Source organism: Indicator indicator, chromosome 36, assembly GCF_027791375.1.
Source record: "Indicator indicator isolate 239-I01 chromosome 36, UM_Iind_1.1, whole genome shotgun sequence".
NCBI classification, from domain to species: Eukaryota; Metazoa; Chordata; class Aves; order Piciformes; family Indicatoridae; genus Indicator; species Indicator indicator.
The window spans coordinates 2,170,557-2,234,578 of NC_072045.1; the positions used below are offsets into that span (position 1 = coordinate 2,170,557).

Genomic DNA, 64,022 nt, shown 5'->3' on the forward strand with positions numbered 1-64,022 from the left:
ACTGTCTGATGCTGGTTGTGGATCATTTTAGGAGGCCATGGTGGGTGCAGAGGGTTTCATTTTTCTATGGAGAGCCTGTGGCTCCATTGGCCCTTCCAGGTGGGAACCCCGCCCCAGCATGGACTTGGACATTAACAGGATTTTTAGGGACACTTTTAGCTCTCAGCGTTTTCTGTCCCCACACCCTGTGGTGTTTGGTGCACACCGACACCCACAAAATGCCAACAATTAGCTTTTCTTTAAAGCCTGACCCCAACCCAGCAGCATCGGTTGGAATTTGGACACCTCAGCCCCTACCCTCTGCCTCCCCCTGTGTTGTTTTTTATCAACAACCTGTGGCACAGCCTGGCTTTTCCCCCTGATTTCTAACATTTTCTATGATCTAAACATTTCCATTCACTGATGCATGTAACCAGCCTCCCCCCAGGACTGTGCCAGTGCTGGGAGGACTGACCCCGGTTTGCCAACTGACAGACACCACCATGCCACCACCAATGGGCATAGTTCCTACCCCTGAAAGCAGCCAGTTGGGTTTGCTTGGCTGTGTTGGGTTATTCTGTGCGCATGTGGTTTGTGCCAGGCTCTGTGCCCTGCTTCTGCTGTTAGCCTAGCGCCGTTTCACCCCAAACCCCAGCAGCCAGAGCTGCTCCACGTTTCCTTTGTTTCCTCTGTTGTCTGTGTTACAGTCTCGGGATGGCAGGGAGGCTTGGGGGGACACACCAACTACCCCCCTGTCCACTAGCACTGTGGGAAGGGGGTTTGGCTGTGTACCGGTGGTATGGATGTGGTGGGGAAAAAGAGTTTTGGAGTGGAAAACATCTTCAAAGCTGAGGGGCCTGCGTCTTCCTGCCCAGCGCCTGGCCCTATTCCTACCTTTGGGAAGTTTTATGTGGTATTAAATCCGTTCGCTGCCATGAGCTGCGGCGTGGTGTCTGCAGCTGGGATGTGATTCGGCACTGCCAGCACCGGAGTGTGGCTGGGCAGGGAGTACCTGCAGGGTGGGTGATGGTGAGGGGTAAACAGGCACTGGGGGTGCTGGAATGGCCAGAGGAACGTGGCCCTGCCCATGGCATTGAGCCTGGCTCCAGCCCAGGCCTGGATTGTGGGTGTCCAATGCAGTACCTGGTGCAGTGCCCAGTGTCTGCAGTGCCCCATGTCCAGTGCAGCGCCCAGAACCATGCCCTAGGAACTGAGGCTCGGTGCTATGCTCCGTGCCCCGCGCAGTCCTCAGTGCAGTCCCGATGTATAGTACGCTCCCGGTTCCTAGTGCACTGCCCCAGTGCCCGGAGCAGTCCCAGTGTACCGCCCTGTGCCACGGTCCAGTGCACAGCGCCGGTGCCCGGCGCTCTCCCGCTCCCTCCCAGTCCGCCGCGAGGGGGCGCCACAGCGCTCTTCTGCAGCGCCAATTGGCACTGGTGGTCCCTCGGTTCTTTCCGGAGCTACTCGGACGAGAGGTGTGGTCCCGATCGTGGCCGGCAGCTGGGGAAGGGGCGGGGCCCGTGCGTCTTCGGGGAGGTTCGTTCCTCTCCGGCATCACTCGGGCATTTCCGGGGCGGGTTCGGGCCGTTCCGGGGGCGTTCGGGCCCTTTCCCAGGCTGCCGCCGGGCTGGGAAGCAGGAACGGGCAGGAGCGGAGCGGCGGCGGATGGGCCCGGAGAAGAGGTGGGCCGGGGCCGAGGGGCCAGGGCCGGGGGAGAGGGAGGCCAAGATGGGATGCAGACCCGGGTCCAGGGCTGGGTGGGCCGGCGCAGGGATCCGCGGTGAAGGGGCCAGCCTCAGCGGGAGGCGCCGTGGGGGCCCCGGCGGGAAGCTCTTCGCCGGGTCCCTGGACCGAGCCCCAGCTTCCTTCGCCGTGCTTGGCACCGGCACTGTCCTTGTCGCCTTCCTGTTGGTGTCAGGACAGAGTCACCTCCCCCCTGGGCCGTGCCACCCCTGGACTGGCCCTGGCCCCCCTCCCCTCAAAGTGCCAGGGCAGGTCCCCTGTGCCAGAGCTGTGTGGCTCCCGCTGCGGTGCCGGGACTGTCCCTGTCGCCTTCTTGTGCAGAGGCTGTGCCGCTCGACACCCCCCGGCTGTCTCTATGCCTGGCAGTGTCAGCATGGAGATTTCTATTCCATTACTCCTGCAGTAGTACTAGTGCAGAGACCCCTCACCCTTGGCAGGGTGCAGCCCCCACTGCTGGGGGTCTTGGGCACCCTGTCTGGGTGGCAGAGCCTGAGAAATGTGTCCTGTCAGGACTGCAGGGTCCCAGCCTATGCTGAGGGCTTGGCCCCACTGCTGTGCTCCTCTGCTCAGCTGCACCTCAATGGGTAATCAAACCTGGGGGTGAACATCTCTAAAATAAGGGCTATGGGGGCTGCAAAGAGCTGAAGTGGCACCAGCTCAGGACGCGTGGCTGCTTGTCTGGCTTCTATTTCCCCAGCAGCCCTTGGAGCCACTGGGGAACTGGCCCTGTGACTTTCTCTGTGAGAGCAGAGAATGGAGACAGCTGAGTAAATATAGCCTAAATCACTGCTTTCCTGGCCATTCCCCTGCCCTTCCCTAGCATGCAAAGGGCTGGTGTGTCCCCGAGGCTGGGCTGGCCTCTGCTCCAGTCATCGACTCTTCCATGATGTGGGAAAGTCCAAGCCACGGTTTGGTTTCTTTGGTGACTCTCTTTTCTGACGTGGGCAGATCCTGCTTCCATCTGCCCATGTGGTTTGCAGCGAGGCTTTGGTCCTCCTAAAGCTGATGGCTGCCCCAGACTCCCAGTTTTTAACTCGCTAGAACAAGGCTCCCAGCAGGCAGGAGAATCCTTTCTGCCCACAGCTGGGTCCCCCTGGACAAAAGCTCTGGACTGGAAGAGAAGCCACAGCTCAGATGGAATGTGGCGAGGAGCAGGATGGTTTGTGGAGCCAGTTTGGAGCCATGTCAGCACCAGCGCTGGGCTCTGAGTGCTGGGTGTGTTTACAATGAAAAGAGTATTTATAATATGGAGGGCTCTTAATTCCTCTGGGAATAGCTGGAGCCACAGCTTGGAGCTAAAGTAACTGAGTAATGGAAGATAAAAAGCAGAGAGAGGAAGGGGCAGTGGATTTCTTGGGTCGGAAGGTCTTGACTCTCCCAGCCAGAGCCTGGGTAGTGCTGGTCTGGTAACGTGGTTGCTTCTCACCTTGTTGCCTACTTCGTGTCCTTTTGCTGCACTGTGCAGGGCTGCTAACAAATTGTTATAAATCCCCAATCCCCCGGGAATGTGACTGTAAGCAGATAAATTAGCAAGAGCAGCTGGATTTATTGGTCCTTTCTTTCCATGTACTCGGTTTTAGAGCTGTCGTTTTTGAGGGAAGGAGCCAAAAATACAACTCCTGGATTTATTTCTGAGAAAAATCCTTAAACTCAGCCCCATGACTGCTCCTAAAATGGAAGCAATGTGTTCTTGCTGCATGGGGGTTGGTGTAAAGGGAGTTGGAGTGAAATGGTGCTGCTGTAGGTGCTTGCTCCATCTCTGCTTGAGTGCTGCCAATGTGAAAGACTTTGGCCAAGTGAAAGAGAGGAGGACAAAGCTCCTGGGGTGGGTGAGACAGGGCAGGCTTTAACTGAAGCAAAGAAAATGTCAGGAGAAGCCTCTGGACAGTATGAGAAGTCTTGGAGTAAATCTCATTGCTTGAGGCACTGTGACTGTCCAGCCTTGGAGGAGGCTGCTGAGACCTGACAGGTGAAGGAGGTGTCAGTGACACCAAGCAGGGGTTTGTGAAGCTCCTCGAGGTCCCTGCTGACCATAACATGTAATTCACTGGGGAAATTTTTCAGATACTCCTTCACATCCTTGGGCTTCACTGAATGAAGCAAAATATTAAATGAAACTCATGTCTCAGCAGTGAATGGTCCTTGTCCCCATCCAGGATGCTGCCACTGCTCTGGCTCTGCCAGGCAAGCATTTCCTGATAAGAGGTGAAGGTGGCATTGGCTGCCCCATGCCTCTGTGATGTGGTCACTCTCCGGACACCAAGCCCAGCCTCGCCACAGCTCTCCATGTAACTCACCTCCCCTGCTGCTCTTCCCCCTTTGGAGGGAAATACCAGCTGGCTTGGCAGTGCCATGGCCATCCCAGCCTGGCAGCAAGAGCCCCTGGCACAGCTCCAGCTCTGCCTGCTCCTCCAGATGCTTCCCTGGGGGGCAGCTCATGGAGCAGGTCCAGCTCTGCTTCCCGCCCACGCCAGCTCCCTGTGGGCTCCCCCAACTGCTTTGTGGCATTGCTACCTCCGCCGTGGCCTTGATGGTGCTTCAAGCCTTGTGCAGTCCTCACCCAGGCTCCTTGGCAGGGCTGGAAGGGAGCCAGCCCTGGGAACTGCCCTGGAGAGCAGGGACTCTGTGCTCTGCCCTGTCCCCATGTGCCCACCCTCCTGTGCTGCTCCATGGTTTGGGTGCTTGTGGGCATAGCGTGACCCATGGCATGCTTGGCACTGCCTAGTGGGTACCCCCTGGAGGAGGCAGGGGCAAGGTGGGCTGTGGGGGCTGGTTCATGGATGGGTTCCTGTCTGCTGCCCTGGCTCAGAGGTGATGTCACAGCTGCTGTCATGACAGGGTGCCAGGCTGGCAGGCGGTCACTGTGTTGCCCTCTTCACTCTGCCGAAGGAGATGTTTGCCCTCCCTACTTGACACCCCTTAGGGCAGCGTTTTGCAGCTCAGAGCTCAGCTTGGTGGGGTTCTGCTCGCTGAGAATCTGCTGGAACTTGAAGGGCTGCGTGCATTGCTGTCAACAGATTCTGCTAAATATTTTTCTGTGCTCTTTCACCTCACTGGAGGCAGAGCAGCACTTGGGCTTTCTCTGAGTCAAGCTGCACTTTGAACTGCCTTTGGAACTGGGTTAAAAAGTACAGGAACCACATTTAAAACGTTAAGATGTTTTTACTTATGTGCTGGGCACACACAAAAAGCCTGGTAATCTGCTTTTTGTTTCAAACTGATGTGTTAAACAAAGCGAGTATTGACAGCGGCCCATGAATTGCGGGATTGTCTCTGGGCAATCAGATAGATTTACCGAAGGTATTTCCATGTCTGACGCTTGGGATTTTCAGAACAGCCCCAGCAAGCGCTGGCCAGCACAGACACACGAGGCTTCTCTCCGAGAGCCGCAGCAAACCTGGAGCCTGGCCGAGCCCAAATCTTTTGGCAAGCTGCTTCTGCTCTCTTGCGCACGCAGAGCCCTGGCTCAGGGTGCTCCCAGCCGACAGGCTCCTGCCTGTCCCGGACTCTGCTTCCTGACCTCCCCTTCCCTCCCAGGAGCTGCTGGGGGCTTGTGAGTTCCTCTGGCTTGGGCCAGCGGCTGGCAGGGGCTTAGGACGCTCCTGACCCGCGGCTGCCGTCCCACACGCGCAGCTCAGCCTGGGGAGCTGTCTCCTGGCTTGGTGGCACACAGAGGACAAGTGTGGCCCTTGGAGCAGACAGCACCGGTGTCAGCCAGGTGGATTTGGGGTTCCTGGTGGGCTTCCCACCCCCAGTGCTGGGCACTCGATCACTGTGTGGGCTGAGCGTGCAGAAGGCAGGTGAGGCTGTGCCAGGGCCAGGCTGGCCCGAGGTTTGCTTTTTCACATGCCCAGTGCCCCTGGTGGCACGGAGCTGTGTCCCCAGTGCAGGGCAGAGGGTCGGAAGGCGCTGGTGGAGCCGTGTGGGGCAGCAGAAGCTGCAGGACCTGCTCCCTGGGCCAGGCTGCTCCCGGGCTCTGCGCTTCCCACCCTGCATGCAACTCTGATTTGAAAAGCCACGGAACGAGTTTGCCAGGGCTGAGCTTCAGCTGCCTTGGCTGCTCCAGCTTGTCAGAGGTGCCTGCAGTGGGGCTGGGATCTGCAGCTGGAAACAGGAGGTGCCTGCAGGGGAGCAGTGACCCTGCTGGGTCTGGGCTGCGCTGCCCTGGGGTGTGCCGTGGGGTCTCTGGGAGGAACGGCAGCCACCGGCGCCTCCCCCAGCGGGCAGCAGCCACTCTGGGCCCTGGTGCTGCCGATGCGGCTACACCAAACCCTGCGAGGCAGCGCTCAGAGGGTGAGGGGCAGGCAGCCAGCCTGGCCATAAATCCCTCTTTATGCTCTGGATTATGAAGTAATTTTTTCCTGGCTGGGGACAGTTGGCTTGGGGAATCGCAGGCTCTGCTGTGGGCACTGCTGTGACCTCTCTACAGCTGCTAGCCTAGCCTAGTGGGAGCTTGCACTGGGGCCATGCTGGGATGTGCTGCTTCTCCTGAAAACACTTCCAGGCCCCAGGGGCTCTGCATGAGTCCTGCAGCCTGGTGGTGCTCCTAGAGCTCCATAGCAGCTCTCCGGTGACCCAGATCAGTCTCAGTCCTGTGCCCTACCCACTAGAGTCTGGTTGCAAGTGTCCTACCTTCCCGAGGGCAGCTCCTGCTTGCTTGTGGCCAAGCTGGGATTCTTGCCTGAGCTTGGGCCCTGGCTGCTGTGTGGGCTTCATCTGCCATGGCTTCTTTGTGCCCTTTGTGTCATGGGAAGCAGCTGGCAGTGTGGTTCTGGGTTGGGGCAGTGAAACTGGCTCCTCTCGGGGCACTCACACCAACCCCAGGCTTTCTGGTAGCATGTGCAGGAGGAAAGAGGGGTTTGGAGCTGGTGGGAACGGTGCTATATTGCTGGCCTGGAAGGGCTATTTTGAAATGCTGCAGATCCCAGCATTGGTGCCTCTCCAGCGGTCGGAGCAGCCTTGGCACTGTGCCGTGACCCCGCTGGGAAGGATGCCCTGGCTGCCTCTGCCTCCTCTCCTCCCTCTGCAGAGGCTCCTGCAAAGTGCCTTCCTGCTCTCTAATAGTTTTCAGATGGGACTCGAGTTTGAGCTGCATTTGGTGGTTTCTGGGCCAAAACAGCTCAAGCCTTTGAGAGGATCTGCAGTGTTCCAGCAGACTTGGGGTGAGGCTGGAAGTCTGAGCTCTGGCTGCCCCAGTGTAGGTCTGGCCTTTTGCTTGGAGAACTGGGAGGACCGGGATTTGCCTGCAGGAGGTAGAGAACTGGCCTGTGCAGCCAGGAGGAGATGGGAAAGGAGGATATGGCTGGCTGGTGGGAATGACCCAGTCCAGCCATCCCCTCCCCAGCATATTCCAACCCAGGCTGGTGCTTTGGTGGATTTCTGGGCAGGGCAGGCTGTGCGTTCCTCAGCTCCTCGCCAAATAGCTGAAAGGCAGCAAGCAGCTCCAAGGAGACTCGTTTTAACTCCTCTCACCTCCATCTCTGCACAAAGAGCCTGTGCCTGCACTTGATGCTGCTGCTGCTTTTGAAAAGTTCAAAAATTTACTTTGCTCAGAGCCAGGCTTTGAAGTGCTGCCCTGCGGGAATGGCAAAGCATCTCCAAGGCCTCTCATTGAAAGCTTGGTTAACCTCCATCTGTGGGCAGCTACCTTCAGCAGATGCCTTTGTGGGGGATTGCACTGGGAAATGGGAAGGTGAACTGTGAAATTTAATTGATTGAACAAGAAAAAGGTTAAATCTGTTTGTTTTGCTCCTATTCAGGGCCTCCAGCTGGTGCTTGCAGGGTCACCCTTTTCTGTATGTGAAAGTTCCTGCATAAAGGCTGTTTTGTCCCACTTGTTGCCTTCTTGTTTGCATAAGTGCTGTGAGGAGGCTGAGCTGGAGAGGCAGGAGTGAAGCTCTTTGGGATGCAGGGCTGGGGCCTGGCCATGGCAGAGAGGAGCTGACATTCCTGCCCCAGCTGCTACCTCCTCTCAGGCTTTTGGGAGTAACTGGTGCTGGAGTGTCCTGGATGGATCCAGGGCTCAGCCTCAGCAGGTAGCAGGAGGGAAAGGAGTCCTGCCTTGCTCAGCTGCTCAGAATTTGGGTGGTGCTGTTTTGGGAGGCTGTGGGGTGCCTGCTGTGCACTGACAACTCCTCTGCTCTCTGCAGGTGCTGGGGAGGAAAACGAAGCTGCTCAGGGCAAGGAGCCCACTCTGCCTTTACCCTCTGGACTCCAAACCCCCTCCTTTCCTGGTGGAGCAGCCCCTGATCTCCTGTTTCCTCGCTGCATGCCCACTCACCAGTGCTGGATTATGTTTGTCTCCTTCTCCCTGTGCTCCATCATTTGGCTGAATCGTGGTTTCAAGCTAAGGAAAAGGGGCTGCACCTAAGCGTGCCAGGGACCCCCGACTGGGCTCCTGTGGGGCTGCTTCCCGCAGAGACTTTCAGACAGCTGATGGGGGAGAGCTGTCTCTGAGATCCCTCCTTTTCCACCCAAAACCTGCTGCTTCTCCCTCCAGAGCCCTGGTCCTCACAGAAATGGGCAGCACCGATGGGTTCCAGTACCGTGCGCTCTACCCCTATCGCAAGGAGCGCGAGGAGGACATCGACCTGCAGCCTGGGGACATCCTGGTGGTCAGCAAGGGGGCCCTGCAGGCCCTGGGCTTTAAAGATGGGGATGAGCAGACCCCCAATCAGATTGGGTGGATCCTGGGTGTCAACGAGCGGACCAAGCAGAAGGGAGACTTTCCTGGCACCTATGTGGAGTACGTGGGGCCTGTGAAGATCTCCGTCCCCTCCCACCGGCCCCGGGTGCAGAGACCTCTGCCCGCAACGCCCGGGGCCAGCGGGGGCCGGCTGCAGGAGGCCCTGGAGCAAGGTAAGCCCTGCTGGGTGCCCCTGGGAGAGCTCTGCTCCTGCCCTGTGACACATGGGGGATGTGGGTGGCTCTGGCTCACCCCCAGGCTGGAGGCCATGGGCTCAGGCGTGCTCCTGGCTGACTGCTCTCTGCACGTTGTTCCTCCAGCTGCTCAGCAGAGCTGCTTGGGGCGTGCCTTGGCCCACTCCCCCCCTCCCCAGGATCTTTCTCCCTTTCTGGCCTGTGACCAGCCAGGATCCTCATGTTTCTTGGTCCCCCTCCCTGCTTCCCTGAGGGCTTTGCTTCACTCTCTCCCTTTCCGAGTAAGTTCTGACCTCTCCCAACCACCTCCCTGCCTGTGCCTCTGGAGTGCCTGGGGCACTGCTCCCTGCCAAGAGTCACTCAGCCCTGCTGAGACACACAATTACTTGTCTCTGGGCAAGAGGAGAAAAGTCAGGGTCTAAAAGAGTACTTTTGAGAACCGGAGCTAATTGCTTGTCTGTTGGGCACCCGTCCTTGCTGTGGATCACGGGGCTCAGGCTGGGGCTGGGCAGCCACTCTCAGGCAGGGCAGGGGCCATCCTGCACCTGCGGCTGCCTCCCAGCTGGCACTGGGCTTGGCACAGACCTGCTCCAGGAGCTGGAAGAGCTGCTGTGCCGCAGTGCTGCCCCTAGAGCTGTGGCAGCTGCCCTCATTTGTGTTCTTTTGCTCCCAGGCACATAAATCTGGGCTCGGCAGCCCTTGGGTGCCCTGAGATGGCAAACAGGGCTGATAGCCACAGCTGGCCTGCCCGTGCCTTGCAGAAGACCTCGTGCTGGTGCCCATGGGTCAGCAGCAGGAGCTGGAGGGCATCCAGCACACTCCGAGCTGGCAGTTCTGTGCCCTCCCTGTCCCACTCTGCCTGGGAGCTGCAGTCACCCCAACAGATGCTTCTAGCTGCATGAAACATCTCTGGGGTCTTGAGGAGTGGGAGGGAGCCCCTGTCTCTGAAACCAGGGTGGTGGGGCTGGTGCAGCTCCCTGCAGCTGCCTCCTGTGCTGGGAGCCAGAGGGGCGGCCCCAGGAAACATCTCCAGAGGGTGGAATGGGGCCAGGCGCGTTTGGGTTGGCAGCAGAGCTGCTGACCTGAGTCATCCCCTCACAACTGCCTTTCCAAGAAAGCTCCTCCTGGGACATGCTCTGTGGTGGAAGTGCTGGCCCTGCCTGCATCCAACCCTGCGCTCCCTCGGGGGCTGTATTTATGCCTTCGCAGGCTCTCTCCTTCTCTTCTCAAGCTGGGTTTGGTCACAGCTGCTGTTTTGAGGCAGAGGGCGCTGGAATGTGGAGGAAACGTGCCAGGGCTCCTGACACACAGGAGAGATGTGGCTGGGAAAGAGCCCAAAAGCCAGCCTGCCCGAGGGTGGAGCAGGGCACACGAGGGGGTGCCAGCCCTGTGCCTGTCCCCAATGGGTGCATTCCCACAGCCAGAGCCTGCAGCATGTCATTTCCAGTGCCCGTGGCCGTCTCCCTGCCAGGCTGCTGATGGGAAACATTTTTGCAGCAGGGAAGCTGTGCTGAGGCCAAGCCTGTGGGGTGCAGCCGGGAGGTGCAGGGATGTGTCCTGCCTGCCTCATGAAGCTCTCAGCTGCTGCTTCCCGGCTCCTGCTCTCGGCCGCTCGGGCTTCCTGGGCTCGCCGGTGTCACGCACGGGACAGGGGCAGCGCCAGGGCCGTCGGCCGGCCCGGGGAACAGGGGTGGACCCGCGGAGCGCCGGGGCCTCGTGCCCGCTGCCGCTGGATTTACGAGCTGCCGGTGCTTGCCTTCCGCCGCCAGCGCCAGCGGAAAATGCGGCCGGGAAGCATTTCCGTAGCGCCCCGGCCGTGCTGTGAGCAGCCTTGTTCATGGCAGCCTGCAGAGCCGCCGAGCTGCTGGCCCCGGCGCAGCTACAGGCAAGCTGCTGCCTGCTGAAGCAGCACATTCCCGGCCGGGACACGTGGGCAGCGCCAGTGTTTGCTCTGCTTTCAGCCCTTCCCAAGGGTCAGGCTCGGAGCTGCCAGCCTGGCAGCTCGCCCGCAGTCTCTCCACCCCAACCAGGGTGCCCAGGGGCAATCTCTAGTGGGGGATTGCCCCCACCCCAGCAGCACAAGCCCTTGCAGGACTGCCGGGTGCCTGCCCTGCTTGCTCCCCTGTGCTGGCAGGAGCTGCTTTGCCTCTCTGTGGGCTGCGGGTGCAGCAGGCCTGGCCGGGTGCAGTCTCAGCTGGCTGAGCCCTGCGGTGAGACCACCGCAGGCAAGCTGGGGTCAGAGCCCTGACAGCAGAGCTGTTGCACAAGGGGCAGCAGCCTCTTGTCTCTGTGTCCCCACATGCTGGGTGTCCTTGCTGATCCTGGGCTGCCCAAGGCCTGCCTGGGGCTGCTGACCGGCCCACAGGAGCCTCCTGCACCAGCTGGTGCTCAGCTGGAGGCAAGGAAGGTCCTGGTGCTGCTCATCCTTCGTCAGATTTCCCACTGGCAGCTGCCCTGCCAGGCCTGTGTGCCTTGACCCCAGTGTGTGTCACCCCTTGAGCACAGGGGAAGGGGTCACCAGAGCCAGGACCTTGAGATCTTCTGGAACTTATCCTGAAGGTATGACCCCCCCTAGGACTGAGGGCACCTCAGTCCCATGCCATGGGCTATCTGTGCCCAGTAGCAGCTTGCAGAGGCTGTGGGCTCACAGGGAAGTGGAGCACGGGCTGTTTTCCTGGGACAGGAATGTGCTGACACAGCATTCTCTGTTCCATGACGTGTGGGAATCTCAGGGCCCTGCTTCCCCCCAGCCCCACACAGCCCCTCTGCTGGGCAGGGCCCAAACCTGGCCTGAGCTCCATGAGCTCTGAGAACTCCATACTGCCTGTCTGGGGTGCCACAGCCCCAGGGGGACAGGCTCTGTCTCCTGGGCTTCTAGGGAGCTGTAGGGATCCCACTGTGCACAGCCCATCAGGGGTCAGAGCAAGGCTGGGCTCAGCCGTGATGGTTTCTGGGCCAGCTCATAGGTTGCTCACAGCCTCTGTGCCACCTTTGTGTCAAGCCAGGGATTTCCTCAGAGTTGGGAGCAGCTGCCCTGGTGCAGCTCCACTGCAGAGCATCTGCTGGGGGTGACCTCCTTCTCTCCTTCCCTCCTACTCCCTCAGGGTCTCCTCTCCTGGACTTGCAGGAGCAGTTCAGCCCCCCTGAGATTGCACCACCGTTGCTGGTGAAGCTGGTGGAAGCTATTGAGAAGAAAGGTAAGGGAAGATGCTGAGCTCTGAGGGGCTGACACCCCCAAAACCCCCCAGTGAGAGCAGAGTGGGGAGGCAGCTGTAAAGGCTGTTGGCATTGAACTGAACTCCATGGGACATGCAGGGGACAGCTGCCTGCAGAAGGGGAGGTCCCCCTGCCCCTCTCTGGCTTAAGCCACTGCTCCCCAGAGCTGGGCTTGGCCCCGCTGCAGCCCAGAGGGAGGGTGCTGAGTCTGCACACAGGACACCTACACACCCCAGTGGGGTGCTTTGGGAAGTGTTTCCATTCCAGATTTGTGCCATGGAGGGGCCATGGGGCCGCAGAACTGAGCGTCCTGGGGGCAAAGGGGGCCACAAGAGGTCAGCTTGGGCACCATTCAGGGTGGGTTAGCAGTGCTGCAGGCATGGGGCTGCCAGGCTGGCATCAAAAGGGTGCACCCACAGGTGGCAGGAGGGCTGGAGCTAACAGCAGCACCTGGCTTTGGCAGGGCTGGAGAGTGAGATGCTGTACAGGACATCTGGCTGTGAGCTGCGGCAGGCGCTCAGAACTGGTAAGGACTGGCGGGGCCAGGACAGGACGGGACTGGGACAGAGCCAGCAGCCACCCAGCCAGGCTGGCCCTGGCAGCTCCTGCCCTCCTGGCACTCTGCCCATGGGGCTGTGCCGCCCCAGGCCCGTCCCCAGCCTGCAAGGGTGGATGGGGCAGGGGGGGCTGTGGTGAAGGGCGAGGTGCTCGCCACGTGGAGCCTCCCAGGCCAGCAAGGGACCCTCTCTGCTTGTTTCCTGCTGTCTCTTTGGGGCCTGTGTGCTGTCCCCACAGCCCATACCTGGGATGGAATGGGGTGGGATGGGATAGGGTGGGATGGGGTGGGACAGTTTGAGGGAGACCTCCCAGCTGGACTCAGCATGGCACTGTTCAGTCTGTGCTTGCTTCTGACCGCAGCAGGGAAGGAAATCACTCACCCTGGCCATGCATGCCCAGAAGTCCTGTGGCAGAGCTCAGGGCAAAGGCTGTGGGCACCCAAAATGGCCTTGATCCCCTGCCTGGGGTCCCAGAGCTGACTTATTTCTAGGGTGCATGGGGGCACCTCCAGGCTTCCTCTGTCACGTGGGCTGCTTGGCTGCCTGAGGGCTGCTGTGCCCCATCACAGCTGCCTGGGTGGTGTGCCATGGGTGCTGGCAGCACTGGAGTTGCCACTGGGTGCCCAGTGCTGTGCCCATCACCCATGGGAGCTGTGTGCCCTGGCAGATTGGACCTTGGGTGACCTGGAGCCCTTCGATGTGCACTCCCTGGGCGAAGCACTGCGAGGTTACCTGCAGGACCTGCCCTCCCCCGTGGTGCCAGTGTCGGTGCATGGAGATGTCCTTCGTGTCCTGCAGGGTAAGAGCTGCCCCTGGCCAGGCTTGGGAACCGGTGGCTGGGTGGCACAGACACGTTTGGGCACCCCTCGTGGGGTCTGCTGCTGGCATCACTCCTGGGCTGTGGGGCAGCCAGAGCTGATAGGCAGTGCTGCTGTCCCAGCCCTGCGCCCTGCTCTGTCCCCAGAGGTCTCCCAGCCCGAGAACTGCCGGCAGCAGCTGCTGCTGGCCCTGGAGTCACCTGCAGTGCCGCTGCAGAACTCTCTCACCCTGCAGTTCCTGCTGCGGCATCTGGGGAAGGTATCGCAGCAGGCAGAGAGCAACAGCCTCCACCCTCGGGCCCTGGCAGAGATCTTCGGTCCTCTGCTCCTGCGGCTGCCTGGTACCAGGTACGTGAGGCCGCAGGGCTCCAGCCAGGCACCAGCTGCTGTGCCCTGCCGGGGTGAGGAGCCTGGCCCCTGACAGCAGTGCTGCCCACAGCCCCTGCCCACTGCACCGGGGACCAACCTGCTGCCAGCCCAGGGAGCTGGGAGTCAGAGCCAGGGCAGAGCTTCGGTGTCAGCCTGAGATGAGGCAGCTGGGTTGGACCAGCTTACCCTGGCTGCCCCTTTGCCTGGGGGGGATGTGGGAGCAGTGCCAAGTTCCTCCTACAGCCGCTGGATCCTCTCACCCCGCAGCCCAGAGCTGAGCCCTGACTTCTCTGTGCTGTTCCTGGAGATGCTTCTGCAGACAAAGGAGATGGAGCAGGAGCAGTTGCCTCCAGGTACTGAGGTGCCCCTTCCTTGGGTCTGGAGGTGGTGGGTGTGGGTGTGGAATCTCTGCCCCTGTGAGCAGTTCCTGACGGCATTTCTGCAGCCCTGCCATGCCTGGAGGCTGGCCCAGGCTGTTCATTCTAGATGTGCCTGGAGCAGCTCCTGGCAGCCTGACAACCAAAGGTGTTTCCTGGGGTAGTCACTGCAAGGAAGAGGACTTGGTGCTCCAAGGGATTGCCTGTGGGGGGCTGGGACTTGGGCTCACCCTGCTTCACCCTCCTTCTCCCTCCTTCTCTTGCAGCCTTGCCTCCCAAACCGCCCAAGCCGAAGCCGTGTGCCAGCCTGGCCAACGGGAGCAGCATGCCCCTGCAGGATGCCGAGTGGTACTGGGGGGACATTTCCCGGTAAGGAGGGGACAGGAGGCTGCTGGCCCTGGTGCTCTGTCCATGGAATTACCCAGAGGAGCTCTGCCTGTGCCCCCCAGGCTGTGACAGTTGTGTTCCTCATAGGGAGGAAGTGAACGAGAAGCTCCGGGACACGCCGGATGGCACCTTCCTGGTGCGCGACGCCTCCAGCAAGATCCAGGGGGAGTACACACTGACGCTCAGGTGGGCATGAGGAGCCCCCACAATTCCTGGCTGCCTGGGTACCTGTCTGCCAGGCTGGGGTGGGGTGCTGCGGGGTGCTGAGTGCCCTCTCCTCTGCCTGCCCACTGCAGGAAGGGAGGCAACAACAAGCTGATCAAGATCTTTCACCGCGAGGGCAAATATGGCTTCTCGGAGCCCCTCACCTTTGGTTCTGTCGTGGAGCTCATCACCCACTACCGGCACGAGTCACTGGCACAGTACAATGCCAAGCTGGACACCAGGCTGCTCTACCCCATCTCGAAGTACCAGCAGGTGAGGGCTGTGCCTCAGGGCCGTGGCTGTCACACAGCCTGAGCCAGGGGCGTTCATCTCTGGCCTTGACTGGGAGCAGTCTCCCACCCTTCCCCCTGGGGATAGCAGGCACCCTGCAGGGCTGGGGTCTTGTGTGGGACCAGCTGCCTGGCTTGGGGGGCTGCTGTGGGGCAGGAGCAGGTCTTGATTGAGGCTGTGTTCATGGCAGGACCAAGTGGTGAAAGAGGACAGCGTGGAGGCTGTCGGGGAGCAGCTGAAGGTCTATCACCAGCAGTACCAGGACAAGAGCTGGGAGTACGACCTGCTGTACGAGGAGTACACACGCACGTCCCAGGTACAGGGCACCAGTGGGCCCTGGGCATGGGGGGCTGCACCACTGTGCCCAGAGGAGACCAGAAACCAGGCACCCTCTGCCCCATTTGTCTTCTCCTGGGCTTCAGAGGGTTCCCCAGAGAATAGGCTTCCAAGAGGGGGATGTGTTGGCTGCAGCAAGGACAGCTCCGTTTTGGGAGGGGGAAGGAGGGGATATGAATGAGCAGAGACCTGCCCAGCCCTCCCCCTCCCTCAGCTCTCCTCTCCCTTCCCAGGAGCTGCAGATGAAGAGGACAGCAATCGAGGCCTTCAACGAGACCATCAAGATCTTCGAGGAGCAGTGCCAGACGCAGGAGAAGTGCAGCAAGGAGTACATTGAGCGCTTCCGGCGTGAGGGCAATGAGAAGGAGGTGCAGCGGTGAGCACAGGGGTGGTGGCCACCTCCCCTGGATGGAGATGAGCCTTGGGGGCTGGGAGGATCATCCTGTCCCAGCACAGGGCCCGGGCCTGTGTAGTCCTTGTCTCCAGCAGCCTGCCATGGGCCACAGCTGGCAGGAGGCCTCCTCCTCCCCCACTCTGTCTCACAGCCTAATCCCCCCTGCTTTGCCCCAGGATCCTGATGAACTCGGAGAAGCTGAAGTCTCGCATCACAGAGATCCACGACAGCAAGATGAAGCTGGAGCAGGACCTGAAGAAGCAAGCCTCAGAGAACAGGGAGATCGACAAACGCATGAACAGCCTCAAGCCAGACCTGATGCAGCTACGCAAGCTGCGGGACCAGTACTTGGTGTATGTGGAGGGGGCCCCTGCTGCCCCCCAGCCTGGCCTGCAGCCACCCAGCTGGCTCCCCTGGGGTGCTGGGGCTGGCTGAACTGACTCCTGGGCTGCTGGGTGGAGGAGCCTGCGGCATTCGGCTCCTGGGCATGGCAGTGCCTCAGAGGGGACAGCTGCTGCCCTCTGCTGATGGCTGTGCCAGTGGTACCCAGCCCGGGCTGGCATGGTGCCTGCCATGAGCTCAGCTTCTCCAGGGGTGTTGGTTGACAGCTGGCTTAATGTGAGCCAGCAGTGTGCCCAGGTGGCCAAGAAGGCCAAGAGCATCCTAGCTTGATCAGCAATAATGGGGCCAGCAGGAGTGGGAAAGTGATTGTACCCCAGAGCAGCTGAGGGACCTGGGGGTGTTCAGCCTGGGGGAAAGGAGGCTGAGGGGAGACCTCATTGCTCTCTACAGCTCCCTGAGGGGAGGCTGGAGCCAGATGGGGGTTGGTCCTCCCAAGGAACAAGTGATCGGACTGGAAGAGCAGCCAGGGGAGGTTTAGGTTGGACATTGGGAAAAGTTTCTTCCCTGCAAGGGTTGTCCCCTCTGGACCAGGCTGCCCAGGGCACTGATGGAACCCCCATCCCTAGATGCATTTAAGGACCTGCAGATGTGGTGCTGAGGTTTAGTGGTGAGCTGGCAGTGCTGGGTTAATGGTTGGACTGTGGGATCTGAAAGGCCTTTTCTAACCCAGATGACTCTCTGATTGGTTCCCCAGGTGGCTGACCCAGAAGGGTGCTCGGCAGAAGAAAATCAACGAGTGGCTGGGCATCAAGAATGAGACAGAAGAGTGAGTTGACCTGCGGGTGTGGGGGGCTCTGGGGGCACAGCCCAAAGAGGGAGACTCCAACCAGAGAGAGGGGAGAGATTTGTTATGCTGAGTGTGGTGAGAGCCTGGCCCAGCTTGCCTAGAGAGGGAGCTGCTCCATCCCTGGCACCATCCCAGGTCATTTTTTTTGGGACTCTGAGCAACCTGCTCTCGTTGGGAATGTCCCTGCTGACTGCAGAGGGGTTGGACTGGAGGAGCTTAAGGATCCCTTCCCATCCAAACCAGTCTGGGATCCTGCAAGGACAACTTCCCTGGTGGGAGGGGTGGCAGCAACCAGCAGTGGGAGGGGAGGTGGAGGTGCCACACACCCATGGCAAGAGGCTCTGAGCATGCCTGTGCCCGCCTGCAGCCAGTACTCCATGATGGATGATGAGGAGGAGCTGCCCCACCACGAGGAGCGGACCTGGTATGTGGGGAAGATCAACAGGCTGCAGGCTGAGGAGATGCTGTGCGGCAAGCGGGACGGCACCTTCCTGATCCGTGAGAGCAGCCAGAAGGGTTGCTACGCCTGCTCCGTGGTGTGAGTGTGCCAGTGCTGCCCCTCTGCTGCCCACTGTCCCAGACTGCTGCCCTCTGTCTGGGCCTGCTGCCCACGGCCCCTCTCCCCTGGGCACTGAGGGCTGCTGGAGGCATCAGGTGACAGCCTGGGCCTGCCTCAGCTCTCTCCTCCTGATGGAGCCAGGTGCCTCTCGGGGCTGCTTTGGTGCCACCTGGTAGTGCCCTGCTGACCCTGTGCCCGCAGGCTCCTGGCCTGGCACTGAGCCCCTGCTGTCTTGTGCCCTCAGGGTGGATGGTGACACCAAGCACTGCGTCATCTACAAGACGGCCACTGGCTACGGCTTTGCTGAGCCCTACAACCTCTACGCCTCCCTCAAGGACCTGGTCTTGCACTACAAGCACACATCCCTGGTGCAGCACAACGACTCCCTCAATGTCACCCTGGCACACCCGGTCCGCTCCCAGCCACCAGCCAGATGAGCAGCCCTGCCCAGCACAACAGCTGCCTTCAGCTTCTCCCCAGGGCACTGCTTTCTGGCTCTGGACTCTTGCACCCTGTATAGTTGAGTCTCTGTGCTCCTGCCCCTCCAGAGCCTCTGAGATGTCTGTGACTGTTCCTGATGTCCCTGTCAGTCAGTAGCTGAGAACCTGTGTTGGCTGATGGGACACACACACAAAGAGCTGGGCTGTTGATTCCCAGTGGGCTCCAGCCTCCAGGAGGTGGGATCCAGCTGTGATTGGATTACTGGGGGTGAGCACAGCCCCCTCCCCTTCCCTGATGACCAGGTCAGGTCCTCTCCTTGCTGGCTGGTCACCCCCTTGGCACCGCTACAGAGCTACCTTCCAAGCTCCTTGGCACTGTTATGTTGTCCCTGCCCAGCCAAGCAGCCACGACCCATGAGCTCCCTGCCTAGGTGCCGGAGGAAGAGGCTCCCTGTGCCCTCCACTCCCACTTGCCCTGGTGACCTTGCAGCAGTGGCTGGTAGGAGGGGTGCTGCTCCCCCATGCAGAGACTCAGTTAGGAAGGAGACTTCACCCTCCCTGGGGCCTCTCTGCTAAGGGCTCCGTTCCCTGCCGTGCCCAACCTCACCCTGCTGTTCCCTGGTGCCACCTCTGAGCATTGCTGCCTGGGGAGAGAGGATCCAGTTAGTAAGGAATCCTCACCTTGGTCATGCCAGCTAAGCTGTGAACTCTGTGCTGGTGCCTATTGCTTTTCTCGGTAGGGCCCATGGTGGTGGCACCATCTGGGTGGTGGCACAGCCAGCGGCAGCTCTGTCAATGTGGTTCCTCTGCTCAGCTCATTCCCAGCACTGCTGTTTGCTGGCTGCCCACTCCCACACTGGGCAGCAGCTGGCCAGACTGGTACAGACTCAGGTCCCACCAGCTGAAGCAGGAGGGGACTGGAGGCAGCTGCACACCACAAGCCCCACATGAAATGAAGGAGCTGCCTGCGGCAAGAGGCTGCTGGGCCAGGGGCCTCAGTGCACAGAGGTGGGGGTGCGTGATACGGAGCTGTGCAGAGCTCTGATCCTGGGCACTGGATGGGGCTGGGCAGGGACAGCTGTGGGCTGCAGCACTCCCCCTTAGGGCTGCCTGGCACTTGCTGTGTATTGAGTTCAGAGGGTGACAGAAGTGGCTGGACCTGGGCTGAGAGCTGAGGCCATGGTGGTGTTTACTTCCCTGGGTTCTCCTGTGCCTGCCTGGCTGAAGCAAGCAGCAGCTGCCCTTTGGGTCTGCAGGAGGCTCTTTCCTTCTGCAGGCTGCATCCCCAGCCCAGGCTGGTGGGTGCTGGGACTTGGCTGCTGCTTTTGTGGTGACCTAGCCTGGGCCAGAGCTCCAGGGTGATGTGTGCTCACTGTCTGCATTCTGTCCTCCAGCAGGGACCAAGCTGTCCCTCCCCTGGCCAGCTCTGCTCCTCACCTCGATCCAGGCTGCTCCCCAGATCCATTTGGAGCTGGGGGTGCTGGAGCAAAGGCCTCACTCCCTGCTGCTGTGGCAGCTCTGGCACTCGGCTGTGCAGGCCCTGCCCCCTGTGCCCTTTCCAGGCCCTGGCGTTTGGCTCTGGGTTGTTGATGTTTGGTGCTCTGGGGATGGGGGGCAGTGGTGCCACCTCTGACCCACAGCTTGGTACCCACGTGGCATGGGTGGGGCAGGCGATGGGGGAGCTGGGGAGTGCACAGCCTGGGAGAGGCCACACTTGGCTTTGGGGATCACTCTGGAAGAGCTGTTGGATAACTAAGGGAATACTTTGAGTTGGGCAGGGAGGCCCAGTGCTCATAGACCTCTGCAGAGGCTTCTTGGGGTCTGGGGGAGGGCTGGGGGGACCGTGCCAACACCCTAAAGTTTTCTGCCAGGCTCATGCACCACTCACAGTGGCACATTTTCAGCCTAGGGGCTCTACTGGTCCTGTGTTGCCCCTGTGCTGCCAGCCCATCCCTGCACCATGGGGCAGGCTCCAGGAGTTGAGATCCTCCTGTTGCTCCCCCCACAGGGTCCACATCCCCCCAGCACCCCACCAGTGTGAGCTTTGGGCTGGTCCTGCTTGGGGTGGGGGCCAAGTACCTGGGAGAGTCTCAGCTTCAAGTCCTCTCCTGCTGCTGCTGTGCCTGGTGCTCAGCCCAGCCCTGCTGGCCGGCAAATTCCAGCTTCTCTTGACACTGTTTTTTTATACTTTTGGCTGAATTTCTGCTCTTCCTCCCCTATGCTGCCCCTTGCCCAGCCACAACCTCTTCTTCCCCAGGAGCATGAGCACAAGGGTTCCTGCTCAGCGCTCTGCACGTTTCAGCACTGCGTCGCTGCCGCGCAGCACCCATGGCGGTGACGCCCCCGGCCCTGACCCGCCCCTGCGGGGCTCTGCTCGCGATTTGTGTACAACGAGGAGGAAAATGTTCCACTCACCCCTCGCGGGGCTGCCTTTCCCTGACGGTGCTTGGCTCGGCTCCCTGACCGCAGCGGTCCCCTCCTTGCCTGGCATCAGGCTCTAGTTGTGATTTGTCCTTCGGTGTTTCTGCTCCTGCTCCTCATGCCGCCGCCTGCAGCCTTCAAGTCTCTGGGCTGTGCTTTGCTGCTTGTGTCCCCTCCCTGTGTCCCCCAAACCCATCCACACACCCTCCTCCCAGGCTGCTTCTGCTCCCAAGGGGTACAGCTTGGCTCCTGTCCCACCTCGGGGGTCCCCTTTGTGCCCCCCGCGAAAGCTCCGCTGCTCCGGTGGTGCTCGGAGGGGCCGCGGCGGCGGCGGGAGCGCCCCGGAGGCTTTGGTTCCGTTATAGATTTTGCAATAATCGATAAGCTGCCACCTGAGCTGTTTCCCCACCCCGGCAGTTCGCTCCCCCTACTCTTTCTGTCGGTGTTTACTGATGTACGCTCCCAGTATCGGTCCCCGTGCCAGGAGGTTGGTTTTTGTACGGTACTTCGGAAAACCACAAAAAAAATAGGAAAGAAAGAAATAAACAAATTTCCTGAGGGGCTGGAGCCTGCTGCCGGCGCGGCGGGGGCGGGAGGCCGTTGGGGCTCTGCAGCAGTTCCTGGGCTGGGTGCAGGATGTGACCAAGTGCTGAGCTGTGCCAGGACTGAGCTCCCCAGGGGCGTGCGGGGGCCAACCCTGGGCTCGGCAGCTGGACAGGTGAGGAAGTGGCAGCCGAGCCCGGGGGGAGCTCTGCCCGGAAATGGCGACTGTAAAGCGGGGGGGAGGTACGAAGCTCCCCCTCGCTTGGCCCCAGAAATGAGGCCGAGAGCAGTACCCCCCTGCCCGCCCTCAGAGCTGCCAGCGTGGGGGTGCCCACACCTGCAGCCAGCCGCGGGGGGCTCTGTGGGGGCCCTGTGGACTGTGGCAGGGTCTGGCACTGAGCCACCCCCTGCCTCTTCGGGAGATGCAAGCGTGGGCTGCCTGGCGTTGGGTTTCTGTCCCCAGCGTGTCACAACTCGCAGGGAAACAGGAGGCAGCGGTGGGGCTGTGACCCCAGCGCCCCAGTATAGGACAGCAAGGACAGGGCGGCAAAAGCCGGGCAGCCTGGGCTGAGTCAGCAGCTGGCGTCACCCGAGGGGCGGTGGCGCAGGGCAGGAAGGGTGCAGCCTGGCTTTAAAAGTCCTTGCAGGGACAAGCTTCTCTCCATACTGGCCCCATGGCCCCTGCGGTGTCACTGGCCGTCCTGGCACTGGTGGCCCTCCTGGCTCCAGGGCTTGGTGTGGCCTTGCCTGGCTGTGACTACCCAGCCCACCTGTGGTGCAGCTCCTGGGAGATCGCCGTCGCCTGCCAGGTCAGAGCTGCTGGTGCCAGGGCTGTCCTGGCCACCCACCTGCCTGTGCTGGCAGCCCACGCAGGGCAGAGCCACCTGGCACATGGGCACATGCCCTGCCAAACCGGCACATGTGGGGCTGGGCACCTGCCTGGGGAGGAGCGCTGGGGTGTATGGGGATGGTGTTGGGCATGGCGCAGCCACGGTACCCGGGGCAGGCTCCGAGCATCCCTATGGCACAGGCTGGCACATCGTGGGGATGCTCGGAGCCTTCCCCATGCCACACTGGCACCATAGCACTCCTCAGTATCCCTAGGGAAGTGCTGTGCTGCAGCTGGACCCTGACCCCGACCCTTCCCCGCTGGCATTTCTGCTTTTTCAGCACAAAACTTGGCTCCTTCTGCTCGGAACGTCCCCGGACGGTGACACTGCTACCATGGCAGCTCCAGAGCACCCTGTGAGCCCTGCAGGGTGCAGCCACCACTGGGCAGTGGGTGCTGGGCTGTGCCCACAACCAGGCACATGCCAGCTCTTCTTGGTGCTTTTTTCCCTGAAATATTTTGGGGAAGTTCCTGTGGAAAGCCCCAGGGCTGTGCACTGACAGCAGGATCCTGCATCTGCAGCTGCTTTCAGTTCCTCCAAGCCCTGCCTAGCCTCATTACCTTCCTGCCTCACATCCAGGAGCTTTGCCCCATCGCATGCAAATGTGGCAGGGGGGGCTGCAGCTGTAACTCTCCCCCCACACACATACCCCAAAACCCTTCTGCATGCAGGTTGAGAGCCACTGTGCCAACCTCTTGCGCCCGGCAGCCCCCCCGGTGGAGCTGACCCTGTTCTATGAGAGCCTGTGCCCAGCGTGCCGTTGGTTCCTGGTCCAGCAGCTCTTCACCACCTGGCTACTGCTGCCTGCTGAGGCCCTGAGCATCACCCTGGTGCCCTATGGCAATGCCGAGGTAGGAGCCAGCCCAGCTCAGTGCCGTGGGCGCTCGCCCAGTGCCAGCCCCTCTCAGACTGATTGTTCCCGCAGGAGAGGAACGTGAGTGGGAAGTGGCAGTTCCAGTGCCAGCATGGCCCAGAGGAATGCTTGGGCAACATGATTGAGGTGCTGGTGACGGTCTCCATCCCCATGGTGCAAGCACAGTGGCAGGGTGAGGGTAGCCTCTCACCACCCACCCATCCTTGTAGACCTGCCTGATGCATGAGGCGAAGAACTTCAGCAGCTACTTCCCTGTCATCTTCTGCTTGGAGTCAGGCAGCTCCGTCACCAAGAACCTGGAGGCCGTACGTCCTCCCTCCCCATCCCTTGTCCTCCTGACCTCCGTGTGTCCCCCTGACCTCCTTCTGTCCCCCCTCCTCTCCTGGCAGTGCCTACAGGTCTATGCCCCTCAGCTGGACAGCGGCCGCATCGCCGCCTGCGTGCAGGGGGACACAGGGGCGGCCCTGATGCACCACAACGCCCAACTGACACAGGCGCTCGACCCCCCACACCAATATGTGCCCTGGGTCGTCATCAATGGGGTACGGCATGGTGGGAGGGGTGTGGGGGACCGGAAGGGCCAGGGCACCACAGGGACCCCCTGGGCAGCATCTCTCCTCCATGCAGAAGCACACGGATGAACTGCAGGAGCAGGCCCAGGCTTCACTGCTGGGGCTGATCTGTCGCCTCTACCAGGTGGGCAGAGGGGCCGGAGGGCACTGGTGGGGCCGGAGGGCACCTCCCTGTCCCCACCTGGGCTCTACCGGCCGTTCTCTGGCAGGGAGAGAAACCCGAAGCCTGTGGGGCTTCGGGGGCCCCAAAGGCTCCGTTTCACTGCAGACACTGAGGGACGGCGTGGGACCACCAAGTGAACAGCGAATAAAATTATGTTTTTAGCAAAAAAAAATAGCGGCTCCCGTGCGGTGTCTTGGGGGGCGCGGGAGGAGAGCGCCCGGCGCCCTGCCCCGGGGTGGCGGGAGAGCGGGAGCGGCGTCTTCATGGCCCCGGGGAAACGCTGCTGCCTCGGTAGGTGTCATGGCGGCCGCGTGTGCCTCGGTAGCTGTCATGGCTGATACCGGAAGCGGAAGTTTCGTCATGAGGTCTACCCCTTCCGCGTGCTGGTGGCGGAAGCGTGCGGCGGTGAGCGGGGGTGCGCGGGCGGGGGGTCATAGGAAGGGAATTGGGAGGGAAAAGGGAGTGGGGGCCATAGGAGTTGGAACAAGGGGTCCAGGAGAGTAAAAGGGGGATTGCAGGAGTAAGCAGAGTGAGTGAGGGGTGTCCAGCAGGGAAAAGTGGGGGGGGGCACTGGGGAGGTGCAGCAAAGGGAACAGCGATATAAGGGAAACTGGAAGGAACTGGGGTACCTGGGAGTGGTCCCACAGGGGGAAACTGGGGAGGCAGCAGAAGTACGAGGGGCACTGGGCGGACTGGCAGGGTACGGCAGTGCTAGCTGGGGAACGGGGGTGCGGCAGCGCTTACTGGGGGCCACACGGCAGTGGCTGGGAGGCACAGGGTGGTGGAGGGCTCTCATTGGGGGTAACTGGGGGCCTGTGTTGGGGGACTCCTTCCCCACTGATCCCCAGGGCAGGGCTGTCCTCAGGATGCTGGTGCGGGTCCGGCGGCTGCTGGGCTACTGGAAGCCGCTTTTCACTGGCCGCCTGCTGCTGCTGACCAACACGGCCAGTTCCGGCCTGCTGCTGGCCACCGGCGATGCGCTGCAGCAGGCCTGGCACCACCGGCGCCACCCGGACACTGAGCCCCAGCTGGCACGCACAGGTGGGGGCACAGGCGTGAGCAGGAGCGGGTGGGGGGCAGCCTGTGTCTTTCACAGAACCCCAGCACGGATTGCTGGGGACCTCTGAGGATCACCCAGTCCAACTCTCTGCTAAAGCAGGGCACCCACAGCAGCTTGCCCAGGATGGCATCCAGGTGGGGCTGGAAGCTCTCCAGAGAAGGAGACTCCACAACCTCTCTGGGCAGCCTGCTCCAGGCCTCCAGAACCCTCAAAGTGAAAGAGTTTTTTCCTTAAGTTCAAGTGAAGCCTCCTGAGTTCTCGTTTGTGCCCTTTGGCCCTGGTCCTGTCTCTGGGCACTGATAAAGATGTTGAACAAAACTGGACCCAGTCCTGACCCCTGGGAACTGCCAGGAGCTCCGGGACTCCAAAACTGAACGTTTAATCCATTCTTGTTATCACGAGGCAGAGAATTGGGGTCCAGCTGCCTGGCGCTATGTAGGGACAGAGCCCCTTGGTGCCCTCCCCAGGGCTCTCGTGGGTGCGGGGGTGGGGTCACACTGGTGTCGGTGTCACGTTGCAGGCCGCATGTTCGCCGTGGGCTGCAGCCTGGGGCCGCCGATGCACTTCTGGTACCTGTGGCTGGACTCTGCCTTGCCCGCGCGTGGTGTGCGGGGCATGAAGACTGTGGTGAAGAAAGTCCTCCTGGAGCAGCTGGTGGCATCGCCTGTCCTGGGCGTCTGGTACTTCCTGGGTATGTGGTGGCAGCCTCCTTGTGCCAATGCTGCTGGTGATGTGGTGCAATGGTGCTTGTACCCACACCTGGCACCCTCCCTTGTGCTTCCTAGAGTTCCTCCCTCTGGCTGCCCTTTCTTCCCACAGGGGTTTTTGGAGTTGTTTTGGGGTGCTTGGCACAGCTCAGATGGCAATTCCCATCCACACCCCTCAGTGTGGAGCCTTCTGGGCACTCCCATCCCCTCTGACATCCTGCTGTGCCTACAGGTGTGGGCACACTGGAAGGACAGTCGCTAGAGGAGAGCTGGGAGGAGCTGAAGGAGAAATTCTTGGAGTTCTACAAGGTAAATACAAACTCTGAGCCCTCCCTGTGCTCTTGGCTGCTCAGCACTGGTCAGGCCACGCCTGGAGTCCATTTGGGACCCGCACTCCAAGAAGGACACTGAGGGCTGGAGCAGGTCCAGAGGAGAGCAGAGAAGGTGGGGAAGGGTCTGGAGAACTAGGCTGTGGAGGAGCAGCTGAGGGAGCCGGGGGTGTTCGGCATGGAGAAGAGGCTGAGGGGAGACCTCATTGCTCTCTACAGCTCCCTGAGGGGAGGCTGGAGCCATGTGGGGGTTGGGCTCTTTTTCCAAGCAGCAAGTAACAGGACAAGAGGAAATGGCCTCAAGTTGTATCAGGAGAGGTTTAGGTTGGATGTTAGAAGAAACTTCCTCACTGGAATGGTTCTCAAAGCCTGGCACAGGCTGCCCAGGGAGGTGCCTGAATCCCCATATCTGGAGGTGTTTCAAAGCCCCAGAGCTGTGGTGCTGAGGGACATGGTTCAGCCCCAGCCTTGGTAGGTTAGAGAACGGTTGGGCTGGGTGCTCTGGAAGGGTTCTCCAAGCCCTCCTGGGGTGGTTTCCTGCTTCTTCCTGCAGGCTGACTGGTGTGTGTGGCCAGCAGCTCAGCTCCTGAATTTCCTCTTCGTGCCCCCCACGTTCCGAGTGGTTTACGTCAACGTTGTCACGCTGGGCTGGGACATCTACCTGGCCTACCTCAAGCACAGGGTGAGTGCTAGCACCCTGCTGCCACATGGCCCTGCCTCGCCAGGCTCGTGCCAAGTGTGCCTTGTGTCTCTTCCTTCCCAGCCTGGCAGCCACCCGAGCCCTGAGCAGGACTCCCCATGGCAGAGCCCACGTGGAGTGGAGATGTAGAGAGGCAGCTGCCCCTAGGGACCACAGTGCTCAGCAGCCTCCTGCCCACAGTGGGAGGTGTTCTGAGCCTCACAGTGGACGTGGCTCAGAACACCCAAGGAAGGTGATGGCCAGAGACCACCACAGCTGTTTGGAGCCACACTGGTGCCACAGCCCAAGGAGCCTCCAGCTGCCCAGGGGTGGTCTTGGTGGTCTCCAGCCATGCGTTTTTATCTTTCTATAGGGCAAGGATGGCCCCTTGCTCCCCTCCAACACCCTCCTCTGTTCCCATCCATCCTGGTCCCGGCCCTGCTCCCTCCTTGGCTGCATGGCAGAGGGAGGCTGCTGCTCCCCAATACTTTCCTTGCTGGGTTTTTGTCTCCAAGCTGAAGTCCCTCAGCTCCCCTCAGCTCCTTTTCACTCCACCTGGCACCCCCCCACCCGGTGCCAGGCGTGGGCCTGGCTGCACCACCCCAGTGCTATAAAAATCAGGCTGTGAGCACTGCTGCCTGCTTGGCAGCGGCAGAGTCACTGCAGAGGCAGCTGGGGGGGCTTTAATGCAAAGTTTGGCAGGATTTGGACCTTGGCAGCCCTCTTAAGGCAGCCCTGCAGCTCCCTAGGCTGAGCTGGACACTCACCCCATAACCTGGGAACTTACCAGTGATGAAAAATGCCTAAATGTGATCTTTTTCAAACTTCAGGCTGTGCCTTTCTTGGTCTAGCTTTATCCATCTCCAGGGAGCCACCAGCCTTCCCACCACGCTGCTGAGCCAGGCAGGAGCCATTTGCTGCATGCTAATTAAGAACCCAGATCATTTTTCACAGCAGGGTGGGGGTTGGAAGGGACCCAGTCCTCCCTTGCCCTGCTGGCCACACTCCTCTCAGTGCCCCCCAGGAGCCTCTGCCATGAGGACACAGTGCTGGCTATGATGACCTTGTCCCCCAGCACTTCCCAGCTCCTTCTCCTTGGAGCTGCTCCCCAGCAGGTCACCCCTTCAGTTGTCCTGGTGCAGGAGGTTCTTCCTCCCCAGGTGCAGACCCTACCCTTGCCCTGCTTGACATTCATAGGGTTTCTCCCAATCCAATTGGGGGTTTTGGCTCCTCTTTGACAACACAAGGCTGAGGAGAGCCAAGGCTGCCCCCATGGAGCTCTCTCTGTCCCTCCACCCCTGCAATGAGCCCAGGAGCCAGTGATCAGCATCGATTTATTTCTTCACACCACTTCTCCAGTACAGTGATTGTTAGGAAACTGAACTCTTTTGACACTTTTGACATTTGTACAGTACAGGAACTCTGCCAGAAGTAAACTTCACAAAAAATAGGAAAGAGGAAGGAGGGGGAGAAGGGGTTGGGGGTCTGGGAGATGGGGCAGGGGGAGCGTGTGTAAAATAAAAAAGACACAGCTCCAAGAAAAATAAATAGAGGGCAGCAAGACCTCCAGGTCCATCACTGCTACAGAACAGCCACAGGTCACAGTCTGCACAGAACACGAACTACAGAACACACAGGAGCCCTGCAGCCAACCAGCCCTGCCCCTCCTCACCCCCCCCCCACCCCCAACCATCCTTGCCCCCACATTGGGGCTGGCTTGCTGCAGCTTGCTGGGGCTGGCCTCACTCCTGTGTTGTTACTACTGTGATTGTTTCACCCTTTAAATAACAGATTGGTTTCAAAAGTGATATTCACAAGCAAGGTTACCACACTGAGAGAGAAAAAAAATAGTAATAATGTTATAATAATAATAATAGTAATAAATGTACCACCACAGCCACAGCACAGCAGGTCACACACTTCCTACCCTATTTACAGGGGGGGGGGGGGTGTCTCTTCTGTACAAGGGGAGAGGCAGGAGCATAAATTAGCTTCTATTTGTACAAATAAACAAGAGTCAGGAAAGGTCCATCCACAGCGGGGGCATGGGGCAGGACAGGGCACAAAGAGCCCCCAGGAGCAACTTGGGCAAGGAATCACTGCCACAATGTAGGGGGCGGCATGTGGGGACAGCAGCTGGGATCAGGGTTTAGGGTCCCACTGCAGCTTCCACACTCCTGACTGTGGGCAGGGGGCTTGGCCCTGCTCTCTGAAGGCGGGGGGACTGGTGGTGATGGAAGCAGACAAAATGTTCCTGGGAGAGGGGGGTTTTGGGGTGATTGAAGCAGAACAGGGAGGGTCTTCTACCAGCCCAGGCTTAAAAAATAAATAAGGGGGGGTGGGAGTGTGCAGCCTAACTGAATTGGTGGAGGGAGCTCCTAGAGGTGCCGCAGCCCTTTCGGAGGTACCAGCAGCAAAAGCCCCCCCAGGATCCCCAGGAGGATGGGCTCAGGGGGTGATGGGGGGGTGCACTGACCAAGTCAGGGGTATGGGAAGGGCTGGCCCTAGCAGGCACAGTCCTGGTGCGGGGGGGCCTGCTGGTCCGTGAGCTGGGGGCCCTGCTTGGCGCCGGTGATTGCGGGGTCAGCCGTGTCCAGTGACTCCGACATCTTCTCGCAGATGATGTCCACCAGCCGCTCGAAGGTCTGCTTCACGTTGATGTTGTCCTTAGCGCTGGCCTCGAAGAACTCAAAGCCTGGGGGGGCACACAACACTGCTCAGGGCACGCCAGGGCTGCAAACACCCCACCCCACTGCACCCAGCCACGCACTGTGGGCAACATCTCACAGCTTCTCCTTCAGTACTGGAAGACTGCCTGTGCCCACCCTGGACACTCAAGTGTGCCTCCCCAGCACCTCTCCACAGCTGGTGGGGGGTTTGTGGGGCTGCAACCAAAGCCACCCCCTGGTGCTTGCCACTTAATGCCACTTTGCTCTGTATCAGGTGACAAGTCCCTGGTGCCATCAAGGCAGAAGGGTCACAGCCAAGGCTCAGCCCCTGATTAAAGCACTGGCAGGGAGATGGCAGTGCTGGATGCCCCCTCCCTCCCCACTCACCCAGGTGCTCAGCAAGCTGACGACCCTTCTCCGAGGACACCACCCTCTCGTCCTCCATGTCACACTTGTTCCCCACCAGCAGGACCTGGGCATTGTCCCAGGAGTAGGTCTTGATTTGGGTGGACCTTCAGGGAAGGCAGAAAGGGGAATCATGCAGGGGGGTAGAGCAGGGTGCTGAGGGCATGCCCGTGGTGGGGGGCACAGCTTAGGGGGTGGTCTGAGAGTCCCTTCTGGGTGCTCACCAGTCCTGCACGGCATTGAAGGACTCCTCGTTGGTGATGTCATACATCAGGATGAAGCCCATGGCACCGCGGTAGTAGGCGGTGGTGATGGTGCGATACCGCTCCTGGCCAGCTGTGTCCTGGGGAGGGGAGCAGGGTTCACCTCCAGGGATGAGGGGCACCAGCAGCTTGCAGGGGCCCACCCCTGGTGTACGCTGAGGGACAGCAAGTGCCCCAGAGCCACCTCCCTCCCCAGCACCACCACCCCCGGCACTGCCAGCCCTGGACACGGTGAAGCAGCCCCACGCCAGCCACCCCCACACCAACCGTCTCCCATGCCAACCACCCCCATGCTACCTTCCCCCACACCAGTCCGGTGCTGGGGGCCAGGGGACATGGCCCAGGGGTCTCACCCAGATCTGCAGCTTGATGCGTTTGTCGTTCCTGTAGATGGTTTTGACCTTGAAGTCGATGCCCACGGTGCTGACAAAGGCAGGCGTGAAGGAGTCGTCGGCGTACCGGAACAGGAAGGAGGTTTTGCCCACACTGCTGTTGCCGATGATCAGGATCTTAAACATGTAATCGAAGTTCTGATCCGAGGACTCCTTCTGCCCATAGCGGGAGTCGGTAGCGGATGCCATCTGCAAGGCACAGAAGGGGCTGTGATGGGCACGAAGGCTGCCAGCTCATGCCAGGCCGGGCCCTGGTGCCACGGCTCCGAGCCACCTCCTGCCACACGGGCACCATTAGGTCTGCCACAGCACCACAGCTCCAGCCCATTTTGGTTTGGGATGGGCAACACCAAGGGCACTACATCACCAGAGGGCTCTGCCGGGCCAGCTCCTGTCACCCCCGATCCAAGGACCCCAAGAAGGTGCCCACAGCAAAAGTGAGGGGCACAGACGCCAGTGTTTGGCAGGGGCGTAGAGGGCAGCCAGGTCTTGCTGCCTCTCCTGCATCACCCCCATCACAAAATGGCACCTGCAGTAGTGCCCCCCCGCACGCCGTGCCCAGCCCTGGCCGCTGCCTCGGCAGTGCAGCGAGGGGCTGCGGGGTGCTATTGGGGGCTGTGGGGAGGGTGCTCGGTGCCGAGGGATGAGGATGAAGGGGTGATGCCAGCCAGAGCTGCACAGAGGTGGGTGCTTGCCCAGGGCTGCAGGACACTGCAGGGTGCCGCAGGGTGGAGCACAGGGATGGAGGGCAGTGGGTGCTGCGGAGTGCAGGGTGCTGCTGGGGGGGTGCAGGATGCAGAGTGCTGCTGGGGGGGGGCGTGCAGGGTGCTGCGGGGTGTGGGAGAGTTCAGGGTGCTGCCAAGGGAATGCACAAAGTGCTGCTGGAGGGTATGCAGAGTACCGCAGGCAGCGAGCGCAGCCCCTGCCCCCTCCCCGCAGGCCTGAGTCCATTGCACCGAGCGACCCCCCCCCCTCCTCCTCCGCTGCATCTCCGCCCTCTCTCCCCCCTCCCTCCGCTGCATCATCCACCCCCCCCTCTAGCGCCGCAGCCGCCATCCCATCAGCTAGAGGCCACCCCGCTCCTCCCCGTACCCGCGGTGCCGGTACCGGGGGTGCGGGCCGGGGAGTACCGGAGCGGGGGGGGGTGTCTCAGGAGTGGGGGGGGTGCGCGCGCTCACCTCCAGCCCGCGCTCGCGCCGCCGCCTCCTTTTCCTCCTGCAGCAACTGCAGCAGCGGCGCGCGCCGCCTCGGATGACGTCGCCGCGGGGAGGGTAGGAGGTGTGGGCGTGGCGTGGTATGTAAATTAGCTCGGATAGAATCGCGGATTGGTCGTTCGCGAAGTGATGGACAGCAGGGCGGTCCCACAGCGAGGCGGTGACGCCCCCTCGCGGCGCGGCCCTGGCTGCTGCCATCACACCTCCCCCCCGGCCTGTGTAGTTGGTGCGGACTGACAGCGCCCCGCGTGCCCGGGGCGGGACCATCTTCGCCTTGGGCGGGGGGCGCCGGCTGGACTACTTCCCCTTTGCGGGGGCTGCGAGCTAGGGCCCGTTAAGGGTGGGGTGAGCCCGCACAGACTTCACTGTCACGACATGACCCCCTGTCGCGATGGCCAGCATGGCTTCCTTCAGGCCCGCAGCAGCGGGCGACCTGACCCTGTTTCCTGACAGGAGCACCTAGCCTTGGGGTGAAGCCTGGTCCGCAGCGCTCCCAGTGCCCCCAGTGCCTGGCCTAGCTGGGGTTGGGGGCACAGGTGGGCGGCCATGTTCTGCCCGGGCCTGTCGCGTCCTCCATCACCCTGCGGCCGTGGCTGGGGATTAGGAGCTGGCAGCATATGGCGGCCCCGCGGGACGTGGCAGGGCCCGGCCCGGGGCTCGGCAGGCCCCGGGGCAGTGGCGCTCCCCTGCCTGGACCTGCTTCGGCCCAGCCCGAAGCCTGATAGGTACCAGGAGCCTCCCAGCACAGCCCAGCGCTGACTTGCCTGTAGCAGCAAGTTGGGCCTTGGGGACTCTAGGGCCTGTGTCCGGTGCCGCTGCCCTCACCGAGTGTTCCACAGTGCGGGGGATGGAGCCGGACACTCCTGGCTTGCTGTGGCCCTGCGTGGAACCTGCCACCCACAGGTGGATGCTGTCATGATGGGCACTGGAGCTGCCCAGAAGCAGCACCCACAGCAGGGACATGGCCAGGAGCCCCCTGTGCCAGTCCATCAGGGCATGGCCAGGAGGCAGGGATGGATCCAGCTGCCACGGGTGCTTCTGGGTATCCTTCTCAGTGAAAAGAGCCTTTTTTAAACCAGGTCCTGTCCTGCTCCCAGACAGGCAGAGAGCTTAGGGTGAGATCTGTGTGCAGAATGAGGCTATTCAGCATGCTCCGGGAGAAGAGAGCCTGGCCTGGTCCCTGTCAACCTGCCCTGCACCATCAGGAAAGATGGGAGGATGCTGGAGACCCACCCCTAAAGTAGGGATGGTACTGAGCCACCCACCAGCCCTTGTGGCACCCAGCACTGCTGGGAAGTCAGCTGGGCTGGGGAAGGAGCACCCAGCTCCTGGGGCCAGTGAGGGAGCATGGGGTGGGCAGTGGGTGAGAACTGGCGGGGCCCTGCGTGCCAAGGCAGTGCCAGGGGTGGGGACGTGTTTGCAGATACAAATCACCGTTGGGAGCGATGCGGAAGAGCAGGAGTGGCCCTGCGCCACGCCAAGCCGGCGATTAAATATTTACCGTAGCAGGTTATGTTTGGCAGCCTGGGCTCTGCGGTGCAGCTCGCATTTGTTCAGACGCCGAGCTGTGCCCTTCTCTGTGCCCAGCAGGAGCCCTCCGGAGCCACCAACCACACCGGATGGAATTTAGCCCAGCTGGCACAACCACGGTTGCTGTGCCTGCAGTAAAGGTGCTTACAAGGCTCACATTTGGGGGGGGAACAAACCAGGTTTAATCTCTGGAAGGTGAAGGAAGACACAGGAAAGAACCCCAGGGGGGCACGGCACCCGCTCAGAGTCACAGTGCAAAGCCCAAAGGCAGTGTGTGGAGTGCTGGGCAGGCGCAGACGTGGCCACGGCTGAGGTGAGGCTTGGATTCCAAAGTGAGCTACAAAAGGCTTTACAAAGTGAAACCTGTCCCCAAATAAATAAACCACTGGACTCGTGTCCACGCTGTGCCCCGGTGCCTGGCTGCGCTGAGGTCCCTTGTGCTGGGTGCCACCACCAGCACCCTTCTCCCACCTTGCCGTCCCCTGGGGAGGAGCCACCCAGTGAGATTCCAAAAAGCATTTGGCTGTGCCTGGTTCCCGTGGGTCACCTCTTCCTGGAGCCCTGTGGGGGTGTGCCTGGCTCCCTGTGGGGCACGATGTCCCCAGGGCTGGGCTGGGGCAGGAGCACAGCATTGCTGAACCCTGTCTGAAGGGTAAAGGGACCTCTCCCAGCAGCTGTACACAGGGACACTGGGTGGGAGCAGGGGACAGTCACTGGGAGATGGCGAGCAGCATCCTTTGTGCCCATCAGGCCCTGCCCAGCTCTCACACAGGGCCATGCTTTGGGTCCCCTTGCGCCCTAGCAGCTGCCCTAGTGCCTGTGCTGTCGATGCTCTCCACTGCTCCCAGCCCTTACTGAGGCAGTGCCCAGTCCCACATCCCCGTGGCAGCCAGGGGACCCACCAGCTGGTGCTGCTACGTGCCCAGGGACAGGAATGTGATGTTGCCCTCCGTGTCCAGGCACAGCCCCTGGCTGCCCTCAGGCCCTGGCACCAAGCGCCCGCTGCCACTACTGTCCTTTGTCTGTGTCCCCTCCAGCGCCTGTCGGTTGTCCACGTCCCTGGGATGGGTGGCAGGCAAGTCCCTGTCCTGGGGGCCAGGTGACAAATGCTCAGTGTCAGCCAGCTCTGAGTCATCTGTGGCAGGCGTCTTGGAGCCGCTGTTGTCCTCATCCAAGGGGCTCTCGGCTCCCTCCAGCTCCGTGTCCGACTCAGCCTCCTCCTCCAGTGTCAGTTCAAACTGGAACTTGTCGGCGTTGACAGGGGATGCTCCGGGTCCCTCAGGCGGTGGGGAGGGGCTGCGTGGGATCATGCTCTGATACCATTCCCGGTTGTCTTCCAGCGTGTCCAGAATCTCCTGGGCATCAGGGTGCACTAGGTCAGCCCACGTCTCCCACAGTGGGTGGGCAATGAAGTCGATGAATCCCACCTAGGGGAAGGTAATGCTGAGTCCCCAGCCCAAGCCTGTGGCCCCCACCCCAGTTCCCAACCGCTTCCCCACCTGGGACTTCTCCACAGAGGCTGTGTGCTTGTCACACATGGGACTGATCTCCATCCCCCTCTCCCGCTCCCGGTCACCCTGCCCAAAGAACTCCACCATGATGCGGTCGGTCCACTGCCGGTACAGCTCCAGGGGCTTGGTGGGGTTGCTGAGGTCAGCACAGTGCACCATGTTCTGCAGGACCTGAGCACAGGCACATAGCAGCACTCACCTGAAGTCCTGTGTCCTTCAGGGCCACCAGGAACCCCCTCAGCCACAGCCAGTTGGGGATGGGAGGAGTGGTGGCACCAAACAGGACATCTGGCAGCCCTGGCTGGAGCCAGGACCAATGCCTGCAACTCCAGGAAGGTTTCCCCACCCACGTCCCTGTGCCCACCTGGATCCGGTCAGAGTAGTTGTCCAGCAGCAGCACCCCCAGGCTGGTCACCTTCTTGGTCTCCACCATGGTCTTCAAATCCGCCAGCAGGTTCATGTGCTTGGACATGTCTGTGGCCAGCACCTGGGCAGGGCAATCCAGGAGCGGGGCTAAGCCTGACCCCCCCACTGAGCCCCACTGCCCAGGAGCCCCCCCCGGGTGGGGGTCCAGCTCCCCCCGTACCATGTCAATGACCATTTTGCGCAGCGATTGCCTCTGCTTCTTGCTCAGGTTTTGGAAGATGTCACAGTTCTCCTCTTGGAGAAGCTTGAAGCCCACAGCCAGGTGATGGTTCTCCAGCACTGAGGCATCGTTGTACATCAGTGCCAGCTCCGAGTCTGTAAGATGGCACCAGTCACCCCAGGCTGGCACCTGGACTCTGTCATCCCCCATTGCCCCCTACCTCCATCCCTGGGCCCCAGCTCACTGGTGTTGATGAGGAACTGGTTGGAGACTCCAGGGTGGTCAACGTCATGGATGGCACTGGCAAAGATGGCAGCCATGACCTCCAGGTCCGTGAAGACAGCCTGGAAGTGGTGGGAAAAGGCTTTGCAGATGTGCTGTGGCAGACACTCTGGGTGGCCTTGGGGGAGCAGGGCTGACCTCCAGCGCAGGTGTGGAGAGCAGGACGTGGGTGGACTGCACCACGTCAGCGGCGTGGATGCTGTTGTGGTAGGCGACGTCGGGGTGATAGTGATCCTCCAGTGTCAGCATGTAGGTGAGGAAGGTGTTGGCAGGGATGCGGAAGGTCTTCAGCAGGTCGCGCTCCTGCATGGGGGCAGCAGCTGGCTCGTCCCCAGACGGGCACGGGGGTGGGCACAGGCTGCGGGGGGGGCTCACCTGGAAGATGCTGTACATGAGGACCGTCAGCGGGCGGTTGCCTGAGTACTCGGCCACTTTGAACACGTTGAGCCCCCACTTGTTGGTGTCCTCCAGCTCCTGGGGACCAGAGGGACACAGGTCCGTGCAGGGCCAGCTCGGGACCCCGTGGCCAGCTGGGTCACCCCCAAGGGGGCCCACCTTGGCCAGCAGCTCCTCCCGGTCCATCTGCACCCCGAAGCGGGGGATGCCGGCGGCGTTGAGGCTGGAGCCGTGGGTGAGCTTCCGGACGCCGCTGATCTGGGACATGGGACGCTTCCGCCGCTCCTTCTCCTTGTCCTTGGCCAGCGCCGAGGGGATCTCTACTTCGTGCTGCTTGTCTGGGCCGGCACGGGGTGGGGTGGGGGGATCATGAGCAGGGCTGGAGCCTGAGCTCCCCCAGTTGCCCCCCGGTCACGCTGATGACGTCAGCTGGCGCGGACAAAACCATGGCAACGGAGGTGTGTGGGAGGTGGGGGGAATGGTGGGGGGTGTCTGCATGGGAGAATGCCCAAAGCTTTTCCTCACCCCCTGTGGTGCTTGGGGCCACCATGGGGCCACCCGCCTGCTGCAGGACCCACACCCTGCCCTGGCACCACCACAGGATCCCACCAGCCACAGGACACCAGTGTGCACCAGTGTGCACCAGTGTGCACCAGTGTGCACCAGTGTGCACCAATGCTCCCAGCGAGGACAATGTGACACCCTTCAAGGCAGCCAGTCCCGCGGGGACACCTGAGAAAGCTCCCACTGGCACCACCCAGTGCCACAAGGTGCCCACGTCCCTGTGGGTGCCAAGCCCACCCTGCTGCTGCTGGAAGAGAGGTGACACCAAGAAGAGTCACCAGGAGGTTCTCACCCAGGAAGGTCCTGGAGATGTACTCAGAGACTTGGTTCCCCGAACGGCTGGTCTCAGAGAGGTGAGACAGCTCCCGGCTCAGCATCCGCCTGAACTGCAGGCACCGGGCACAGCTCAGCAGGGCGAGGGGCATTCGGGACCCCCCAGTGCCCATCCCAGGGGGGCTCTGACGTGCGGGGGTCTCTGTGCCCACCAAGCTGTGTGCTGGAGACCCTTACCTTGTTGGAGGCCATCTCGCTGACCGAGTGCCTGGTCTGCAGCGTCTCCAGCTGGTCCAGGCACCAGTCCAGCTCCTCCAGGGTCTCCCGTGAGAGCTTCTGGTGGGCATCTTCTGCTGGAGGCACCCACTGGCTTGACAAGGGACCTGCCAAAGGCATGGCCACCCAGCCCGGGGGCACACACGGGGTGCCACTCGTGCTACCAAAGCTCCAAGGGGTGGCTGTGCCCGGGGGCTCACCAGTTGGGCTGCTCACATCACCCCCTGGGCAGCAGGGCCGGGGGCAGAGGGTATGCCTGGAAGCATCTGGGCACTGGGATCGAACATCCCCAGGCAGTAGGGCTCAGCCCCATCACACGGCAGCCCTGGCACGTGGCGTGCCATGCTGTCCCCGTGGGGTGACAGCCAGCCCCGGGCAGCCAGGCTCCCACGGGACCTCACTCGCCGCCTGGGTTTTATTAATGGAAGGTTTGACGTCAAAGGAGCCTTTCCACTGCCACCACGGGAGGAGCTGCTGAAAACCAGACATGGATCCCAAAGGGCAGCCACAGCCCTGCCCGGGGAGGGTACTCTGCTGCACCCCTTGTGCCCAGAGGTACCCGGAGCGGGAGCTGTGGGGGTAGCCAGCTCAGACCAAGAGCAGCCCCCACCCCCAGCCCGCACTCACCGCTGGGTGCAGCCTTGCTCCCAGAGGGCAAACTGCTGCTCGATGCTCGCCTGCAAAACATGGGGGGGCCCTGAGCAGCCAGGACCCCCGGGGCGGTGTGTCCCCTGCCACCGCTGTGGGTCAGATCCCCCCACCCAGGTGAGACCCTCGCCCATCCCACAGCCAACTCACTTGATGCCAAGGCGGTCCTGGAGTTGGGTCAGGTTGCTCCGGACAGTGCGAAGGCTGGCCAGGACCTACGGGGACAGAGGGGGCTGGGGCCGGGTGGACACCCACCCCGGTGCTGGGTGCGGGGCTGTGCCGCCTCCTGGCGCAGAGATAGCACCCACCTGTGCGAACGGCGTCACGATCATGTCCTCCCCGTGCCTGCGGGAGCACAGGATCGTGAGCCTCGGGGAGGGCACTGGGGATCCCAGGGGACTTGGGGAGCGGGAGGGCGACACTCACAGATCACTGGCGATGGAGGAGTTGCGGGACATGGCTTTTGGGGACAGGTCGTAGTCGCTGTCGGAGCGGTAGAGGAAGGACTCGCGGCGCTGGCCGTGGGTGAAGCTACCCTGCAGGACCAGCCCTGCACCCGGGCTGGCCTGGGGGTCCAGCACCCCCCTGCCGAGGGGGCCATTCTCCAGGTCAAAGCTGCAAGAGGACAGGGAACAAGGCTGGCAGGTGGCCCAGGGACCTCAACCCACGGGCGTGATGGCAGAGCATCAGGGGATGCCACCAGCTTTGCCAAGCTCTCTGTGCCACCATCCTGCTCAGCCCAGTATGCCCTGGCTCAGTGGCCCCTGTGGTGCTGCCAGCCACGGCCCACCTTGGCTCTGCCACCTCCGGCAGTGAGAATGGGCACAGCTCAGTGCACAGGAACCCCTCAGCACCCGATCAGTGTGCTCTGGCACTGTGGGCCCTGGCTAGCAAAGACAGATTGTGCTATGTCACCCGGCTGGCACAGAGCACCCTGCCCTGAAGCCCTCAGCTCCAGAGACCCCGGGAAGGGCCAGCTCCTTCTCGTCCTGTGCCCTTGCTGTCCCCAGTGCCACGATGCCAAACTGCACCAGGTCCTCAAAAGCACCAAAGCCTGCATCAGCCCTGGCTCAGGGCACAATGTCGCACAGAGAGGGGCAGCGTCCCGGCCATTGCACTGAGTCAGGGGACGTCGAAGGACAGAAATTGCCAGAGAGGCCAAGCCCTGTCCCTTGGGGACATGCTGGTGGCAGCCTGGGGACACCCCAGCCAGAGCCACCTGGCAGCCATGCAGGTCTGCAGGGGCACAAGAGGCTTGGGGACAGGGACAGTGACGCTGCACTGTCCCCACAGCTGCCTTACCTCCCTCCCTGTTCCACTGGCCCCAGGGTCATGGGAAAGACGACGCCAGGACAGAGCCAGGGCCGCTCCCGCACCGCTGCGCGGACGGGACCAAGCCACCCCGGGGCACCGGGTGAGCTGGCGAAGCTGGGGTGCCACTGGTGCCACCCTGTCCCTGACACGCCACTGGGAGCTTGGCACCTACCAGATGCAGGAGTGCCTCCGGGATGGGCACCGGCTGCCCGGCAGCATGTCCCTGCTCCAGCAATGCTACAGGCAGCCCTGGTGCCCACGGTGTGGCTACCCCCAGCAGTGCCAGCTAGGCACCACGTCATGCCATCCCGCAGCCCCTTGTTTTCCTGCCTCTGCTTCGTGTCCCCAATGGTACCAGGGATACAAAGCAGCATTGTATCTCCGACAGCCCGGCGAGTGATGCCTGTGTCTGGCCCTGTGCCACCACCTCTGACCCCCGTGCCACCACAGGGCACAGCCCCACGTCCCCAGGGTGGGCAGAGGGGGCACGAGCTCTCACCACAGGGCTGGTGCCAGATGCAGCCCCCTTGTTTGGGTGGCAGGCTGTGGGCACTGGCACTGGCAAGCGGAGCAGGCAGCCGGGGGGGCCGGGGCAGCTATTAATAGCTGCTGTGGCTGCTGAGCAGGGATCTGTTGATCCTCACGGTGCCCATGCAGGTGGGGCTGGCACCCATCAACACCCTGGGGCATGGGGGCGAGGCACCCCAAAAACAAATCCTCTATAGCTCTGATGGGGTGGGGGGCAGCAAAGTGTGGGATGTGCCACGGCTGGTCGTTTGGTGCCAGGAAAAGCCTCTCTGCCCTCCCCACCACAGCCCCCTCGCTGTGGGGCAGGCACTCAGCATACCTCCAGTGTCCTCTGACTGGGCACTGCTGCAATGACTATGCCCGTTACTCAGCCACGCTCAGCTGGCAGCTCCCCTCTGCCCAGCTCAGCCCTGGCAACACGGGGACCCCCACTTGCCCCCCACATCCCTGTGAGCCCACAGCCCTGGGGACATGGCACAGCACTGAGGGGTCTGCACCGACCCCATCTTAGCCGCACAGCCCTGTTGTCTCCTCCCACCTGCCCACAGCCAGGGCCCCCCAGTGTGCCCTCTGCGGGACCCAAGACCGTGCCCCCCTTACCAGAGGGTGTGTGCCACGGTGAAGCGCCGCTGCAGGCGGATGCTCTGGGACACCAGCAGCTTCCTGACGAGCACGGGGGAATCGCGGGGGGAATCGCGGGGCGAATTCCGGGGGGAACTGCGGGGGGATGCCGCCGGCGAAGCCCCCGGCGAGCAGTGCCCGGTGGGCAGCATGGCGAAACTCAGGGACCCCCGGCGCGGTGGCGAGGCCGCGCTGCCCGCCGGTGCGAGCAGGAAGCGTGCAGCCGCCCCAGCCCCGGCCCCGCCGGCCCCGGGAAAGTTTCCATCCCCCTCCCGCCAGCGCCTGGGAAATTAAACAACTGCCTGGCGGCGGCACACGGAGCAGGACCCCGGCTGTGCCCGCCCGGTGAGCGCTCGGCTGCCCGGGCACGTGGACCACGCTGGCCCGGTGCCACTGGCCGCTCTCTTGTCCCCAGGGTGGCAGCTGCTCCCGAAAGGGCAGGGGTGCTGTTCCCAGACACGCAGCAAAATGCCATGCCGAACCCCAAGTGACCTGGACACACCGAGTGGCTATGCCATGGTGCCACCAAGAGACATGCCTGAGCCTGGAGCATCCCGAATATGTGCCAGGGTACCACCAAGAGACACGTCAGAGCATGCAGCATGCTGGACACATACTGTGGCTGTGCCATGGTGCCAGTGGGGGACCTGTGAGAGCCAAACCTTTCCTAGGGCTCACACCGTGCCCCCAGCCCCTCCTTGCTGATGTTCTGAGCCACTTCCTGGAGCCATAGCCAACAGGGACAGGGAGCAGCAGGAGGAGGCCCAGGCAGTGGCAGTGGCCGTGGGAACTGGTACTTGCCCAGATGGACACCATGAGCCCTCTGGGGCAGCTGGGGGGTACCTGCTGTTCCCAACGTCCACAAAAACATGCAGTGGCTGGCAGGGACCCAGGAGGGACAGCAACTGGGCCCTGCTACCATGGCATGGGGACCCTGAAACCCACCAGGTAGGATGTTGGTGATGGGGTCCCCCTCACTTCCCAGGGGCAAGCAGGCTTGTGGGGACATCAGAGCAGAGGGACACTGGGATAGGGGGACATGAGGGGACAGAGCCAGCTCCTCCCCAGGCTGCCCGGCAGCCAGCAGCCTCTGGGACAGCTGCGGCAGGACTGGCTGCAGGACAGCGAGTCCCTGCGGCAGGACAGATAGTCCTTGTCCCTTACTGGGCTCCTGTCCTCTTTGGACACGTGTCTGTGCAGGGGGGACAGCGAGTGACACCAGACACAGGTCTCTCGGACGTGCCAGCCTCATGCTGTCCCTGCAGGCTGAGCTGGGACAGGCACGGGGAAGGGAAGGAATGGGCCCAAAATAGCCCTGCAGCAGCAAAGGAACTGAGGTCACCTCTGGGCAGGGCCAGCCCTGTGGTGGCACCCGCTGGGAGAGGAGATGGGGACAAGCACTGGGTGAGGAGGCTGAGGATAGGGGAAAGGGACAGGGATGGGTGGTGGGGATGGGTTGACGAGGATGGAGATGAAAGGGGTGGAGATGACAGGGGTAGAGATGACAGGGATGGAGTTGACAGGGATGAAGGTGTCAGGAATTTGGGTGACAGGGATGAGGACAGTGCAGTGGGATGGAGGAGATGACAGGGACGGATGTGATGGGGGTGGGGACAGGGTCCGCTGGGGAGGAAGTGAGAGGCAGCCGGGGCGGTGACAGGCGGTGCTGGGATGGAGAGAGCAGCGGAACCGTAGCAGGGCTTCGTCCCAGGCTCAGTGGTGCTGCAGCGGCCCTGGCACCGTGGTTCTGTTGGTGCTGGTGCCCCCGGGTCTCCCCCCGGTAGCCGCTGTCCGCCTGCCAGTGCTGAAATCGGGGATGGCACCGACAGCAGCTCACTGTCCGGTAACCCCATCCCAGTGAGGCCACCGGGGCCAGCAAACACCTCCCCCAACGCCGTTCCGCTCTTACCGAGGGGTCTCGGACTCGTCGCCGCTGCTGGGACCGCTCTCCTCGATGGTAAAGACCACCCGAGTGCCCTCGGGTTCGGGACACCGGGCTGCCTCTGCCAACCGACAGCCCGGTGGCGGCAATAACGGGCTCCCGGAGAAACGCCGTCGGACGGCACCCACCGCCACTCCCGGTCCCGACGGAGCGACTTCAGCGGCGTCTCGGCAGCGCTACGGGGAAGCGGGGAGGCGGTGAAGGGACGCGGGTACAGGTACTGGGGAGCTCTGCAGGGTGCTCGTGTTCGTGTCACCCACACCAACCCCAGGGGACTTCTCCGGTCATCGGGTGCCGGTAGCGGCATGGCGCCCCCTGCTGGACACGGTACTGCACTGCACCGGGCGATCCTAGGAGGTACCGGGGGATACCGGCACAGCGCGGAGGAGGGAGGGGCCGTGTCACAGGGCCGATGCACCAGAAGCTGTTTGTTCCGCAGCGCAGGGAGCCGCCGGGACACCCCTACGCCCTCCTCATCCCACCGCCACCCGAGGGAGCCTCCGCCCGCGCCACCTTCCCCCGGGACCCCGCCGGAAAAAAACCCGAAGCCGGCGCGCGATTACGCAGAGGTGAATAATAATTAACCGCCCATTAAGGGGATAATTAACTCCCGCTGGACGCCGTCAGCCCGGTTATTGCTGCCCGGGGGCTCGGCGCTGGGACGTTCATACCGGGACCCCCCTTCCCGGGGACTCCCCCGCTCGCCCCTCCCGGTGTTCCCTGGTCCCGGTGCCGCTCTCACCTCCGCGCCGAAGAAGGGCAGCGCCGTCCGGCTCCGTCGCATCGCTGTCCCTGCTTGGGGAAGTCCCAGGACCTGCAGCCGGGAGGGGGGCGTTCGGAGGCGGCGGGATCCCCCCGCCCCGGGGCCGAGGCTGGGACATGCCGGTTCCTCCCACCCATGGTTTCTGGGCGCAGGGTCTCAGCTCAGTCCCCACCTCAGGTTTCAGGGTCCCACACAAGGCCCCCATCCCCAGTACAGAGTCCCCCACCGCGGTGACTCAAAGGGCTGGATGAGGACCGGTCACGCAGGAGACAGGGGCGGCCCCCAGCCTTCAGCGCACACCAAGCCATCAGCGTGATGGCATTACATCAACGACCGCCCTGGGTACCCCATCGCCTGCCATCCCCAGGGAACTGGGGCACACTATGCACAGTTCAGCCACTTGTGCCCACAGACCGCCCCCTGTCCCTCCTGATCTGAGCCCCCCATGGCCCAGCCAGCACCAGCAGCAGCCTCAACCCAGCCCAGGGGATGCCAAGCCTTGCACCTGGGTCCATGCTGCCACCAGCCCCTCACTGTCACCCACAGCCTCTTACCGATGCCCAGTCCTTGCCCTGTGCCACGGTCCCTGTGTGCCAGGCCGGTCGCCCTGAGCTGCGATCTCTGCTGTGTGCCACAGTGCCGCGGTCCTGGCAGTGCGGCCCGGGCGTGTGCAGTGGAGCAGAAGGAAGGCGCCGTGCGTGCCTGGCTGCTCGCTCCCTCCCATCCCACTGTGCCGGGGGCGCTGTGCAGCCCCCACCACCCTACACACCGCTGCACCTGACCCTGCACCCACCCTGCTGGGCCTAGGGGAATCCCAGGGCCTCCAGCCAGGTGTGAGGGACCCCTAAAGTGGTTGGGGGCCTCCCCTGGGACTGGGTTTTTCCCCAGGCAAGGTGCAGAGCACTCTATAGATGGGAAACCAGAGCCAAGTCAGCAGCTTCTTTATTCAGCAGTGTAGGGAACTCATGGGGAAGCAGCACTAGGGGTCACCTGGGTGTGTGTTGCATACTGGGGGACCCCTCCATCATCTTGCTCTAGGGAAGAAAGAGAATGAGATGAGCACCCAGAGCACAGTCCCACTTGGCATTGATGGGCGAGATCCCAGCAGCTGCCTGTTGCAGCCCTGGACCCTTCCTGGAGCTGTCTGACAAAGTCAATGTTTCCCCATGTCCTCTGTCAGACTCGTGGCCACCCTGAGATGTGACAACTTCAGTCTGAAAGCTGCACTTAGGCAGGCACCAGAGCCTTTAAAAGCTCTTCTGAAGCTGCTGGCACTGCTGGTTCAACCTGCCTGCAGTGGGCTCAGCCCCACACAGGGCCCTATCACCTTCACAAGACCCCCTGCCTCAGCGAGCCTGCAGCCCAGCTCCGGGTATCTTCACACTACAGAAGCACCTCCTGGTTGCAGGCAGCTTTGCTCCTGAAGCGCACCACACCCAGTGGTGCTCCTGCCTGGCAGCTCTCCCACAGTGCTCTGACTCCTGCCACCCTCCTGCTGCCCTTACGCACCATGGTCACCTCCTCCAGGTGGCGGAACCGGGGGGTCCGGTGCTGGTACAGCCACACCAGTAGCGTGGTGGCTCCCCCCACCAGCAAGCAGATGAAGATGCAGATGACGGCAACCTCAACAGGGTTGGACTTGGTGGGGTTCAGTACTGCGGGAGTGAAATGGGCACTTTGTTACTCCCCTGGCACCACTGGGCCTCATGTCTGGCACCGTGGTGGCTCTCAGGGCAAGAGGGGCCTCACGACTGGCTCCAGCTCCCCAAACCTCTCACAGACCCAGGACCTTCCTGTGCCACCTTCATCCACAGGGAACCAGCCTGGGCCCCTTCCACTCTTCCTGGCTAGGGCCCATGATGCAGGGGATGGAGGAGAAAGGGGAGCTCTCAAACCACCCCCCAAGGAGGATGGGGCAACCCTGGGCTCACTCAGGGACCTACACCCCAGAACTCCCATGCCCCATCTTGCAGTTGAGAGGGAGTCTAGGAGAGACCCCAGGCCTGCGATTGAACTCGTGGCTAGGAGCTGGTTTGGCAGTTCCCTGCCTGCAGTGTTCCCCAGCCTGGCTCTCACCAGGGTTGATGATCAGTGTTGTTTTGGAGCTGGTGGCCAAAGTGCTGTTGGGACTGGGGTTTGCTGTGGGCATGGCTGAGCTGGGAGCAGGAGAAGGCCTGAGCGAGGATGTGGCTGTGAAGCTGTCTGGCTGCAGCGTGGCCGAGGAGCTGGGCACAGCTGGGTGGGACAGAGGCTGTGCCGTGGTCACATGGGGTGGAGATGGCAGCACTTCCGAGCTCGTCGAAGGCAGCACCTCTGATGTTGGTACCTTCCTAGAGGAAGTTGTTGTCAGAGCTGGGTCAGATAAGGGTGTCCCAGACACCTCCAAATCTGGTGTCCTCAGTGGAATCCCTGTGGTGGTTGGCTCGGGGGTAAGAGAGGCTTCTGTGCTTGCTTGGCTGGGCACAGACGACGCAGCAGGGCTGGACGGAGCTGCCCGAGTTATCCCTGAGCTGTTGCTGGATGGAGCCATGCTGGGTGCACCTGCACTGCGTGCTGAGTCTGAACCAGATAGAGAAGGTGACATGGATGTCACTGAGCTCTGCAGAGATGCTGTGCTGCTGGCATTGTTGTGTTCTACTGTTAAAGCATGGAGGAGAGAGGTGGTCAGCAAGGGCATAGCAAAACCCTGGGGAGGGCAGCTCCCAGCCTCTCGGTGCTCACTTTCCAGGTGGTTTCACCATACAGAGAGGAGCAGAAAACTGGAATTTAGCCAATATTGGAAACCCAGGGTCAGGAAGAGCCCAGGAACAGCACTGCTGGGGATGGGCAGAGCAGCATAGCAGTGGTGGCCATGTGTCATGGCACAGGCACATGTGCCAGCCTAGCCCTCCTGGCATCCACTGCACACCCTCCGTGTTGGGCCATGAGGAGGGCTCTGCCGTGCCCACATGGGACATGGCAGCATTTGCCAGGCAGTGCCAGCAGTGCCATTATGTCTCAAAGTCCTGTTTGCACAAGAGGAGGAGCAGGTCCGGCTGAGCTCCATGGGTAACACCAGCATAAAATGCCCTATGGCACAGCCAGCACCCAGGGGGACTGGAGTGGCTGGGGGTGTCCACAGCCACTGGGGACAAGCCATTCCCACCCAGTTGCTACTCTATGCTGGGAGGAGGGCAATGAAGCCAGGGCCAAGCACCAGGAGTTTGGTGCCAGCTAGCAGCCAAGCCGAGGCACCTCAGGTTGTAGGGGGCCTGCTAGGGGGGCCGGACTGGAAACAGGGGGACAGGGCACTGGAGCCCTTTGCATCCAGAGTGCCAAAGTGCTGCTGGAGCCCCCAGAGCACCCACGCCACCACCAGCCCAGCCGGTTTGGCAGCACCAGGGCTACATCCTGTCCCGGGCTTCTGCCGGTTGTGGGAAGAACAGGGTGCTGCTGCCAGCCCGAGGAGCCCCGGGGAGGGGGCAGACACAAAACAGGCTGGCACCTGGAAAGTGCTTGCAGCACACCCTCGTGCCGCGGGTCTCCGGCTGCCACGGGCAGGGCTGGGTCCAGCTCCGTTGCAGATCCCGGTGTCGGACTAAGTCGGGCAGGGATGGCTCAGAGACCTTTCCTCAGCAGCGGGCACACCGAGCCCGATAGTGCGGAGCGCGAAGGAGCATCCGGACGCCCCGGCTCCGTACATTCCCCGGGTGCGGTGCACCCCAAACTCTCCCAGTTCCCGGAAACCTCCCGGTTCTCGGAACTGCAGGGATGGACGAGAACTGGCCATAGACTCCTCTCCGTTGGTGCCACCGGGAAGCACACATCCCTCCCAGTACTGTGGGGTGTGCAGCCCCAACAAGTAGTCCAAGCACCCCCCGGGGACCCCACTGATTGCCCCCAAGGCCCCCATCCCGGTGCTCGCCGTTCCCCGGTACCTTCAGCGCGCAGGACAGAGATGCTGTAGAACAGCAGGAGGAGGAGAGAGCCCCGGGCCATGCCGCTGCCCCTGGCCCCGCTGCGGCCGCCTTTATCCGCCTCGGGGGAGGCGGGGGCGACCATCCCGCCGCGCCCGCTGCTGGCCCCGGCCCGCACCGCAGCACCGGCACTCTCCGGAACCCGGGGAGGACTCACGCCCCACCCTCGGGTCTCGGTGCCTCCTGCGGTGCCTCTGCTGGCGGTAGGGCTGCGCTACGGCTGCGCTGGCTCCGCGCCGGGACACAGCGCCGGTCTCGGTGCTGAGCGGGGCGCAGCGCAGCTGTGTCGCCACAGGGCTGCCTCCTGCCAACAAACCGCAGCCGCTGAGGCACCGTTTCAGGGCCCCGAGGAGGCCACGCTAGCAGCTGCCACCCCCTCCACGGCAGGCCGGGCTCATCGCCAGAGGGGCTATTCCCGGTGGTGGCACAGCGTGGCATAAGCTCGGCACGGCTGGCAGCACCCTGGCCGAGCGCTCTGCCCCCGGCGCCGCTATCACCCCCCGAGCGCTCCCGGGAACGAGGGTCCGGCCCGTGGGAGCGCTCTGCAGAACGGAGCAGGGCCGGGGAGCGACTAGCGGGGGCGAGGTGCCGGGAAATGACGGAGGGCCGCCCGAATCCGGGGAGGGGCTGCGGAGCCTCAGCCTGGCGGGGCTCGCGGCGGGGCGACCCTGGGGTGCCAGGGTAACGGAGAGGGGGGAGAGAAAGGATGTTGGTGAACCCTCGCCGTGGGGGTCTGACAGGACAGCCACAGCCAGGAACAGCAGCCCCACAAGTCCCACCTCTAGGGACTCTCCCAACTCCAGGGGAGCCCCCTGAGCATCCCCTTTAACCAGGGAGACCCACTAACCTTAGATAACCCCAGACTGCCCCAGCCCCAATGGGGGCCAAGTAACTCCAGGATCGCCCCAGTAACGCCAGACACCCGCAAAAGGGCACTGCAGTAACCCCAGGTCAGCCCCGGCCCCAGGGAAGGTACAGCAGCCCCCAACTCCTCCAAGGGGACCACCCCCCATGGGCCTCTCTAGGGACCGCCCAGACCCCTTGCCCAGCACCCTCCATCGCTCACCCCCGAAACCCCCCCCGCCCCTTCATGCCCGCCCCAAGATGGCCTCGGCCGCGCCGCTTCCTTCCCGCGCAGGCCCTATCCGTCCCCTCCTCCCTCCCTGCTCCCCCGGCGCAGCAGACAGCAAGAGGCGGATCTCCGTGTCGCGGGGTTTTACTGGGGCCTGACTGGAATGTCTCGGTCTCGGCGAGTCCCGGCGCAGGGCGGGGGGCGGCCGGCGTTTCCCCGTGCTTCCCCTCAGTTTGTTGGCGAGCTGGGGAGGGCGGCCCCCCCCGCCCCGAACACGGTGCTCCCCTCCTCCCTCAGCCCCTCGGTCCATGCCCCGGCTTCCCCTCAAGTCCGCTGGCGGGGCCCCTCAGGAGCACGGCTCTCCTCTCCCCTCACACCCTCAGTGCCGCGGGCTCCTTCAGTCCGTGCCCGACTCCCTCGGTCCGTGCCCGGGGCGGGAGCGCGCTCCTCGGTGCCGCTCCGCGGGTCAGTAGGCCGGCACCTGGTGCTGGTGCTGGGGCAGGAGCTGGCAGCCGCTGTTGACGTGGCTGAGGACCTTCTGCTTGAGCTGCGCGACCTGCTCGCGGAGCAAGCTGGCGGTGGAGGCCAGCTCCGTGTTCTGGCTCTTGAGGCTCTTCACCTTCTCCTCCAGACGGGAGATCCGCTCCAGCTTCCTCTTGCGGCACTTGGAGGCGGCGATGCGGTTCCTCAGCCGCTTTCGTTCCGCCTTGATACGCTCCTGCGTGTCCATGTCGATGGGGGAGAGCGGAGGGCTCTCCCCGAAACTCGGAACCTCCGGCACGATCTGAGGCTCGTCCTTTAACGGCGGGGGAGGCGGCGGCGGGGGGAGCCGTGGAGGCGGCGCAGCGAAGGGGCCAGGGTCGGCGGCGTAGCTCACCGCCGGGTAGCTGCTCAGGTTGGCGTAGACCGGCGGCTCCGGGGCCAGGCCGGCAGCGGGCAGCTCGCCCGCGCTGCTGCTGCCTCCTCCGCCTCCTCCTCCTCCTGCTCCACCGGCGCTCCCCGCCGCGCCGCCGCCCAACTGGTTCTGCTTGTGCAAGTCCTCCAGCGCTTTAACGAAACCCTCGGCGAACTCCTGCTCCTCGGAAGCGGCGGCTTTCGGGTAGAGGAACTGGCCGCTGGTCGGTGTGGTGGTCACCAGCCCGTTGGACTGGATGATGAGCCGCTCCAGCTCGGGGGACGCCAGCTTCAGCAGTCCCAGATCGGCCGAGCCCAGTAGCCCCGCGGCTTCACCGCTCGTCGCACCCGGTGCTTTCAAAGCCGCCGCCACCTGTTCCGGTAACGCCATTCCGAGAGCGTCCTTCTTCATCATGCTGCCGCCGGGGAAGGGCAGGAGGAGCCCGCTGCTACCGGAGGAGGAAGCGAAGCCGCTGCCGAGGCCGCTCAACACATCATCATGGTAAAAGGGTGTTTCCATCCTCCTCCCCCGCCCGGCTGCGGGGGAAACGGGGCCGGGGCGGGGGGAGGAGGGAGAAATCGGGCGAAGCGCGACGGTGCCGGGGGGTGGGGAAGAGGAGGGCAGGGAAGGCGCCGGTAGCACCGGCCGCAGACCCACTCTTGCGCGCGCACACACACGTCTGCCACCACCGCGGCCCCCGCGTCGCCTTAAATACGGCACGCCGGCGCGTTGACGTCACCGCGCCGAGACACCATTGGCTGCAGATGACGTCCTCGCCCGCCGTGGTATTTGCATAACGGGGCGGGGACTTCGCCCCGGGATGCGGGGCCGCGCCCACTCCTGGCCCTCCTTCCCCCTTTTCCCGGTCCCGTTGTCGCCGGGGCGACCGGCGAGTAAACGGCACAACAGCGCGAGGGCCCCTGGGCTGACGTCAGCGCGGGGGAGGGGAGATCACGTGGCCCCTCGCGGCGCGCGCCCCATCTGGGGATGATGGGGACAAAGGGAGGGCGGGGACCGGGACCGGGACCGGTCACCGGCAGTGGGACTAGGCAGCCGGACCGAATACCTGGGACGGGTGCCGAGCCCTGGACTCTGGGACGGTCCCCGTCTGTAAAAGGGCACAGTGAACAAACACATCGGGCTGGGTCACGGGGCCCCAGCGGGACCCTCAAGGAATATCCAGGCCATGACCTGCGTGGGCTGAACCTGGCCGGTGGCTGCACCGGCGGCAGGGCTGGAGGGTGCACGGGCACACTGGGGCCTGCCCAGCCGGTCCCTGCCCCAGCAGAACAGGACTGCCATGGTGTATGTGCCACCGGCACCTCCCGTGTCACAGCCTCTCCCTACTTCCCCCTGGGCATCACAACCTCCCCGGTACGTGCCGGTGGCACCGGGGACAATGGGGTTTGCTCAGCGACCGCTGGTGAGTACCAGCACGAGGGGGGCAGGTGGCCAGCTGTGGCTCACTGCTAGGATGAAGCCGTCATGGATGCAGCCTGCGGCGGCTCAGCCTGGTGCCGCAGCATGGGTGTGCAGCCAGCCCCGACACCCCTGGCTGCCGATGGACCGGCAGCGGGGAAGGAGTTAAGCAGCGGTGGCGGCACACGGCGCACGTCACACTGGCCGAGCCCGCGGGCGGCTGTGGGGGTGGATCGGCGTCAGTAGTGACGTCATCGACGATAAGCCCCCGCGCCGGCAAGATGCGGCCCCCGCGGTGCACGCCGAGGGGTCCCAGTGCCACTCGGCAGGGACACGCCGTGCATGGCAGGACCACAGCGACAGCGGTGTTGAGGTGACGCCGACTTGCTCCTAATTACAGCCAGATGGGCCCAGGCCTGCGCTAATGAGGGCGATAAATCAGCCGTGTCAGCCATGGGGGTGTGGGGGCCCGATGGGACACTCTGCTGGCAGTGCCAGGCTGCAGCTGACAGCTATGCCGGTGCCATGCCAACCCCGAGTCCCTCTGTCCTCCTGGTGTGGGCAAGAGCAGCAAGAAGCCCATGTCCCGGTGTGCCCATCCTGCCTGCCCAACCACAGCTAACTGGCATGATGCGAGGCACAGCATGGGATCTGGAGATGGCATGACACCCTAATGGCACGGCACGGACCACGGGGACAGGACGGCACAGAATGGTGCAGGGTGTGGTTCAGTGTGACATGGCGTGAGGCACAGCATAGCACCGGCCATGGGGCCAGCCTGGTGGCCTCTGCTGACCCAGGGTGGGTGACAGAGGTGGCGATACCGGTGTCCCCGTGTTGCTGGAGCTCGCAGCTGAAGCCGCCGCCGCCGTCCCCGTCTCCGCCACAAACCTGTCATTAGGGGCGCGGCCGCGGCAGGACCGGCAGGTTCAGACTTTCCGTCCTGGCAAAACCCGCCCAGCCAGGAACGGGGACTGGCAGGGGGACAACAGGGACCGAGAGGGCGTCTCCCCTGCTCCAGTACCGCACAGGGACCCCCCAGCTGGGGACACACCCCAGGCCGTGGTTGCCTGTGCCCCCAGGCGGTGCTTTTGCCAGCACCCTGCCCGCACCTCCGGTTCTCCTTAGGGAGCCGACTCCAGCCGTGGGTGCGTTCTGCGGCCGCAGGGAGGAACGAGCCGGCCCCGGGGCCTCCCTAAAGAGCGGCTGGCAGGTGGCTAGAGATGAGAGCCTCGATCTGTGCTCTGGCCAGGCCCAGCTGCCGGCACAACCCTGCCGGCAAAGCCCACCCGGCAAAGCCCTGCCACCCCCACTTTGTCCTCTCAGAGGTTCACACTCATAGTCCCACTGTGTGCTCCCACCCTGTCACCACTGGTAGGTTATGCCTGGTCCCCACACCAGGCAGCGCAGGTTGTCTCGCTGCTGGCAACCCAATGCCTGCGGGGAGCCAGCAGCTTCATTTTCTTAATTAGCATTTAATGAGGGTCATGACTCAGCAGCCCCTTCCACCTCCTGGGAGGGCACAAGTGGGGAGCACAAGTGGGGCTGTGCCCATCCCTGAAGCTGGTGGCATTGCCACTGTCACCTCCTCTGGGGGCTGAAGCTGCTATTCTCGGAGGCATGGGAGCCTGGCTCAGCCCCCTGAGCACCACTGAGTCACTGTGCCACCTGCCAGCCAGGCTATATTTACCCGCAGCAGGCAGTGAGGATTTTGGACAGACCCACAGTGCTGCCACCTCCGTGAGGCCACCTTCACCAGAGCATCCCCAGACCTCTACGGTGCTCCTCCTGCTCTCCCTTTCCCCAACCACAACAGGACCGTTGTTTGGGTGCAAACAGCTCCATGATGCTGGCACTGCCCAATCCTGCTGCAGCCGGAAGCCAAGGCAAGGTGCCACGCTGCCACTTGACAGCCACAGCTCCAGCCGAGGGCACTGGCTGGACTCCAAGGTGCCCACAAACTGCCATGGATGCACTATGCTCCTGGAACCCCGAGCCACCCTGCCAAAAGGGGACAAGCAGGAGAGCATTTGCCACCCCAGGATGTGCACCACAGGCACCAGGCAAAGCCACCTCTTAGTCACCACCGCAGGGAGGGAGTGAGGAACTGAGCCAGGAAAACAAGAAGTGGTCACCAGCTCTGCCACCAAACCCCCAGTGGCCTCGGGGGGCCATGCTGCCTCCAGACACAGGGGCCTCTGACAATCAAACCAAAGAATGAAGAAGGGAAAAAAAAAACAAAACAACAAAACAACCCAACTCAAAAAAGTGGAAAACAAGCAAAAGACAGCGAGAAGGGCAGGGGAGGAGGGGGCCTGCAGGGTATTTTTAGTTGCTTAGCACAGCCCTGAAGTATTTCGGCAGCCACTCCCTCCGCGTCGCAGCCTCTGGAACCATTCCTGCACTGCCTCCCTGGCGAGCCTCAGAGCTTCTGAGTCACTGTGGGGCAAGTGGCAGCACTGAGACATGGCCCCATGGCTGCCACGGACCTGGCTGCCATGCAAACACCCAGAGAAGGCACCAGGGAGAGTTTGCAGGGTGGCCTCTGCTGGGTGCCCCTAGCCCAAGCCTGTCTTTCCGGCTGGGACGCTTGGGCCGTGCCAGGCTGCCTGCACCCACCCACGCCGGCAGCAAGGCTCAGACCTTCTTTCCTCCTCTCTCTGCTTGTTGCTTTTATCTTGCTCCTCCCTGCTCTGGGGTTGTTTTTATTCTTTTCAGCCTCAGCTCCCCACGCCCCTCCCCATGGGGCAGGGTTGGAGCACATGGCACCAGTTTTTGGGGCAGAAAGGCTCAAAGCTGCAGATGAGCATCGCATCAAGGCCCAGGCTCGATGCTGCTCTTAACATGGTGCCATCTTCTGCCAAAGGTGCTGTACCCTGCCTCGGGACAAAAATATCCCTCCAGAGGTGGAAAAAGGAAGGGGGAAGGCAGGCAGGGAAGGCTGATAAAGCCTGTGGTTGTAATTAAATGAAAGCAGAACTTAACGAGCTCCAGAGCCAGAGCTTTGTCAGGAGATAAGGCGTACTGGGAGGACTCTACCCCAAGCTGAAGCCAAGGTCCCATTGTTGTGGTGCAGATTTCTCTGGCCAGAACAGAGCTGAAATGCAGAGAGCTCTGCGGCTGCTTCCTCTGCATCAGGGCAGCACTCAGAGCTCCTGTGGCTGCAGGGACTTGGAAGGGAGGGAGCAGGTTGGGAAGGGAAAGTCTGACACAAGGCTCAGCCTGGCCTTTGTTAAAATGCTACAGGGGTGCTTCAAGTTTCCAGGGGTGAAGACACACTTGCCCCCTTCCCGGGGCCTGGAACTCGCTCCCTGGCAGAAGCCAGCTGTCCAGGATGGGCACTGAATGCTGGCACTACTGGTTAAGGCCTGCTGAGGAGAGCATGTGGCTGCTGCTAGCAACAAAGGAGCTGCCCCGCTGGCTGGGCATTTGTGGCTTAGAGCAGAGCTCAGGTGCAGGCTTAGGGGGAGCAGACAGGGACAGGGCTCAGGGCTGTCAAAGACAGAGAAAGGCGTGGGGCAGAGGTTGGTGATTTATTCCCACTCACCACTGCACACAAGTTCTATAAACATTAAAAAATAAGTCCTTGACTTGCCTGCGATCCAGGGGTAATGGCAGAGCAGCAGAAACCAAAACAAGCCCCAAGCCCCTGCTCACAACCAGCCACACTATCAGTTTTTCCCCTAAAATTAAATTACTTCATCCACTCAGGCCTGAGGCACAGCCAGAGCCTCTCTCCCACTCTGTGCCCCCATGCAGACATTCAGTTTGGTCAGCCAGGGTCTCTTGTGGGTGCGTTTTGCTCACGGGACCCTGCACCCCAGGGGATAGAAGACTGGAACAGCCCAACCTGGGAATTCACAGGAGCTGCTCTGTGTCCCCAAGGGAGGATCATTAGTGACCAGATAGGGAAGCAACACATCCAGTGAGGTCAGTCACTAAGTAGCAGAAGAAATGAGGAGGAGAAGGACTGTTGGGGTTCAGGACTTCTGTTGGGGTTCAGGACTCTCTATCACAGGCATGAGGGAGAGTTTTCAAAGCAGAGAGAGAAATCAATCAACAGGTTGATTGCTTTGCAGGTAAAAGCAAAGCAAAGCAGGAAGAGCCTCCTGCAAGAGAGCACAGGAAAGCTTTTCCTTTTAAGGAAACTTCTAATCTGAAGTCAAATTAGTAATCACTAATTGGGAACCCCTCATTTGTCACAGAGCCCTCCTGGACGCAAGCCTTGAAGGCCAATGCAGAGTTCATCCCAAGCTCTCCCTTAGCCACAGGAGAGGGATAGAACTGACTGGCCAGAAAGAGAAGCAACAGCTTTAGAGTTTTGTTGTTTTTAAAGAGCCCCCAAACCTTTAAGACCAGAAAGAGACAAAGTCCTCAAGGTCAGGGTTTGCAAACCCAAGCTCACATCTGTTAAAATGCAATGAGTTCTCCTGTTCCAAGCATTAAAAAAAAAAACAAAACCAAAACCAACCAACCAAACAAAAAAACCCCACCAAACACAAAGAATCCAGAGAGTGTTAGCCTCCTTCTCAGACCATTCTGCAGGACAATCCAAATTAAACCTGGTGGCCCTGAAAGATTAAAACAGTGCCTCCCCTATTTTGGGAAGCAGAGGTCAGGTCCTTACCCACCAATGATTTTTTAAAGCATTTCCAATGATTTGCTGCCTAGGAGCAGTAAATGAACCTCACTGCACCAGATCCAGTTACAGAGGGGCTTCCAAACTACCTGACTGGGGCACTGATGGAGGAGCAGGGAGGGAAGACACATGGCAACCCTGAGGTGACCAAAGCCCATCAGCCTGGCAGCACTGTGCCCCAGGCAGGCTGCTGCCAGCCTCTCACTGCTTTGCTGATTGTCTGCCAGGCTTCTTCTCCTGCTGGCCTCTTCCACTGCCTGGAATCCCTCGGCCACGGCCACCAAACACACCTGAGGACAGAAAGAGAGAGCATGGCTGTGACTGCATCACTGGGAGCCAGCAACAGAATCCCAGCCTGGTGGGGTTGAAAGGGACTTCTGGGGATCATCCAGTCCAAGACACCCCCGGCAGCTTGCCCCACTACAGATCTGTGAGCTCCCTTGGTACCTGAGAGCTGTGCCTTTGTCATGGCAGCTGCTGAGCTCACCCTGCCCTGCCCTGCCCAGCTTCACCCCAAACAGATTCCTGCCTGGAATTCTTTCTGCCTTGGCATGACTTCTCTGGGCACTGGAACCGGTTGCCCAGAGAAGTTATGGAGGTTCCAAGCCTGGAAACATTCAAGGCCAGGCTGGTTGAGGCCTTGAGCAATCTGGGCTAGTGGGAGGTGTCCCTGCCCATGGCAGGGGTGGGAACTGGAGGATCTTTAAGGTCCCTTCCAACCCAGCCCAGGCTGTGGTTCTGGAGAAGCTCTGGACCTACCCTGCCATCTGCCTTGGCACAAAAGGCAGAGCTCAGAGGAGCCCCAGTTTGGGTGTGGGGCAGAAGAGCTTCTCTGGAAGCTATGGTTGCTTCGTGGAGATGTGCCTAAAGCTGAAGCAAAACACAAACTGCTCCTAACCCTGCAGTGCTCAGGATGCTGGTGGGGCTCTGGCTGCTTCCAGTAAGGCTGAACTAAAATTGCAGCACTTCAGGGCTTGGCAAGGCAAGGAGCAGGACGAAGGATTAGCAATGTCAGGAACAGGAATCCTTTCAACTGTGTGCACAATTACAGCTTCCCTCCTGCCTGCTGGCCTCTCAGCAACACTGTCCTGCCTTTTTTTTTTTTTTCTTCCCCTCTCTCCCCTCCTCCCTTCATGTCTCAGTAATGAGAGCCAAACCTTTTAGCTAATTAGCAAATGCTGAAGCTCCCTTTTAAAATCTTCCATCAGGCAGCTGAAGCTGCACATCACACCAGCAGGGAACTCCACCTCAGAGGAAGCTCAGCTCTGCTCTCCACAAGGTGGAGATTTCCACAGCAGAGAAAAAAAAAAATTGTTCAGCCCCAAATGTTTAACCAAACAACCATATCCCAAAGAGCTGCTCTGCCAAGTGCTTTGGACACTGGGAAGGGAAGGAGGGAAAATAAAGGCTCCTTCAGATTTGTAAAGGTCGCTTTTGCATGCTCAGAGCTTCCAGGAGGTAGCAGGGGCAGCAGAAATCACAGGGATTTTCCTCTGGAAGCCCCTGGGAGTCAGAGTCACTGCACATCACAGATTTCAGCACCACAGGATGCCCCTGGGAAGATCCTCCCAGGATTCCTCAGTCAACACACAGGGAGCTCCTCAGGGGTGCTCTGTGGGGAGGCTTCCCTGATCAGTGTCTCAGACCTCAGGGCTCCTTTTAAAACCTGAAATTTCCCAGGCTAAGCCTAACTTTGTGCACTCAGGATTTGAAACCTGTGCTGAGGACACCCCCAGGGCTGAGTGAGGAGGCCACAAAGTGAATCACAAAGATTCAGCAGGAGGGGTGAGCCCAGAGGGGCACAAACAGCTCCCAGGCTTCCAGCAGGACAGTCTGGTGTGAAAAGAGCAAATACAGTCCCCAACTGCAGTGCTCAGAGATCACCTAAGCAGGCAGAGTGGGACAGGGAGGGAAGGGTTGTTTTGGTGACCTATTTCTTCATGAGGAGCAACCTCTCCTCTATCACAACATCAATTATTTGTCCTGGGCAGTAGGAACACAAACCCTTATATATGCTTAAAAAAAAAGAAAAGAAAGAAATCAACAAGTCAAGAGGCTTCAAAGCCCCACAGAGACAGGATGAAGAGTCCCTCTCACTGCCATGTCAGAGCCCAGGCTCATTTTCAGGCAGCAGAGGCATTTGGTTCCCTCCCAGACTACACTGAGAGACACCAGTTTCATCAGGCCAGGCTTCCGAAACCAGCCAGGAAGGGGCAGGAACAGCCAAATTCAGACTCTCCAAAGCTCCTGCCTAACCCCAGGAATGAGGAGGCACATCCCTGGCATAAATCCTTCCTGTTCCTTGGCAGAGGCTGCCTCACCAGCAGAGTAAAATGTGGACTTGGCTGGGACTGGCACAGGAATGGCTCCAGCTTCTCCCAGACACAGCCCAGGCTCTAGAGCTGGGCACAGGAGCTGCTGCTCACTCCAGAGGGGACACTGCAGGGCAGGGACACTGCTCACCTCTCTCCCAGCTGAAAACCAAACCAGGATCATTACCTCGCCCAGCACCTCCAACACCACGGCCCTTCTGTTGCTTCTGCTGCTGCATCCCACCACGGCCTCTGCCCTTGGACACCACCTCTTCCTTCACCATGTCAATAATTTCATCAGGGATCCGCAGGTACTTGATGGTGCTGCCACGGATGTAGCACTCTGGCATCCTCCAGAACTTGTCTCCATCCTAGTGGAGAGCAACGTGTTAGGCTGTGAACAAATCCTGGTGCTTTGGGGTCACTTTGGGGGTACTGAGTATTTCCATCGCTTTTGGAGAGCAGGATAGCCCTGCCAACCTTTTCTGAGGGCATTAATCTGCACCCAGATGCACAAAAAGCAGGGTTCCTGCTGAACACACAATCTGGGGGGGAAGGCAGCCACCATGAGCAACTTGGCTCAATCTGTTCCACAAATTGAGAAAATGAAGGAGAGGCTGAGGAAGCAAACACACAAACACCCTCCATTCTCATGTAAGAAGGGAATTGAGAGCAGGACTGGAGAGGGAAGGGTGGTGAAAGAACAGAACTGCTACAACCAACCAACTCTGGCAGGAAAAGGAGGGCTGGGGGAGGGGGGTCTGGGCTTCTCCAGCTGGGAGTCACCTCAGGCCTCCTCTGGGGTGTGAAGAGCGCAGCGAGGCAGGGCAGGAGCCAGCTGTCTGCAGGGCGTGTACCACCAGAGCACAACAACCGGGGAAAACATGGAGCTTTCAGATGGTAAAGATACAAACCACAGCCTTCAGGTGCCCAGCTCGGCAGCCATCTCTGTGCGTTGGTTTGGAGCTGTTTAATATAGTTTCAAGGCTTTTCTAGGCTCTGTCAGGGCTTTGTCTGCGCAGCGAGGACGGCTGTGGGAATAGGGACCAAGTGTGGAAGCCAAACAACAACTGTGCCGCCCATGATGTCACTGGGAGGAGGGACAGGGACGCACCTCACCCCGCTCCGCCGCAGCTCCAGCAGGGCTTGGCTGCAGACGGGATCGCTGGAGCCCAGCGAGTCTCAAGAGGCAGCATGTGGAGAAGGCATCTGCCATGGCCCAGAGGAGGGGGAGAAAGCAGCACGCCCCACTCCGCCTGCTGCCTCCCCTGCTGGGGCAGCACAGCCAGCTCCACGCCACCACCCCAGGAGTTATTTGGGGCCGCTCTGCCTGTACGGGCAAGTTCTCGGCACACAAGACAAGGCAGCAACAGCTCTGATCCAGGAGACACCCAGCAGACCCCACCCTGCCTGGGCCGTGCCTGCCCTAGCAGGACAGGGCCAGGCTTCGCCGCTTCCTCGTTCCGGCCGCCCAGCGGTAAACACCCGGCCGGGTCGGGCCCGGCCTGCCGCTACCCCGCGCCACCTAGCGGCCAGCCCCCGCCAGGGCCAGCCGTGCGGCCCCGACGGCCGCTCCAGCCCCGCTCCCACCCAGGCTCTGCAGGCACCTCGGGGTTTGCAGGCGGGCGGATCACAGCTGCTCTAAGCCCGGATGCTCTGGCGAGCCGCAGATCCTCTCTGCATCACTCAGAGGGAAGGAAACCCGAGCTGCGGCCCTCCCACAGCAGAGTACAAGTCGTAGGAAGCAACTTCCCAAGGAGAGGGACAGTATCACTGGTGTCAGCAACATGGAGAAGGCTTTGCTGTCTGTTATCTCCTCTTAGTTCTCCTCCTGCTAATCCAACAGCTTTTCCTTCCTATTTATCCTGCCATAACCCAAGGTGTATCCACAATTTTCTATCGCCACTGTCCTGCCTCAAAGGTCTCTCTCAAACCTTGCTCGGGAGCTTTACTGATGTGCAAACTTCTCTCTGTGCCCCACCAACATCGTTCAGATCCTTCCTGCTGTGGAGACAACAGGCACTGGGGGTTTGCAGAGAGATTTCTTGGAAGAATGAAGACTTCTGCCAGCCTCTCCCACAGAGCTCTGATGTTACAAGACAGGGAAAGAGAACCAACAGCCAGCATCCACCAGGCTGCTGCTTCCCACAGCAGACAGCTGGTAAAGACAAGACCAAACACTTCTGACTGAGGTCAAAGCCTAAAACATAGATCACAATCTCCTGGAGCAACTTTGGCCAAGGGCAAAAGAAAGTACCAGACAGTGCAGAGCCTTGGTGCAGGTAAACAACAGGCTCCTGTTTTGATGTGGAGTTAGAGGAGCAGAGACAAGCAAGTTCATAAAAGTTAGGGCAGGTCTGAAGCAAAGCTCACTTCTTGAGCAGCACCCGGAAAATGAAGGCTCTCTTCTCGGGAAGTCCAGCTCGGTGTCATTCCACAAGGCAGGGGTATCACAGCTCTCCTGCAGCCCCCAGCCCCACACTGAGAACCCTCTGTGAGGGAAATGCTTTGCAGGGTGTTTCTGTGCAGTGCAGGAAGCCACCCTTGCTCCCATATTGAGTATGAGTGAGTTCCTTTGTTAGGGTTGTTATAACTAACTCTTAAATTTGCATCTCAGGCAGAAGTCACATGTCCACAGGATTAGAGAATCATCAAATGGTTTGGACGGCAAGGGATCCTTAAGGTCATCCAGTTCAACCCCCTGCAGTCAGCAGGGACATTCCCAACCAGAGCAGGTTGCTCAGAGTCCCAAACAACCTGACCTGGAATGGTACCAGGGATGGAGCACCTCCCACCTCTCTGGGCAAGCTGGGCCAGTCTCTCACCACCCTCAGCATAACAAAATTCTCCCTTCTCTCCAGCCTGAACCCCTCTCTTTTAGCTTAAACCTATCCTCCCTTGTCCTGTCACAATAGGCCCTGCTCACAAGTCTGTCCCCAGCTTTCTGATCAGCCTCTTTAAGCGAAAAAAAAAAAAAAAAAAAAAGAAAAAAGGAAAGATGGTGTCTGAGACAGCCACAGGGCTGGTCACCTTCGGGGCCGGTCCCCGGGGACACGGAGGTTGGGTGACCTCCTTCCGGGGCGGGTCTCCAGCCTTACCCGTGATGTGCAGATGACCTCCCGCAGGTTGATGTTCATCCAATTGTCACAGCTCACCAGGTGCCCGTTGTACGTCTCCCCGTTTTTCAGCTCCACCAGCTATAAGAGATAGAAGTCACGGAGCGCCGGCTCAGCCCCGGTGTACAAGGACCTGCTTTGGTGTCACCGGCGAGCCCGAGGCCGGGGCACGCTGTAGGACCGGAGACGGACCGCGGCGCCGATACTCACCATAGGGTGATTTTGCGCTGTCTTCAACAAAGACAAGGGCAGCTGCAAGAAGAAGAGAGGAAAGAAGCCTCAGGCACCGTCGGGGACCGGGACACCGACCGCAACACCTCTGGCGGCGAAAAGAGGCGAGCCAAGCTCTCCCCGCGGCTTCAGCAACCCCCGAGCTCCCGGCCCGGCCCGCCGCCCCGGACTGGCCCCGCCGCCGCTCACCATGATCCCTGAACTGCGGAGCCGCCGCCGCGCTGGGCACTGCCGCTCAAACCGCCCCCGGCCCTGCGCGGGGCCAATCAGAGCGCGGCGCGGCCCCGGTGGAGCCAATTATAGCGCAGCTACTGGGAGTTCTGCCGTAAAGCGAGCGCCGTGGCACCCGGCCGCGCTTTTCACGACAGCGCCGCAAATTGAATAACGTAGGCGGGAAGCGGGAGGGCGCCCACGGTGCCCTGCGCTGTGCGGTTACGGCCCTTCCCGGTACCGCGGGTCCAAGCCCCGGTTCGTGCCCTTCGCCGGGTAGGGGTGTGGGGATAAGGAAAGCCCCATTTGTTCTGTAATGGTTTAGCCAACTTCCAACGGGGCCCGCGCTGAGGCGGCTGGCAGAAACTCCTTATATGCTCCTCCGAGGCCCAGAAGGTGTCGCTTAACGGTGAAGCGGCTCCGGGGCCAGCCCCGGGTTGACCTCCTCACCCCGCGCCAAAGTGACTTCCGCGCCGGCAGCGGAAGCAGCGGGTCCTGGGCCGCTCTAGGCGGCGGGGCGGAGCGCTCTCGGTGGTGGGGGGCGGAGCGCTCTCGGTGTCGGGGCGGGGTCGCGCACTCAGTCGGGGCGGCGGCGGCGGGACGGGGCTGGAGCCGCGATGGAGAAGCCGCGGCGGGCGGTGGTGGTGACGGGTACGGGGCGGCGGGACAGGCCGGCGGGGGACCGGGGAGCCTAGACGGGGCGAGAGTGGACGCTGAGTGGGGTAGGGGGGGTGTCTCAAGGGGAGGCGGTAAGGGGAGACTGGGGGCGTAGATGGGGGACCCCATCTTTGAAGTGAGCGAGGAAGGGTGGATGGTCCGGAGCTGCGAGGGGGAAGATGGGTCCCTCAGGTGAGGGGGATTGATGGGAGACCCCTTCTTTGAGGTGCGTGGTGAGGGGTGTGTGTCTCGGAAGTGGGGAGGGGGAGATGGGGGACTTCTCCCTGAAGTGAGCAGGGAGGGGTGGATGGTTCGAAGCTGGGGGTTGGTGCTGTCGCACCAGGGAGCGACTAAAGGGAGGAAGGCGGGGATGTGGGGAGGCTGTACTCTGGGGGGCTGTTTGAGGGGACAGCCCCCTGTGAGGGGCGACAAATGGGAGCCCTGCAGACGGAGGGCAAGGGTCTGGGGGCTTTGGGGGAGAAGAAGGGGAGGATGCTGTTGGTAAGGAGTACCAGGAAAACTGACGAGGTCCGTTGTTTGGTAGCGGGGGGAGGGAGACACTTTGAGATCACCAATCCTCTCCACGGGTTGGCTGCAGAAAGAAGGAAACTGAACCTCCCAAGGAGCAGGAAAAACAGTCAGGACATGGAGTGGGGGTCAGTTGCTCGCTGACCACCCCACCCCAAACCCTCAAGGTGTGCAAGGTGACACCAAGACCACCCCACGCAGCAGGGCAGAAGCGCCGAAGGGAAAAATAAGCGAGGGAATGAAAGGCCCCGGTGCGGCAGCGAGGGCTCGTCAGGATCCTGTCCCCGGGGTACAAAGAGCAGCTTGATTTGTGGGGAAGGCAGCTCTGTGACAAATGGGGAACTCGGCGAAACTATTCAGGGCTCCCCCCCGGCAGCTGAAATCGGGGCTGGGTGAATAGCGAGCGCGGGGGCGAGGGGCTCGCTGCCGGCGAGGCGCTGGAGCGGCCTTAATTGGAGGCAAGTGGCTGTGCTGGGAGCAGGGGGAAGCAGGTGGCAGATTCTGGCTTTCCCAAACCCGAGAGCGGCCGCACTTGGCCGTGACTAAACAGGAAGCTGGCGTCAGGCAAGGCTCCGGTCCCCTCTCCTTCCCCCCGCGTTCAGGACTGGCTGTGTCGGGAAGGCTTTGGTTGTCTGCTCAGGTCCTGCCTTTGCTGCTCTACGGTGGGAGTCAGGCTCAGTTCTCTTTGGAAGGGGCAGTGGTGCTGTGTCCCTGCTCAGCTGGGATTATTTGTTCACAATTTCTTTTTTAGAACTGTTTAAGGAGCTAATCCCATAAAGATCTCTGCAGCTAATGAGCCTTGGAGGGCCCTGGTGTGGATGTGGAGGGACTCCCGGGCATGCTCCATAGGGTTAGATGCTGCTGATAAAGTTGCTTATCTCCTGTGAAGGAGCTAGCAGGAGGGATCTCGACAGGAGATGAGTCAGGAGTGAGAGCCTACAGTGGTGTTTGTGCCAGTTTGTGTTTGGTCTGAGCAAGAGGGCACCTGTAGGAGCTCAGTCTTCCCGTGGCTGAGCTGTCCCCAAGGAACAAGGGAGGTTTGCTTCTCCTGTAAGGTGATGAGGACTTGTTGAGGCATGGAACCAAGCAGGTTGGGATTGTCTGTTGGGAGGACATCCTTGAGCTATAGAGCCATCCGAGGAAGCCTTTGATGATTGGTCTTGGTCCCCTCTGCTGCAGCTGTGCCTCCACACTGGGGGTCTGCTGACAGGAGAGCACAGCTAGGCTGGGATTTTGAAGAGGCCTCTGGAAAGTTTATTCTGGAGGTATGTTGATGGTAGTTAAATTGTGAGGGATCCATCAGCATGGCCCAGTCCACACTGTGCATCCTTGTGTGCAGTGTAACCTCAGACTGACTGTGGGGAGCAGAGAGACTGTTTCCATTAAGGTGTCAGATAATATTTGTAGGCTCTCTCAAAGCCTTTCACCAGTTAGATGAAAATTTATGTCCCCTAATTGCATCAGGCTCAGGGGGTAGCAGTGACATTTTAAATTAAAGCATATTGACATCCTGGCCAGACAAATGACCCAACTTGTGTGCTTGCTCAGGAAAAGATGTTATGGATTACTGGTTAACTCCAGGTTACTCATTAGGAGATGTGGACTTGGGGAGTAAGGAGCTTTGCTAACACTGCCACAACCTTTGCTGCTTGGCCTAGCAGTGTCAGCACTGCAGTCCTTACTCCAAGGAGGACGTTGAGGGCTGGAGCAGGTCCAGAGAAGGGCAACAAAGCTGGGAAAGGGCCTGGAGAACAGGGCTGGGGAGCAGCAGCTGAGGGAGCTGGGGGTGTTCAGCCTGGAGAAGAGGAGGCTGAGGGAGACCTCATTGCTCTCTGCAGCTCCCTGAAAGGAAGCTGGAGCCAGATGGGGGTTGGGCTCTGTTCCCAGAGTGATAGAATGGGAAGATAGAAGTAGCACCAGGGGAGGTTTAGGTTGGATGTCAGAGGAAACTTCTTCCCTGAAAGGCCTCTCAACCATTGGCCCAGACTGCCCAGGGAGGTGGCTGGATCCCCACCCCTGGAGGTGTTTCAGAGGCACAGAGCTGTGGTGCTGAGCCATGGTTTACCCCCAGCCTCGATAGAGTTATGGAGTGGTTGGGCTGGTCTGAAAGGGCTTTTCCAACCCAAACAGCTCAGTGATTCTGTTTGTTTCCTCGTAAGGCATCACTGATCCCAGCAGACACCTGGGTGAGGGCCTGAGCAGAGAACTATTTGAGAAGGTCTTGTCTACATCCTCTGTGGTCTAACCCATGAGGAATTGAAAACCCAAGAATGATTCTCATTCAGTGACATCCCTCAACTCACCTCTTAGAGGGAAGTTTTTGTAACTTGGTCAGGAAAGGAAAAATGGTGTTTGGAGGGGGAGAAGGGGCAAAAAGTTTCTGTGTGGGGAAAGAAGAAATTCTGCTGAGGCTCTGCAAAAGGTCAGAGCTCAAAGGCTGCTGCTCAAGGCTCTGATTTACTGATTGGATGTAAAGTAAGGAGGGGTTGGGCAGGAGCAGTTGATTTTCTTGCATGATCTGCACAGCAGGAAGGTGCAGAGGTCTCTGCAGCTCGGTGCAGTCAGGGCAGGGAGGGTGACTTCATCCCTGGCTCTGTGCTTGCCTTGCAGGGTTTGGCCCCTTCGGGGAGCATGCTGTCAACGCCAGCTGGATCGCCGTGCAGGTAATGCCACAGCTCTGCTCCTCTGGCCTTAGAGCAGAGCCCTGCTGGTAACCTAGCAGAGCCCAGCCCAGGCTGCACCTCCTTTACAGCTTCTCTTCCCAGTTTATTAGCAGCTTGCTCCAGTTACCCAGCTGGTGTCTGTCTGTCTAGAGTAGGTAATGGTTGGAATAA

At 61.3% G+C, this 64,022-nt stretch overlaps 9 protein-coding genes across 10 annotated transcripts in view; 4 read left to right on the forward strand and 5 right to left on the reverse strand.

Moving 5' to 3' along the window:
* The first annotated feature begins 8,234 nt into the window (after positions 1-8,234).
* PIK3R2 (phosphoinositide-3-kinase regulatory subunit 2) lies at positions 8,235-17,801 on the forward strand. The gene is made up of 15 exons (XM_054396021.1): positions 8,235-8,580; positions 11,706-11,798; positions 12,281-12,343; positions 13,042-13,173; positions 13,339-13,540; positions 13,829-13,914; positions 14,205-14,307; positions 14,413-14,511; positions 14,622-14,802; positions 15,011-15,136; positions 15,390-15,532; positions 15,727-15,903; positions 16,647-16,718; positions 17,107-17,277; positions 17,543-17,801. The coding sequence occupies exons 1-15, from the start codon at positions 8,241-8,243 to the stop codon at positions 17,733-17,735; spliced, it is 2,181 nt and encodes a 726-aa protein (XP_054251996.1). The 5' UTR covers positions 8,235-8,240; the 3' UTR covers positions 17,736-17,801.
* Positions 17,802-21,376: 3,575 nt separating this feature from the next.
* IFI30 (IFI30 lysosomal thiol reductase) lies at positions 21,377-23,320 on the forward strand. The gene is made up of 7 exons (XM_054396295.1): positions 21,377-21,511; positions 22,264-22,443; positions 22,518-22,592; positions 22,676-22,771; positions 22,856-23,008; positions 23,094-23,162; positions 23,248-23,320. Exons 1-7 carry the CDS (start codon positions 21,377-21,379, stop codon positions 23,311-23,313), a joined length of 774 nt encoding a protein of 257 aa, XP_054252270.1. The 3' UTR covers positions 23,314-23,320.
* Positions 23,321-24,067: 747 nt separating this feature from the next.
* Positions 24,068-27,610, forward strand: MPV17L2 (MPV17 mitochondrial inner membrane protein like 2). The gene is made up of 5 exons (XM_054396229.1): positions 24,068-24,242; positions 24,782-24,952; positions 25,201-25,277; positions 25,851-25,979; positions 26,061-27,610. The coding sequence occupies exons 1-5, from the start codon at positions 24,068-24,070 to the stop codon at positions 26,124-26,126; spliced, it is 618 nt and encodes a 205-aa protein (XP_054252204.1). The 3' UTR covers positions 26,127-27,610.
* Positions 27,611-28,480: 870 nt separating this feature from the next.
* On the reverse strand, positions 28,481-29,897 carry RAB3A (RAB3A, member RAS oncogene family). The gene is made up of 4 exons (XM_054396016.1): positions 29,667-29,897; positions 29,275-29,393; positions 29,033-29,157; positions 28,481-28,671 (listed from the first exon to the last, which is right to left on the reverse strand). The coding sequence occupies exons 1-4, from the start codon at positions 29,892-29,894 to the stop codon at positions 28,481-28,483; spliced, it is 663 nt and encodes a 220-aa protein (XP_054251991.1). The 5' UTR covers positions 29,895-29,897.
* A 2,721-nt stretch (positions 29,898-32,618) lies between these two features.
* On the reverse strand, positions 32,619-38,518 carry PDE4C (phosphodiesterase 4C). Its single transcript, XM_054396235.1, has 15 exons — positions 38,472-38,518; positions 37,412-37,600; positions 37,294-37,330; positions 37,136-37,200; positions 36,965-37,014; positions 36,299-36,411; positions 36,081-36,174; positions 35,384-35,562; positions 35,204-35,302; positions 34,967-35,131; positions 34,791-34,890; positions 34,547-34,701; positions 34,325-34,447; positions 33,949-34,131; positions 32,619-33,876 (listed from the first exon to the last, which is right to left on the reverse strand). The coding sequence occupies exons 1-15, from the start codon at positions 38,516-38,518 to the stop codon at positions 33,364-33,366; spliced, it is 2,112 nt and encodes a 703-aa protein (XP_054252210.1). The 3' UTR covers positions 32,619-33,363.
* Positions 38,519-43,085: 4,567 nt separating this feature from the next.
* LOC128978351 (uncharacterized) lies at positions 43,086-44,956 on the reverse strand. Of its 2 annotated transcripts, XM_054396239.1 has the most exons (3): positions 44,230-44,956; positions 43,663-43,808; positions 43,086-43,187 (listed from the first exon to the last, which is right to left on the reverse strand). In XM_054396239.1, the coding sequence occupies exons 1-3, from the start codon at positions 44,828-44,830 to the stop codon at positions 43,140-43,142; spliced, it is 795 nt and encodes a 264-aa protein (XP_054252214.1). In that variant the 5' UTR covers positions 44,831-44,956; the 3' UTR covers positions 43,086-43,139. The 2 variants fall into 2 exon arrangements, with proteins under 2 accessions (XP_054252214.1, XP_054252213.1); XM_054396238.1 differs by having other exon boundaries at positions 43,086-43,808.
* A 2,385-nt stretch (positions 44,957-47,341) lies between these two features.
* Positions 47,342-48,732, reverse strand: JUND (JunD proto-oncogene, AP-1 transcription factor subunit). The gene has a single exon (XM_054396237.1). The coding sequence runs from the start codon at positions 48,593-48,595 to the stop codon at positions 47,648-47,650; it is 948 nt and encodes a 315-aa protein (XP_054252212.1). The 5' UTR covers positions 48,596-48,732; the 3' UTR covers positions 47,342-47,647.
* A 4,321-nt stretch (positions 48,733-53,053) lies between these two features.
* LSM4 (LSM4 homolog, U6 small nuclear RNA and mRNA degradation associated) lies at positions 53,054-60,013 on the reverse strand. Its single transcript, XM_054396233.1, has 5 exons — positions 59,983-60,013; positions 59,773-59,814; positions 59,545-59,643; positions 56,634-56,817; positions 53,054-54,424 (listed from the first exon to the last, which is right to left on the reverse strand). Exons 1-5 carry the CDS (start codon positions 59,983-59,985, stop codon positions 54,336-54,338), a joined length of 417 nt encoding a protein of 138 aa, XP_054252208.1. The 5' UTR covers positions 59,986-60,013; the 3' UTR covers positions 53,054-54,335.
* Positions 60,014-60,620: 607 nt separating this feature from the next.
* The window catches only part of PGPEP1 (pyroglutamyl-peptidase I), a 9,195-nt gene continuing 5,793 nt past the window's right edge, over positions 60,621-64,022 (forward strand). Inside the window, exons 1-2 of the mRNA XM_054396270.1 lie at positions 60,621-60,654; positions 63,799-63,851. Coding sequence (XP_054252245.1) covers positions 60,621-60,654; positions 63,799-63,851 — 87 coding nt within the window. The remainder of the gene's footprint in view (positions 60,655-63,798; positions 63,852-64,022) is intronic.

What these genes read in the sequence shown, in the direction of transcription:
- PIK3R2 (XM_054396021.1), top strand. Translation starts at nt 8,241, where the DNA reads ATGGGCAGCACCGATGGGTTCCAGTACCGTGCGCTCTACCCCTATCGC. An exon ending in GCAGGAGGCCCTGGAGCAAG is followed by an intron (nt 8,581 to 11,705) that starts GTAAGCCCTGCT and finishes CTACTCCCTCAG; the next exon opens with GGTCTCCTCTCCTGGACTTG. An exon ending in CCATCTCGAAGTACCAGCAG is followed by an intron (nt 14,803 to 15,010) that starts GTGAGGGCTGTG and finishes TGTTCATGGCAG; the next exon opens with GACCAAGTGGTGAAAGAGGA.
- IFI30 (XM_054396295.1), top strand. Translation starts at nt 21,377, where the DNA reads ATGGCCCCTGCGGTGTCACTGGCCGTCCTGGCACTGGTGGCCCTCCTG. An exon ending in CCTGGGTCGTCATCAATGGG is followed by an intron (nt 23,009 to 23,093) that starts GTACGGCATGGT and finishes TCCTCCATGCAG; the next exon opens with AAGCACACGGATGAACTGCA. An exon ending in TGATCTGTCGCCTCTACCAG is followed by an intron (nt 23,163 to 23,247) that starts GTGGGCAGAGGG and finishes GTTCTCTGGCAG; the next exon opens with GGAGAGAAACCCGAAGCCTG.
- MPV17L2 (XM_054396229.1), top strand. Translation starts at nt 24,068, where the DNA reads ATGCTGGTGCGGGTCCGGCGGCTGCTGGGCTACTGGAAGCCGCTTTTC. An exon ending in AATTCTTGGAGTTCTACAAG is followed by an intron (nt 25,278 to 25,850) that starts GTAAATACAAAC and finishes TTCTTCCTGCAG; the next exon opens with GCTGACTGGTGTGTGTGGCC. An exon ending in TGGCCTACCTCAAGCACAGG is followed by an intron (nt 25,980 to 26,060) that starts GTGAGTGCTAGC and finishes CTTCCTTCCCAG; the next exon opens with CCTGGCAGCCACCCGAGCCC.
- RAB3A (XM_054396016.1), bottom strand. Translation starts at nt 29,894, where the DNA reads ATGGCATCCGCTACCGACTCCCGCTATGGGCAGAAGGAGTCCTCGGAT. An exon ending in TTCAATGCCGTGCAGGACTG is followed by an intron (nt 29,158 to 29,274) that starts GTGAGCACCCAG and finishes CCTTCCCTGAAG; the next exon opens with GTCCACCCAAATCAAGACCT. An exon ending in TCAGCTTGCTGAGCACCTGG is followed by an intron (nt 28,672 to 29,032) that starts GTGAGTGGGGAG and finishes GTGCCCCCCCAG; the next exon opens with GCTTTGAGTTCTTCGAGGCC.
- PDE4C (XM_054396235.1), bottom strand. Translation starts at nt 38,518, where the DNA reads ATGCTGCCGGGCAGCCGGTGCCCATCCCGGAGGCACTCCTGCATCTG. An exon ending in CCAGTTCCTCATCAACACCA is followed by an intron (nt 34,702 to 34,790) that starts GTGAGCTGGGGC and finishes GCCATCTTACAG; the next exon opens with ACTCGGAGCTGGCACTGATG. An exon ending in GCAAAATGGTCATTGACATG is followed by an intron (nt 34,448 to 34,546) that starts GTACGGGGGGAG and finishes TGCCCTGCCCAG; the next exon opens with GTGCTGGCCACAGACATGTC.
- LOC128978351 (XM_054396238.1), bottom strand. Translation starts at nt 44,830, where the DNA reads ATGCCCTTGCTGACCACCTCTCTCCTCCATGCTTTAACAGTAGAACAC. An exon ending in AACACTGATCATCAACCCTG is followed by an intron (nt 43,809 to 44,229) that starts GTGAGAGCCAGG and finishes TCACTCCCGCAG; the next exon opens with TACTGAACCCCACCAAGTCC.
- JUND (XM_054396237.1), bottom strand. Translation starts at nt 48,595, where the DNA reads ATGGAAACACCCTTTTACCATGATGATGTGTTGAGCGGCCTCGGCAGC.
- LSM4 (XM_054396233.1), bottom strand. An exon ending in AGGTCATCTGCACATCACGG is followed by an intron (nt 56,818 to 59,544) that starts GTAAGGCTGGAG and finishes GCTCTCCACTAG; the next exon opens with GATGGAGACAAGTTCTGGAG. An exon ending in TGTTGGAGGTGCTGGGCGAG is followed by an intron (nt 54,425 to 56,633) that starts GTAATGATCCTG and finishes TTCTGTCCTCAG; the next exon opens with GTGTGTTTGGTGGCCGTGGC.